Source organism: Crocodylus siamensis, chromosome 1 (assembly GCF_052110815.1).
Source record: "Crocodylus siamensis isolate JL-2025a chromosome 1, ASM5211081v1, whole genome shotgun sequence".
NCBI classification, from domain to species: domain Eukaryota; kingdom Metazoa; phylum Chordata; order Crocodylia; family Crocodylidae; genus Crocodylus; species Crocodylus siamensis.
In genome coordinates, this window is record NC_143395.1 from 210,205,448 (window position 1) to 210,274,937 (window position 69,490).

Genomic DNA, 69,490 nt, shown 5'->3' on the forward strand with positions numbered 1-69,490 from the left:
TTACTGTCCCTTGAAACGTCTGTGTGCATCTGCAGAAGTGACCATGTTCTCAGGTAGGATGCAAGGGACAGGTTAAATCCATCTGCACCAAATGAAGAGGGTGGTAGAAACAGACAGCAAGCCTGGGCACTCTGTTACAACCCTCACTGCCAGCTGTGGAAGAGACAGACAGGAGAGTAATCCAAGTTCCAGGGTGGTCCTAGAGCAAGGGTCCAATCAGCAAAAGGAGCCGGTGGAACCACAGAAATCATAGAGAAGCAGGGCTGCAAGGGACCTCCAGAGGTCATCTAGTCCAACCCCCTTCCTGAGGCAGGATCATCCCTGTCCAAACCATCCTATATAAATCCACTGCCTAACTTCTTAGCAAAACTATATAGTTAACCTTGACAGAACCCAAGACATAACATCCTAACCTACTACAGGTAAAGCAGGGAAACCACAGCAGCCAATATCTTTCTTCTGTAAAAGTTTGTTATAATATATGCTTGAGAGATCCCAAGTAGAGGGCCATGCCCCCTGCTAACAAAGGAAGGCAACCCCCCCCCCCCAGTCCATACCAATCTGACAGTGGGATAAAATTCCCTCCTGACTCCAAATATGGCGATTGGTCTGACCTTAAGCAAAGGGGCAAGACCTTCTAGCCAAGAACCTCCAGCTTTGGACCCAGCAGGAACACTGGCACATCCCAGTCAAAATCCACAGCCTTGGCTGCAGCCAACACCCAATGCCTCCGAGGGAGACTTAAAAATGCCCTGACACATGTAGCATGAGACTGGAGCTCAGCCTTTAGAGTGCAGTGTAGTCTCAGCAATGCAGTACCTGATCCTGCCATATTCCTGGCTCTCAGATCACACCCCATGGAGGGATGGAGACACCTCAGATTGAGACCCTCTGGCTAGCCCCAATGATCCCCACACAGGAGGCAGCTGTAGAAAAGGGAACTATCCCATTTAATGGTTCCTTGTTTCCGTCACAAACATATACATGTGTCATTGCACCACAAATGCGCAGCAAAGCAAAGTGCATGGAAGGGGTGGGGTGGCCAAGCCAATGCCCCCAAAGAAAGAAGAGACTCCCAAGCCCCTTGTGCAGGGTGCCAGGGATGCTGTAAGTGTTCAGTGAACAGGGAGGGCAGGGAGCCCAGCACTCAGTCCAGTTGGCACCAGTATAAGGTCCAGTTTGCAGAGAGGCACAGCTCTGGTTCTGCTTCTGTGCAGCACGAAGGGAGCAGGGGACCCAGGTCAAGTATACCAGGACAGGGGCCAGAGGACTTGGGGTTGGAAGGTCCCAGGAGCCCCAGTCCCAGGGATGCTGCTATAGTGAAGTGAGATCCTCTCTGCCTGAACCCCAGAAGGATCAAAGCAGGAGAAGGGAATACAGAGGGGACTGGAGGGGGCCCCACACGAGGGCCCTCACATCTATCTAGTTATTCCCACTTACATGTCCTTTTGGGGTGAATCCCCCACCTGGCCTGAGTCAGGAGGGGTTTGGTGACAGAGTTCTGACGGCAGTTCCACATCCCTGTCAGTTGCTCCAAGCCACGGCTTAGACACCCCCACCCTCTCCCTTGCCAGGAAGGTGGCAAAGGGATGGGGCCTTCCTAATTATCTGATGGAGGCTTCACTTGGGGGGTCACGATCGGACTCCTCTGTTTCTTCGTTTGTGGTTGATTCGCTGTTTGAGACTGGAGTGAAAGCAGGAGACTTTCTGAAAGAAAACAAAGAGAAGGGGTTATATAGGGAACAGCAGGTGGTGGGAAGGTGGGGAGAAGAGGACAAGATCACAGATACCAGCAGAGAGGAAGGGGTCACTTAAGAACTGGACAGGGGAGGGGGAGGGAAGCAGCAGAAATGTCCTCACTGGAGTGAGGGGAGTAGATGGCCAGCAGGGTTCTCCAGTGCTGAAAGGTGCAGGGAAGCCCCTGTGCACCAACAAGTGAAATGAACAACATGAGTCCTGAAAACATGTACAGGAGAGAGGAGTCTTATGGAACCGAGGTGCGCTGGTATCAGGAGAACCTGCTTAGAGTAGAGCCCTGAAAGTGCCTGACAAATTCAGGGAGGCCAAGGAGTGGGATGTGAAAGCATGAGCTTGTTGCAGCAGTGCCCAGGCTACAGCTACTCTGGTTTAATGCTCCCATTAGCTAGCACATCCTAGCAGTTCAGCAGCACTCTGTCCCTCTGCTAGGATGTGCTAGCTAATGGGATATCTCTTTAGATTACATCATCGCCTGTCAAAACTGACACCTGAGCATGATTCACTTTCTACAGACACATGGCACCAAAACTAGCTCCCAGGAGAAGGCTGTGAGGACATCATATCTCATCATTCAGAATCCAGCCCAGACAGGCTCCCAGACCCTCTGCTTGGACCCAGTTCACCTTCCAGCACTTGGACCAGAGCCTAGAAACCCTGGCCCTCTCTGTCTGGGAGCTCACCTGTCCCCAGACTGGGTGATGAGCCGGCGGCAGGTCTCCATCTGCACATCCAGCCCACGCTTCATGCTGCACATTTCCATGTACTCATGTAAATGTCGGTTCATGTCATTCTTTGCTGTGGCCAGCTCAAGCTGCACAAGGGGAGTAATGAGGAACTGAACCAGTTGGCAGGGCTCTGGCACATGCCCTATCTGGCTCAAAGGCACTGGCAATGCTCCCTCATGCCAAAGGGCATGAGCCAGCCAGCTTCACTAGCCAGCCAATTCCCAACTCCCTGTTCCTGCTATGGGCTTCCCCTCTCCTTCCACTCCTAAGGTCTATCCTCTCCTCTTCCATTCCTTATCCCTTTGTGCCATCATCTCTCCCACTTCCTCCTTCTCCCACCTCAATTTGGTCGATGGTTTCCTGATACTCCTTCTCACGGCTCTTGAAGAGAGACTCTGTGTCCTTAATCACCTTCTCTAGACTGTCATCCTGCTGCTGGGGAAAAAGAAGGGTGTAAACATAGAAATGCCAGACACTGGAAACCAGAGAGAGAGATTAGAGAAGGAACCAAAACAATGGGCTACATATGTGGCATGTAACCATTCACAAAGCTAACGGATAAGGCAGACAGTTCAAAGTCCACGGCTTCGAGCAGCCTACAGCTTTGCAAAGATACCTGGAGGATTTGGGCAAATATGTCATAGCTCAACTTAGAACTCGCAGCCACCTAGGGTCTGGGGAAGCAGGTGAAAAGCATGCTGAGTAGGGGTTTTGGCTAGGGGCCCTTCAAGGCCTCATTTTGGCCTATGAAGAACACATTTCATTCCCACTTGAGGGGAGGGTATTTTCACTGGTGGGTTTAAAAGACAGTGTGGGAGCCCAGAGCACAGATCTGAACACAGAAGGCTGCAGCGGGAAGAACACTTCTGTGCTCATATGTACAGCTGAAATTGGAGGCCACCATTACCTCGCTCTGTGCCTCTGCAGCTGCAATTGCATATCCAGAGAAATCCTCCCAGAGCAGCAGCGTTTCCTCAGTCTCCTCCCACGTGAGGCTGTCACAGTCATCCTCAAAGTCGTACTCCCGCCTGGGGAAAAAGAACCATGTATCAGTAGCAGGAAGAGCCATAAGGAGTGGGTCTGGAGTGCTGAACTCATCCTTAGGGCACAGTCTGGACAGACACAACAAATGTTCCAAGAATGTTATCAAATGGAAACTGGCCCACAAAGGTGCCAGATCAGAGGTGCCCGCACGTATTTTGCCAAAGGCTCCAAGTAGAAAGTGCACTGTTTAGGTATTCCAGTGCCATCGAACCGCCACCATGTGGTGCTGGTGAGTACCCACTGCTCCCCCTTCTCACTAAACAGCCAGTTCAACAAAGAGGCATTTCTGTACTTTACTGAAACTGGTGTGGTAGTACCCTGACTGGGACTGCCTAGATGTGTGTGTAGGGGAGGGAGGTGACTGGACTGCTGCTCCTGGGTTTCTGGGACCTGGGTGCTTTCACAGCTTTTAAAGAGCACTCCTCCCCACCGCCAAGTCATGCATCAATTATTTCAGTTCCTGGAAACTGACTGGCATTTGCTGCATACCAGACTAATTTGAGGGTAGGAGGGTGGCTAGGAGGACAGCCTGGACACAAGTCACGGAAAGCTTAGTATCTTCATGTAACATTGACCTGGTTCACAGAGAACCAGTTCTAAATAATATTCAATTATCTTTGAAAGGATGCAGGAGGTCTAAACCATTCTAAGCTGGCGTGTACATCTGGCCACTTGTGGTTTGAAGCACATTTAAACTGGGATAAAAGTGTTATGTCTGTCTGCACCAGTCCCAGACTCTCCCTCCAGCCAGAGCTGCAGGAAACTAGTAGGGTGCTGGCTGTGGAGTAGCTCCCAGCTACTCCAGTCTCAGCATCTTCCCAAAGTGAGAACTGGAGGAAGCAGGACAGGAGCAAGAGCCAGCCAGGCTGCACTCACAGCTGATTCAGCATCCTCTGCATCTCTTCATTAATGCTCATGGCTGTGGTCTCATCTTCCCCATCTTCAGGCTTCCTGGAGGCATCACTCTCGGACAGTGAAGTGTCCTCATCGCTGACCTGCTTCCGCTCTCGCTTCCGCCCTGCTGCGCCTGGGACCTTAATGGGAGACAAGTGCAGAGACTACAGAAACGAGGCCGGGTGCAAGGTTGGGGTGTAGGGAGTGGAAAGGAGATGGAGGGAAAGACAATGGTGCAGGGGCAGGGAGGGAGGGAGAGAAAGAAAGAAGGAAAGAAGAAGAAAAGAGTGGAAGAGAGAAAGAGAGAGACGGGCTCATTATGATCAGGTTAATGATGGTGCAATGACCAAAATGTGATTTTTAGCATATTTTTAAAATGAAAAAAAATTATGCAACTAAAGATGGAGTCTGTGAATCTGATGAGAAGAAATGTAGTTTCATTACAGAACTCAAATCACACCCCCCCCAGATGCAGAGAGAGGGAAAGAAAGGCAGAGAGAGGGGGAAAGGCAGAGAGAGAGAGAGGGAGTCTGAGAAAAGTGAAATATGTCAATATTTACAGTCAAACCTTTATTTTATAGAAAGTTTCTAATTTGTACATTTTTCTCAACTGAATGAAACTAACCAGCTGCTTCTGCAGGGGAGAGAGAGAGACAGAGGCAGAGAGCAAGGGGCAGCAACAGTGATAGAGAGAGAAAGAGACAGACAGCGAGACAGAGAGAGGGTGGGGAGGAGAGAGATGGAGTTAGAGACAGACACTTAGCACCATGTCTCCCTCTTCTGCAGCTGCTCCCCCATCACTGAGGGGACCCAGGGCCTAACACCTCTGAGTAAAGGGAGGTTGATGAATGCCCTACATAATGCTTGGAGCCTTCAGTAACTTTCCTGTCCTCCTCTGATTACTGGTTCATATCCCAGTGACTTGACCCAAGAGGGAGAGCTCATGAGCTCATGGAACAAGTCAGAGTGACTGAGCATCTCCTTAAAAGGGGCTAGCCACCTCCTTCAACTCTGCCATGACAATCTTTTTCCAAGAGGTGGCAGTGTAACTAGGAACAGCAGCAGGTGCCTCTCACCTGAAACATCTTGATCATGTCCTCACAGTTGCGCTGCTGTGCCACGTCGCACAACTTGGCCGTGATGTCAATTCGCCGGCAAATATCCATGTCCACCTTCATGGCCTTCTCCTGGATCTTGGTATCCAGCTCCGTGATGTTCTGACCCCACGAGAACCAGCCCAGAGGACAGAGGAGAATGGAACGTTACAAAAGGCCCTGGTCTGTATGTGCAGGGGACTGGTCTCCATGGCCCAGGTGGCCCTCCCCAGCCCCATGCTCCTGTGGTCCTCCTGTATGCCCAGGCTGTTGTTCCTATGGGTTGAAAATTCTCAGTGCACTGACAGGGCTTTTCTGGCAAAAAGCTCCTTCCCATGGTGCTGTACCTAGGGCTATGGCATTGCCAAGGGAGCTCACACTGCAACTAGCACACTGAGGGGGCTGGTGCCATCAGCGTCACTGGGGCAGCTTGCACTAGAGGCACTCACACTGGCTACTGCTGTGGACATCACATCCCCTTTGGGTTTGGCACTACCCTAGTAAAATCACTGCTGCCTATTAAGCAAAAGAACAGGGTGTGGAGGTGTCCATCAAGCAGGGGAGCGGTTGAGGTAGGGCACTCACATTGCTCATCAATCCCTTGAATACAACCAGCTCTGCCTTGAGCTGCTCCACCTTTAAGGCTAGTTCTTCTTGGCAAGCTTCAGCTTCCTGAGCTTCCTGATCATGGGGAGAAGAAGACAGCGATCAGAACTGGGAAGCAGCAGCAGGGGGCCAGGGATGCAGGGAGAGGACCCTCACCTCATGCAGCTCAGTTACTCGATCCTGAAGCTGGACACGCATAGTATACTCCTCTTCCCACCTGGTGAGACAAAGGTGCCAATTACACCCTTCCAGCTTTGCTGTCCCGCACAGCTGGGCAGGACAGAGCTGGCAGCTTCTGTGGGTTCCCTCCCTGACAGCTTAGTTGTGCACCACAAGATATGCTCCCACCTTGGGTGTAGGATGGGGAATGTGCTCTGGAATTCGCTTCTTCCCCTTCCAGACAGCTACAGCTGTTAGATGCATGTCACTCCCTTTGACCACAAGCCAGGCCCTCCATTCTTCTCTGCCAGCCTTACTTACTCTGCATTTACCAGCTGCCTTTCAGGCCATGCAGGAGAAGCTTGGGATACCCACCACAAACTGCCTGTGGCAGCTGCAGCACACACTAAGCCCTGAATTGGGCCAACTGGCAGATTGAGCCCAGTGTCCCTTCCTCCTCTGCCCGCTGTGCCAGATCAGACTAGTGACCTCCAGCTTGGGTTAGACTGGACTGCGCTAAACTGGTCAGCAGCAGACACTGAGCTGCATTAGGTGCTGCAGGGCTGCAGCAGGGCATGGTGAATGCGTGTGATATGCAGCATGTTTTATAGCAAGCAGTTCTGGGACACAGATGACAGTCTAATATTAGGCTGCATTGCACCATGAGAAGTTGTACTATTTTGGGCTGTGCCTGACTGTGAAGGGCTGTGGTATCATGAACTGTGTTGCTCTGCAAAGGGCTCCACTATACTGGGCCATAAGGGGTTTATTTACATTGGGCTATAATTGTAGTAATAATCTACTGCAACAAGATGAATTGAATGGTAATGGGCTATGCTGAATCAGCTTACTTTGCAGTAGGCTGTATTGGGCTCAGTTAGGCTGGGCTGGGTTATAACTGGTCACCTTACATTAGGCTGGATTGTGTCACAAAAGACTTATCTGCCTTGCGCTGTAGAAGTCAGAGCTATTCTGAACACAACTGGAAAGTGACTGGCAGTTCTATACTGAATTGTGTTGTGATGTAATGGGTTACGTGATAGGGAGCTCTATTTCACTCCCTCTCCTGTGAACAACTTCCTAGGCAGTGGTGTACTGTACTGCAGTGTGTTTACAGGCTGCATTTCACATTGCTAATCAACTGCATTACATCAAATATATCGCTGGTGTTGTCAGTAGTGGTCTGGGCTGCCCCCTGCTCCACTGTGGTGGTCAGTGCAATTGAGGCATGTTGCTGTTGCATTTCTAGTTCCTCCAGGCAAGGGGTATTTTCTCTAGACAGAGATCATTGCACTGGACACATCCAAGATTTCTAGTCCCTGTATGTATTATAAGTAAAGTTGTAACCATCAGTGTTTTGCCCAGAGTCCCAGTTCTTGGAGTCATCCAGTGATATAAGATCTCAATTTGCATTTTTAACAAAGCACATTTGAAATACAAGCAAAAGATAAGACATAACACAAGAACCGCACAGTTATCTTGAGATTTTTAAGTCAGCCTCAGGATTTTTAAGGGTTGGACTCAGACTTTTCAAAGAGCTGGGGCTGGCCATACTGCTGCTAACCTGAACTTTAAGATAACATCCAGCTCTAAAGTTGTGCACTGTTCTTTTCCCAGACTGTTCCAGACCACTGTCTGAGACAGCTGTCCATCAGTAAAGAAGGGTCACTCCTCCGTCCTCAACTGGGGAGAACAGGTGAAGGAAGGGGAAAAAAAAACAAAAACAAAAAAGGCCGTCAGAAGAAAGGAGAGTGCTAGAGATAAGGTTTATTTATGTGGGAACTGATCCAACTAGGCTTCCCTCTCTGGGGAGAGACTGCATTCCCCAAAACAAAAAATATTTCTCTCACTACCCCTCCCCCTCCTAGTCCCTCTAGCCTTGCCTAGACTTTGAAAAGAAATCCTTTTTGATGAAAATGTTTCTAAGCATCAGGTTCCAAAAACCATTAGGGAAGATGGGTTAAGTGCTGGTACTGAACATAACACTGGGATGGAAAGCAACAATGATTTCTGCAGGAAGCAAAATTTCTGCATGTCCTCTCTATCCTTCACCAGCCCTCTTACTCCTTCCCTTTCAGTCATTTCCCCTGTTTCACTCCTTTCTCTGTACCTCTCTGCCATTCTCCTCTGCAATGCACCATTCCTAATAATAACCTCACTGCACCACTTCCCCCACAGCCCAGCCCTGCCCAGAGACTCAGAGGCATTCTGGATGCTGTTGACGCTGGCTGTGAGTAAGTGTCCTCCTGTAACCCCTGCATACTGCTTCACCACCCACAGTCCCCACTGGGAGCCACAAACTCCTCCATCCTGCTCAATGTACACATGTCTCCAACACCTCTGTGCCACCCTCCTCTCCAACCAGCCACAGTGCTAAGAGATGGGAGGGGAAGGAAAGTGATAAAGTTCAGAAGGTCCACAGACCCTATAGCCCAGGCTACCCACCAACCAGGCAACACCAGGCCATCACCCAACCCACAGACAAGGATCAGCCACTCTTCTAAAGCCTGCCACCCCCAGTGACATTATAAGGAAATAAATCTAGGGAGAAAAAAAAGAATCCAATGCACCTTTAAAATTAGCTTAATCTAGCCTGGGGCCACACACATTTGTGGGCCTCAGATGCAGGCATATGACTATTGTATGGCATTGCTAGAGGGCAGAGTTAAGGTTCTTTGGATGGTCTAACTTCTGTGTCTCCATCCCTTACTATGTTTGGATTACTTCCAAGTTTGACTCCTAGGCCTGTAGCACCAGGTTCTGGTGGAATGGCACCATCTCTGTAACACTGTCCATTCCAAGTCACCATGGCACATACCTGAAGATGTGATGCTGCCTCAGTATAGCTCTCATCTAGAATCATTTTCCTGTGTTCATATGTGGCAGGGGGAAAGGGCAGACATAGTGGGACTCCCAGTTGCAGAGCACTTGGCAGGGCAACACACATCCCCTCCCCCCACCAAATCACTGACTCATCATCAGTTATTCCTATCCATCCCGAGCATGGCCTGCAACAAGCCTGATTCTTGTTGCTGTATCGTTTGTCTTTGCTCCTGATCCACTCCCACATACTGCATTTTGCTTCAAAGTCCTGCATATTTAAAGAGACACTCTCCACTTCACACAGCTGTGAGTTGTCTGCAGTTTGGAGGCCTTCTGGTCAAGGCTGTGGGAATGTAGTGACTGTGCCCCTGGTACCTTTCCAGGACACAATGACTTAATCCCCCAAAGTTAAAGGACTGAGATTTACTAAGCTACCATGACTCCTCTTCTACAATATAGCCTTAACTCTGCCCTCTATGAAGGGGAAGACAACTGGGAACTTTCAGGGTTTGCAGCATGTATGGTTTGGTAATTAAGCACTCACACTGGAAAAGGACACAAGGAGGCCAAGGAAGAATTGAGCACTGCACCAGACCAGTAACTGTAACTCTGCATGTGAATTGCCCATGTCTTTAAGAAACTAAGGGACAGGCTAAAGGGGCAACAGGGAAAGCCCAACAGACATAGGTTGCCACTCCTTAGGTATTAACCCCCTCCTCCTCCTGGCCTCTACATGCCTCTAACAGGGCTAGCAGGCCAAGGTGAGGAAACAGCAAGGTAGCTAAAAGTCATTAAAGAAGTCAGCTGCCAACTGGAAACAGCCTGGGGTGCAGAGACCCACAGTCTCTATGGCAATGTGATAGGAAGGCCTTTGTGCTCTCTTTGCTCCTGAGAGAGTGGGAGGAAGTGGGGGTGGCACAGAAATACCTGACTGGAAAAAAAGTGTTGGGGGGAATCAGAGAAAAGCAGGGCTGAAAGGGACGTCTAAAAGTCATTTAGTCCAATCCCCTGCCTGAGGCAGGATCATCCCTGTCTAGTCATCTCATACAAATCCTCATGTAGCACCGTAACTAGCCACAGGCAAAGCAGGGAGACAACGGCAGCCAGCGTCCTGCTGCTGAGAGATATTAAATACACTTGAAAGATCCAAGGAAAAGGATCATGCCCCTCTGCTACAAAGGAAGGCAACCTCCACCCCTGCCCATAGAATTTTACCCCCTACTCAAATTGGTTTCTCGACTCCAAATGCGGCGATCAGTCTGACCACAAGCAGGAGCACTGGCACACCCCAGCCAAAAGACACACCTTTGGCTGCAGCTACCACACCCAATGTTTCTAAGGAAAGTGCCCCCCCACCACCACCTCCAGCATATACAACAACAGGAGGGGAAAAAAAATCCTTCCAGGATGCATTCAGCAATCAGCAAAGGGAGAGACATGGGAAATACCTATAGCATAGGCATAGCTGCGCCTAAATCTTTCCTGATTAATACTTATCCAGTCTCTTCTTGAATACCTCCTACAGTGGAGGTCTCATGGCCCTTTCCTTCCAGTAGGGGCTCTGAAAAGCTCACAGCTGTCTATTGCAGAGGGCCCCTGGCATGCAGAAGGGGTTTGGGACTGTATCCTCCTCCCAGCTCCTGGAAACAGTCTAAAAATGTATAACACCAGGAACAACACTGGCCCCAAGCCCACAGTGACTCTAAACCCACCCTAATGCATCTCTGGAAGACCCTACACAAGATGCTGCCGAGAGCTGGGCCAACTATGAAGAGCCTCACTCCCCAAAGCATTAGAGTTTGCTAGAGCAGCTAAAACTGACTCAACTATAAACAATCTGAGAGCCTGGCCATGCTCCCAGAGCCAAAATAACCCGCAGATTTAGAAAATGAGACAGAGATGCAAGCAATGTACTACAGCAGAAGTGAACAGGGTTTTACCATGTCAGCTGCTCTGTGATAATTATCCACATGCATGCTTTTATCCCAGAGTAAGTGGAAGCTAAGCTACAGTAGTTTAGCTCTATTTTATGTCAAAGTTTTGGTACCACAGTTTAGCTTCCAGTTGTCACACAGTAACTGCCTGTGTAGGCTCTTGCCCTGTGACATGTGGGGTTCTTCAAAGCCCCTCCTCTTGTACCTCACAGTAAAGAGTCTGCATGTTCACACCTTCAGGGACTCTGGGGTGTGGTGCATGATGGGACACTGGGCTACTGAGCCCCGTGAATGGCACATGCCCCCAGCGGCTGGGGGGGGCACGACCACACTGGTGGCAGTGGGAACATGGCTGCAGTGAGCAGGGAGCTCCCGGAGAAACTGCCGGCACTGTTGGCAGCAAGAGAGAGGGAGTGGCGACCACCCACAGGCACCACCAGCAGCATCGGCAGTGGCCAGCAGGGATTGCTGACTGCCCGCAGATGCCACCGGCGGTGGAGAGTGGTGACTGCCTGCAGAGGGTGCACGTTGCCCCTGCTGAACCCTCTGTAAGTACCCCAACCCCATGTCACTCCATCTTCCTAAATCCCACAGAAAATAGGGAAGGCCCCCAAGACCTCTAAAACGATTGGTGTGACCCTCCCAAACACCACACAGGTTGGTGATGGAGTGTCAAGGACAGACACCAGCTCTCTGCCTCATTTCTGCCTGCTGGCCTGGTCTCATTCACTGCCCATGACCCTGGTGCTGAAATACCCCTATTAAAGACCCTGCCCCTTCAGCTTTATCAGATTCATTTGGAAAGGCAAACAGACTTGCAGTCCATCCTTCCTGGGGTAAGCCTGGTATTGGACAAATTGTCTGTCCTCCACCCTGCAACTGGGGAGAGAGGGGTGGCAATGATAGCTGGTTGCCCCAAGAAAAGAACCAGAAGGGAGCGGGAGGGGAGGGGAGAGGAGAGGGAGGGAAATAAAGGCAGTTGGTGAAAGGGGCACACTGACTCCCTGCTACCTGGTTCCCAGCCCACCCTCCCTGGGCCCCAGGCAGGTATTTCACAGAAGGGTCTACCTACCCTACGTTGCCACTCCATGGAGTGGGAGAGAAAGGCTCGTGACTTTTGGTTCAGTGGGCTCGGGGCCTGGCTCTTGAAGTGGAGGCTGAAGCTGAAGTTCAGTGGCCCATGTTTTGAGCAGATGCTGTCCACTTGCTTAACCCTTTTGCCACGTTAAAAAAATAACCCCCCCAAAATGTCATAAAGGGAAGATGTTAAAAATAGGTCACTGAGAGGGAAGGGGGGGGTGAAAGTGTCTGCAGGCCCAAATTATACCCAACTCTGCCTTGGGCCATGCCACTCTTTGGACCAATCTCATTACAGACACCAGTTTTAAAAGGTGAAGCTCAGCTGTTAAAAAAGAGCCCTTGCCACCTTGGAACAGAACCAGAATACCCAGGGGCCACCGAGGCTGTTTCTCCTCCTGCCAGGTGACAAGTCAAGCCCTAGATCCATCACCCTTGCCTTGCAGGGGTCCCCACACTTGCCAGGATGCCAGAAGACTGGGCTACACAGGGCTGCTTGGCCTGTCTGCACTGCAGGAGGGAGGGAAACAGAGGCCAGCAACCGGGGCCCCTCCAGGACAACCCATCCATCCCAGACCTTGCCTCCGACACCTGCTCGCTAGAGTCATCGGAGCCTGCTCAGCTGCACCCACTGCCCCTCTCCTTCCATCCCCCCTTGCCTGCCAGCCTCAGTGCTAGTAATTGGGGGGGGGGGGTAGAGGGTCCAACAGCGCCAGTGCCCAGTCATGTTCACCCACTCTGGGCTTGGTGGGGAAGAGTGGGCAGTGGCCCTTGGGTGCCAGGGAGGCAGGGACCTGGAGAAGGAGAAGGGGGAGAGCCTTGCCACCCCCACCCCATCCTGCACCTGCGCTTGTACTCGTCGCGCTCCCGCTTGACCTTGGCCAGGACGTTGTAGAGGGCACGGATCTCAGGGGTGATGGTGTCGATCTGCACTCCCACGCCGTCGGGGTGCACCCAGGACACGCCAGGCCCCTGCAGCAGCGTGGGCTCGGCGCCGGGCCCGAGCCGGCGCGCCTGCGAGAAGGACCAGATGGTGCCGGGCAGGAGGCGCGAGGGGGCGGGCGGCGGCGGCGGCAGCGGGGCGCCGGGGTGGCAGCCGGGCGAGCCCAGGGCGCGGAAGGGCAGGGGCCGGGCGCTGCCGGGGCCGGGGCCCGGGCCCAGCCCCAGCGCGAGGGGGCGGGCGGGCGGCGCGGGGCCGGGGCCGGTCTGCACGGCCTGGTCCCGGCGCGGGGCGGCGGCGGCGGCGGCGGGGCGGCCCAGCGCCTGCTGCAGCTGCTTCTCCAGCTGCCGGTTGCGGCGCTCCAGCTCGTGCACCTTGGCCAGGAAGCAGCGGAAGCGCAGGTTCAGCGTCTTCAGCACGTGGATGTTGGAGCCCAGGTCGTTGCGCAGCGCCATGGCCGCGGGCGGCGGCGGCAGCGGCGGCTGCTCCGCGCCCAGCACGTCCGGCCCGGCCGCCGCCTCGCCCGCCAGCGCCAGCGGCTGCAGCAGCGGCAGCGCCAGCGGCTCCGCCTCGGCCAGGCCCTGCTGCTCCTGCTGCAGCAGGAAGAGGTTGGGGCCGAAGAGCGGGTTCATGGCTGCGGCGGCCGGCAGGTGCCCGGGGCGAGCGCCGCTGCAGAGGGCGGTGCAGCGCCAGCCGGGCTGCGGCGGAGCAGGGAGGAGCCGCGGGTCCCTGCCCCCGCCGCAAGCCCCGCCCCAAGTCAGGCAGGAGGCGGGGTAGATGCGCACCTCGCAGACCAACTCAGTGGGATGGTGGATGGAGCAAGCAAGCACACGCTTTTGGGGGTTGAAACTCCGTTCATCAGCTGCTGTGAAAGGAGGTCCAGAAAGCGGAGCATGAAACAAATCAGAATTAAACAGGCAACGATGTCTTAGGGTGACATTTTTTTAGTGGTCCAGTAAAAGATACCACCCTCAGAAATCCTTGCCTCTGGCAAAATTTCTGGACCATCCATAACATCACTTTTACACTGCCCAATGAGAATACAAAAGACAAGGGGTGTAGGAGGGAGAGTGAGATGGGGGCGCAGGGCAAAGGGAGCAGTGCCAGGAGAGATAAATAAACAAAGGTTAAATGGGCAGGCACAAAGCCAAGCAAATCCAGGCAATGAGATAAGATGGGCCAGCACCACATGGGAACTTTGTAGCAGAGGCAGGGGAGGGTCCAATCAGCCTCTCACCTTGGGCCAGTCCTACAGCAAGGGCCTCCTTATCCTCACCCACCCCTGGCTCACCAGAGCTCATCATTATCAAACTCTATTCTCTGGAGCCTGGGGCACCTGCACACCCTGAGTACCACCCGAATCCATTGCCAGGCAGGCCACCCGCCTCTGAGCCAAGCGGGGAGAGCAAGGTGCAGGGGACAGGGCTGGACAGCAGAGCACCCTGTGGCTTCTGCGTCTGCTTCCATTCCCTGTGACCCATGTTACATATGTCACCCTATAAGCGCTTTTTTAGTGAGACAAAAAGCAAATGTTTATACATTTGTGCTGTTTGTCATTCTAAAAAGAAAGGCTGGTATGTTGCACAATGTCAGGTAAAGCAACAAAAACTTTGCCTTTTCAGAAAGCAACTTCTTTGTCATGAGAAGCTTTCCCATGACAAGTATAAGGTCTGGACAGTCTCTCTAAGTCTGACCCCTGGTGTCCCTCCATGCTCCCTCTCCCCCTTCAAGGCAACCACCTGATCAGCCCTTGGCCTTGCCAGGCAGCTGTGGTGACAAGGCTGCAGCAGCAGCGGGGCCTGACCGACACCAGCAACCCACTAAAGCACTAGGAACTTCAGCCTGTAACAGTGCAGGTGTTTTATCCATTCCCACTGGTCCTGGCAAGGGTTAATCAGGTAACAGAGATCACCTTATCAGCTCCTGCCTTGTAGGCAGCTTGTGGGCAGCCCCATCACCTGTTTCCACTCCAGCAACAGCTGACGGGGAAGGCAAGAAAGCCTGCCATTGAGCCTGTCCTCCTCACTGGTGGGCTTCCCTGGTGGCAGGGAGAACTAAGGAGCAGCCCCCTACTGGGGAATGTGCCTTTGTGATGCCAAGGGGCTTGTGTGCACGCTCATAGTATTTTTCTACTTTTGAAGCACCACAAAAATAGTGTGTCGAAGGCCAGGGTGGCATCCATTGGCCCCTGTGGGGAACAGCAAGTGCTTTGAGGGGATGCTTTCCTCAGCTTCCCTCTCTTTGAACTTGTATTGATGTTGCTTCCACAGCTGCTTGCTTTTTTGTCCCCCTAATCAGTTGTGCCTCGGCACTGGGACCCTCTTCCTCAGGACAAGAGGGCTGGGCCTAGGCTCATCCTGCCAGAGGTGCTCACGGGATGCTTGGAGGAGGCCTGTCCTTCAGTATCCTGCAGAGGTAGAAGCCACTCTGCTGCCTGGCTGTTAGTGGGGGATGTGGCAGAGGCCTCCCTGCCACCAGTCAACTGCTTTCTCCCTGCCCCTGCAACTGTTTTGCTCCAAGCACTGGTGGGCCTTGCCCCCATGCCTGCTATCTTCCCACATGCATTCCTTCATCCTCCTGTTTGTTTATTTGCTCCCTCCTCTATGCCCCATCATCCCTTTCCTGCCAGGTTCCCACCCTCATCCATGTGCTCGCCTCATGACAGGTCACCATCCAGCCAGTGGCAGTTGTGCATGTTGATGTGAACCTGGAGGAGTTCTCCCTGATGTCCCTGTAAGAAATGTCCCACTGCATCCACTGTGTACCAGGGAGGCTTGGTGCTTTCTCCGCTGGGCCCTGGAGTGTTGGCTTGGAAGAAGTGGAGAGTGCCTCTGAGTTTACAGAAGGCCCTGGCAGCACTGGTGACCCTTCTCACCTGGTTCCTCTCTTCAACCAGCTGCAGTGTCTCCCATTTTCATGCTAGGCCTCATGGGCAGATCCTGATGCCCACAGCCACTAGGCAAGGCCATCGGGGTTGGGGGTGGAGGTGACACCAGTAAGGGTAGGGAAGTCCCATCCTCTGCCTGGTGTCCCATCCCTTGCTCTTTCTGCCTCTCCACTTTGAGTGCACCCCTGGCTGGCCAGTCCTCCAGCCCCTCTGATAGAGGTTGGGCAGTTGTCTCAGGCCATGAGGGAGAGGCAGTACAGCAAATCCTAATCCCAGGCCAGTACTCACTATGATTTGGAGGAATGTCTCTTGAGCAGCATGCAAGGTCACCACTTGGCCTTCTTTTACATCACCCAGGAAAGTCTAGAAAGTGAAGCTGGCCAGAGAGACACCAGCAGGGGAGGATGCCGATGTGTTCTTCCTCTCTCCCAGAGGTCCTTTATGCGGGGGGAAGCTGGGAGAAGACTCCCCACGCTCACACTCTCCCACCTTTTCTTCTTCCCCGACAGCTCCTAGGAGGAACCTATCTGGGTTGCTGACAAGGAAGCCCCATAGCCATCTCTGAGAGGAAACACTCCCCCCTATGCCTCAGCCTAGGTGCTGAATCTATTGTGCTGCCCATTCCTGTTTCCCCACTTTCCCCTCCCCAGCTCATTGGTCATGTGATTTCAGCCGCTGGGATGCCCGTTCCTTCCAGCCACAAATGGCAACAAGTTATAGGTTGCTGAGCCTATTGGGGAAAACAGCTGGTGCCAAGGAGCTGAACCATCAGCCTTTCAAGGAAGTCACTCTGGTACAGGGCATTTTACTTGTGAAGAAGCACAACCCAGCAGCACTAACACCAAACACTGCTGTGACTTGACTCAAGTCCACAGTAGTGTGGCCCAGTCCTGCTGGGTTGTGGCTACTTCCCAAGTAAAATTCGCTGGATAGGCAGTAGCTCTGTTAACCTTTGAACAAAGGGGACAGGCTCAGTCAGAACCTAGCTGCACTGAAGGCACACAATGCTCGGAGAAACTCTGCCCAATGGAGATGGAAGTTGAGCACTTAAGAGTGCTCATGAGATGCTCCCAATTCACTCCAAGGTCTCACATATATCACTCCTGCAGCCAGCAAATACCAAAAGAATGGGGTAAGAGGAAGGTAAGTGCTGAAGTTTATATCTGGATAGCAACCCCCAGCCTTCTTGTGGGACAGGGCAGACGTGGCGCACATGTCCTGCCTTGGTCCAGATGTTCTGCTGTCAGGCTCTGCCAGGGTTCCTCAGCAGGTTAGTGCAGCACCTCCTAGGGAATATGACCCTCATGAGCAGCAGCTCTTTTGCCACCATTTAAGATACACACCAAAGCATTGCCTCAGATTCTGCTCTTACAAGGGTCTTCTGAGAACCTGGAAGCTGGTATCCACAGCTTAGTCTTCACTGGCCTGTTGGTGCATCACCCGTGTCTTATCACATAAGTGGTGGAGGCTGCCTTGTATTGGCAGTTGGTCCCAAATGGTGGTACTCAGAGATACTCTGGACCAGTCAGCATCACTGTGTACTCCACAATGCTTGCTCAGCATGTCCCTAGGAGGTAAAAGTAGTCCTTGTCTCGAGCAGGAGCTGCAGAAGGGTCCTCCCCATCCACACCCCAGACCTCCAAAGCAGGAGTTAAGTTCCTCCAAGCTCCATGGGTACAGTTTCTTACAGTCAGTCTCTGTCTCTCTCTCCCCTCCCCCCACACCATCCTGTCCAACCCTGATACTAGGTGATGGGACTTTTCCCAGCCTCTCAGTGGGTTGGCCATTATTGTACTTTAATTGCACAAACCATTAGGCACATCAGTTGACAATACTTTCACCACAGCCCTGGGGACAGACATTTGCTTTATATCAGGGATCAGGAACATATGGCCTAAGACCTTGCATCCAGGCCACACAGCAGGAAGACATCGCTTGTACCTTAGGTGGATGGTAGGGAGAAGTGGTGGCAACTGAATCAGAAGTACTGGTCCACCTCAGACCCAGTCCAGGCTGATCAAGGCAACTGCTGCAAAATCTTGCCAACTGTTGTTGTAACATACTTTAAAGGAAAAAATGCAAAGGGGTTCTAGAGAGCAAGAGGAAAACCCAACACAAAAAGATTCCCAGCATGCCAGGTTGCTGCCCCTTTTCCATAACCCCTGACCTTTTAGTGAAGATTCCAACTGCACTTTTTCTTGCAACTTTATTTATGCTCTCCCCATCCATCTTCATGGCCCTAATGGCTCAGGCTTCTCTTGCTAAACTCCTTCAAGCCTTGGCCAAAGTGGCCACTTATCAATCCCAGAGGAAAGATTTTGCACAACTGTATATTGAAATTAGGGTGTATATTTCCACTCTGTCATTTGTTAATGGTTCTGGTCAGCCTTCCTCACAGCAGTGTTCACCAGCTGCATCAAGAAGCAGTGCCCAAGTTTCAGATGCAGAGAGGAGACCCTTATGTGACCCTGAAACCTCTCCAGGAATAAGGTGCTTTCCCCCAGCACATGAATGCCATGTGCCCCCAGAGGCTGGTGTGGCATGGCAAGCTCCTGCAGGCAGCAGCAGCAGCACTGTTGGTGGTGGGAGTGTGGTGGCAGCAAGTGGGGAGCTCCCACAGGCAGCCGTAGCATGTCACCAATCAACAGTCCATTTGCCAGGAGTACCCCCACAACCATGTACGAGACCTGGATTTAAATACTTCCTCTGCCAGAAAACTAGAGTACACATCTCTCAGCACTGTCCTCACCAAGAACACCACCCTTTGTAACCAGGAGGTCATTTCTGTTTATATTGGTTCTAGTTTGCATCCATTAGTTCAGAAATATAAGTTACTTCAGCCTCAAGGCCCAGGCCAACCCAAAGAGGAACCTTAGATCCCAGATGCTGCTCTAACATCTACCTTCTATAATGTTTCTGAGCAGCCACTGGAGCAGGGCCTGGACCCAGAACTCCTGCTGCCCTGGCCCTCTCCTTTCCCTCCACAAAGAGCTTTTAACCACTAAGCAGAAGGTCACCTGCTCACTCCAAGTCTCTGATTCAAAGTGGAAATGGTTTCTCTTTGCATATGAAGGTGCACATACTTTGCTACTGTATACTTCCACAAGGCATAAAATCTTTAATGAGGCAGGAATGACCATTCCAGATGCCCAGAGAAGTGTAGGCTGAAGAGCAGATCACAACACCAGAGACAGGAGATTGCCCCAGCTCCTTAAACAGTGACAACAATTATTCCAGACCGGCACAACATGGGAAAAGCACCCAATGTGGGTAGAACCAGGGCAGTCCCTGACCTTTCCCCTCCAAGGTGAGCACTCCACCTAATAGTCTAAGCAAACCCAGTACTGATGTCCAGCAAGGCACCTTATCACTGTCCACTCTGATGCATTTTGTGCTTCTTCCTAGAATTTGGCCGAGTCCCCAGTGTCCGGGGGGAGGGCCGGGCAGACTTTGAGGCTCTGCCCAGCTTCTGTAAGGAGCTTCCCTTTGAGGCAGGCCGTTGCATCTTCTTTCCCTTAGCAACTTTTGATCTCTCAAGCTTTCTCCGTTTAGACTGTGGCTCTGAAGTTGGCTCAGGAGCAGGCTCCTGGCTTGCAGGTTCTATGGCAGGTTCCTCATCTACAAGCAGAAGAGAGTCAAAACACTTCATGAGACTTATCCAGGAGTATTCAAGCAACTGGCTGAGGTAATTGCGGAACTACGGGAAGTTGTGTGTGTAAAAATTCATAGATAACGGGGGGGGGGGGGGAAATGAAAGAAGACTTAAATTGGCTACTCCAATTCCCTACACCTTTGATACCTAGAAAAACACTGAAGCCTGCCAGAGAACCTATTTCTAAGCACTTAAAGGATAACAAGATAACAAAGGAACAGCCAACCTGGCTGTCAAGAGAAACACATCCATTCAAGAGAAAGGTGTAGATACATCCTAATTATCTGGAAGAATTCTCCCAGGTTTGTTCTCCTAGTAGAGAAACTCCCCTTACCCAGATCCACTTGTACAGACATTTGAATGCTGAGGCCCTGAAGAGTGAAGAGCATGCAGTGCTGACACTATGCAGACATGGAAGGGGGGACCCTTCTCAATGTGCTCTGCAGACTTCCTTGGTCTGCATGGCAACAGATAGCAGCAGGGCATAGAGCAGCCCTGATTGGCTGACCAAGGCTGCCCCTGGTCAGCCTGTTTCCCTGCAATACAATGTGGGGTGCCCCTGCTGGAGCACCAGAGTCCAGGGAGCAACACACTGCCTCTCTGGGACTGGCTGGGAGTGGGTTTGCTAGAGCATGCCACAGCATGCACAGATTTTTGGTCTCTCAGGGGACTCTCCCCTGGGAGCGATTTAACTCTGGTTATTTCCAGGTTGTTTCCTCTGGAGCAGACATTTGTACTCTGGGAGAAAAAGCCCGAACATGGTATACCACTCATGGTTTCTCTTAGGAGACCAGCAACTCTCCCAAGAGAAAATGAATGTCTGTACAAGGTCCAAACCATGCTGAACTAACCAAACTCCACTATATGCTAAGGTGACAGACTTTGTATCATAACCACTGTTCAACCCCATCCAAAATTTCACTCAGGCAAGGCTTCCAACACTAAACTATGGTAAGATGAGCTCAAAACTGATTGGATGATTATGCTTCAAGACAAGTATGTCAATGTCTAACTGAGAGGAAGCATTGAGAAGTATCCACGTGGCTCTGCCCTGGGTCTGGTACTGCTCATTTTCATTAAATGACTTGGAGAACGGAACTGAATGCACACTTGGTAGTAAATCTGTAGCTGAGACCAAGTAAAACAGGATTAGGATTCCAAAAAACTCTGATAAACTGGAAATAAGTCTGAACTAATAGGATAAAATTCTGCACTTAAAAATTGGTTTGTGGTGGACAAGCTGAATGTTACACTGTTAGATCAAAAAATTAACACCATACTGGGATGCATCACTTCCATTACTTCCTTAGAACACTTCTGCTGATGCTTCCACTTACTAACATATGAGGCCTCACCTGCCAGTTCTGGGCACCACAGTTCAAGAAAGATTAAGACAAATTAGAAACAGTTCAGCAAGAAACCACCAAAGTGATGAGAGACCTGGGAACCATGATTTACAAGAAATGGTTGGAAGAACTAGAGTTATTTAAATCAGAAGAAGAGAAGACTGAGAAGCGATTTGATAGATCTTTGCATACAAAAAGGGTTATTACAGAAGAGGATAGTAAATGATTGTTTGCTATGTCCATCAGGGACCAGATCAAAAAGTAATGGGCTGAAACAACAAGCAGTTGAAAATTATGGATTCTCCAATTCAAAGTAGGAACACACTGGGAAAGACTGCCTGGAAGGGGAGTGGAATTTTTGTTATTGGAAATGTAAGTGCAATTCAGATAGACAATTGGCTGGGATAATTTAGTGAGGGATGACCCTGCCTTAAACAGAGGCTGGACTAGATGGCTTCCTGATAGCTCTTTCAGCCCAATTTTTCCATGATTCCATTAAGACGGCAGGATATACTGCAGCTAGCATCAGCATTGTTTTGCTGGGATCTCTCTGCTACTCCCATCCCAGCCAGTTCTGTAAGTGAGCAGGGCAGAGCTCTGTAATTCAGTTACCTTTCTGCACTTTGGGAATGGCATTGGAGAACTTCTTGAGCTTGGCAATGAAGAACCCATCCATGTTGTGGGTGTGGGGGTAGAAACGCCGTGTAGATTTGAGGGATGGGTGGAAGCGACGGTCCTTGAATCTGGGATAGAAAGGGGGAAGATAAAGAAGAAAATGCGAAAATTTCCTCCCTAGTGAGGAGAGTGAGAGTGCGAGCTGCCGTATCAGAGGCCTGACACGTCACACACCTGCTAAATCCTTCCTGGCCAAAGTCCAAGCCCGTGGGTACCAGACGAACATTGCGTTTCTTCAGGGCGTAATCCACTACCCACTCATTCTCTTCCACCTGCCAGAGACCGACATTGAAGTCTGAGACTGACTGACCAACCAATTCTTAAGTGCTCCCTTAGTGTTGGGGCCAGTCACCTGGAGCCCCAAGGGCACTTACCATGATGGAGCAGGTGCAGTACACAATGTAGCCCCCTGTCTCCGAGGCAGCATTGACCGAATCAATAGCACTGAGGATCAACTCTTTCTGCAGGTGAGCACAGCGCAAGACATCCTTCTCATCCTGAGGGAGACAAATGGGTTAGAATGTGAAAGATGCAGAGCTCACCCCACTCTCTGCTGCAAATAGACCCATGATAAAAGAGTGAGAAGCACAAAGGGGGGTGGGGGGGAAGTAATGGGACCTGGATTAGTTTCTCAGGCTCCATCCCCTCCCCTGATCCAACAAAGGGAGAGGAAGGAAAGGGACACACCCATGTACAGGGTGGGAAGGCAAAAGGAGGGACTCATTCCTCAGATTTATTTCTCTCTGTTCCAAGCATCTTGATGTAGGGGCAAAACAATCCAGAACCACCCCCTTCAGTGAACCAGTGGACAAAAGTCTCTCTCAAGATGTGGACAAACATGCACTTTAGTCTATGTAAGAAGGGGGGGGGGGAGCAGCTGCTGCTATGAGAGTGTACAGCAGGGCTTACAATCTAACCTACATCTGCCTGAGTCTGTAACCACATAAGTGAACTAAATCATCCCAGCCCTCCCCGCTCTGTGCCCCTTACCCTTGCCACCACCTGCTGCTGATTTTAGCTACTAGCAGCAATGGGAAGCCAGAAGTTTGGTGGCATGAGGCAGTAGCACAGCTAAAGAGGACCCTTCAGCGAAGAGCAGGGAAGGTTACTCACCTTATTGGTTTTGACAGCAGGGTCCTTAGAGATCACACCTGTGCCACTGCAGGGAGCATCAAGCAAGACTCGATCAAACCCTCCCATCAACTAAGGGCAGAAAGAGACATTCTGAGAAGCCCCATCCATGTGAAGCTGAGCTAGAGCAATATGGTACCCAGACAAGACAGGCAGAGTCATTCCATGCTGCCTAGTCCCCCAGCCCATGTGTATGTTTTTCTTACAGCTTGGCTCCATACAGACTGTAGTGAACACGTGTGATAGGACATGACCCAGCCAAGGAGAGCAAAGCAGAATCCACAGAAGCCTTGCAACTGACAAGATGTGCAGGAGCTTGCTGTGCCATCATCCTACCTTGGGGAACTGGCGCCCGTCACAGTTGCTCACAACAGTGTTGGTGACGCCTAGGCGGTGCAGGTTCCCCACCACACTGCGCAGTCGCTCAGCACTGCTGTCATTGGCCAAGATCACACCTGTGTTCTTCATCAGCTGAGCTGCCAGAGGGCAGAGGTGTCACATCAGGACCCAGACCATCTGTAACACTCTCCATTGTCATGGACCAGAATTCCTTGCCCCCTTCCCCCCACAACGTTCCTGCCTGCCTCCCCAGTATCCTTCCCTGCAAGAAGTCCCAAAAGGGACTCCCCTCCCACACACACACCTTCCTCCTGAGCTTCACCACCCTGATCCCCATGCCCATACCCAGCAACCCCTCTCTCCAATCCGGTACCTATGTAGCTGGTCTTGCCTCCAGGGGCGCAGCACATGTCCAGAATGCGCTCATTCTCTTGAGGAGCCAAAGCCATGATGGGGAGGAAGCTAGAAGCTCCCTGCAGCATATAGTGTCCAGCCAAGTACTCTGGGGTGGCACCTAGGGGGCACAATAATAGAGCCATGAGAAACTGAGGAGCTCCTAGTCCAGTGGCTCAGCCCTGGGACAGAAGGGAAAGTTTCTCACCAATGGGCACAGAGGAGTCATAGATAACAAGCCCAGTTTTCGACCACTTCCCCAGGGGGTCAAGATTCACTCCACGATTGATCAAAGCCTGACAGACAAGAACAACAGTGAGACCTCAGTTTCACAATGGGGAGAGGGCAGGGGTTGAAGAGCCACAGAGCTTCACTTACCTGTGCCAGGTCCCGTCGCCGTGTCTTTAGGGTGTTGGTCCGAATGGTCATGGGGCGAGGAACCTCGTTGGCTTCCAAGAAGTTGACCAGCTGGACGAGAGAAGGAAGAGAACGACTGAGAAAGCAACAGGGCACCCCCATACCAACGAAGAGGGGAGGCAAATGGGTGAATACTGGTCAGTATGGAGGAAGGCTGGACAAATCCAGACCCATAACTAGGTCTAGCAAGGCAGGGCCAGGGAAAAGCACAATACCTCAGGGAGGGGGAAGATCTCCATTAACTTCTCAAGCAAAAAATCACTGTAGGAGTAGTAAGCAACAAGGTCCTGGCGAAGGAGCACAAGGTATTCTTGCCGTGCACGCCCCTCTTCCCGCTTGTTCCGGAAGTCCTTCAGCACTTCCATGTTGTCCTTGATGCGTTGATGAATGACATGCAGATCAGGTGGTTCAACAGGTGAGAAGAGTCAAGGAATAAGAGCAAAAGCCTGAGCGCCGATTGCAAATGAGCTTTACTGCTCAACTCCTGCCATGCACCAGAGCACCTGCACTGAGGAAGCCTCAGCTGGGGCATCTCCATCAAGCTCTGGGTCTCACACTTTCATGAAGACGCAGGCCAGCTGGAGAGAATCCCAATGAGAATAATGGGAATAGTAAGAGATTGAGAAACCATGACTTAGGAAAGGATTAAGAAGATGGGTTTATTTAGTCTAAAAAAAAAAAAGATGGACAGACACACCCACCCACCCTCATGATGATAGTCATCCAATAGGTAGGTCAAAGATTAGGGAGGACGGCAATTCATTGTTCTCTATGTCTACTTGACAGTGGCCTAGGGGAGGGGGCAGCAAAATCAGCACGATTCAGTTAGATTACTAAAGTTTGGGAACTGCAAAGGTGACACCGCACTGGAACAAGCTGCCTGGGGATGCTGTAGACAAGTGATTCTCAACCATGGTGCCAAAGCACCCCAGGATGCCTTGAGATCCTTTTAAGGTTGCTGGAGTGCCATGCCATGTCCTCTCTGTTAGGTCTGCAAACATGATTCATAAAATAAACGCAGAGATTTGAAATAGAATTTCATAAGTGTTAAAAACCTTCTGCCCTGGTTTTGATTTTTCTGAGTTCCTTACCACAGAAGAATTCCTCTATTACTGTTCTCTAGTCAAAACAGTGAAAACAAAGAGCTGGTATGTTTTGAGGGTTGCCTTGAGATTTAAAAAGTTTTTTGCTCTACTGCTGCAGAGTTACACAGTAGATTTTAAGGACAAGTAAGACAAACACCTGTCAAGGAAAAGCAAGATATACTGATCCCAAGCTAGTGCAGAGAGTTGGGGCTAAACTAATGACCACTTGAGGTCCCTGTCAACCCTACACTACTAGGATTCTGAGGGTTTCAGCTATCTAACACACAACTGCTTTAATATATGGTGCAACAAATGCTCCTGCTCCATTAAGCTGAAGCATGACCCAATCCAGGCAGAAGGGTTTTGGGTTTCTGTGGTACATTATTGTAGTTTCTCAGGAACACTAAACCAAGAGCATAACACCCATACTTCACAACATGCAGGTCTAAGAGTGTATGCTCTTGCTAGATGCAGGTGGCTCACAAGCCACAAACGTAGTAAAAGAAAGGATATTTTCTTTCTGAATCTCCTCACTGCTGGGCAACATGAACTGCTCATCTATATCCACATTGAGCTGCAGGTCCGTGTCCTCCTCTTCCTTCTGTCCCAAGCTTGGTCTGCTTCTCTGCTCTTCATCTTCACTATCATCCTCACTGAAAAAAAGAGAAAGTGTTCATGTGCAAAAGCAAGGCAAACTCAGGAAGCTCCACAACTCACAGCCCTAGTGAAGTAGTGTGAATAGATGGCCACCACCAACCCCTCTATTGCCACAATCCAGGAGACCCTCGACCGGCTTCCAGCAGCTTGAATCCTCACCTGTCAGACTTGTCCTTTCGGGCAGCTTGTTCAATGGGCAACAGCTGAACATGGAGAGAGAGGGGAGATTAATGAGAACCCATGGGCCTAGTCCCTGCCATTCCCATAACACTCACTCCATTCAGGTGGGTACACAGATCAGCAGGTAAAGGCAGGAGAAAGTACTGTCAGGAACATTCTTTTCTCTTGAGGTTTCCCCCTCAAGGGGATATCTCACCCTTTGTAAGCCCCACAACCACTTCCATCTCCACAGAAGCGCAATTGGGCACAAATCCCACACCACTCCCCACTGGGGAAGTCCATCTACTCATTGTACCGGAGGACTGGAAGAGGGCCAACGTGGTCCCCATCTTCAAAAAAGGCAGGAAGGAGGACCCGGGAAACGATAGGCCGGTTAGTCTTACCTCGATCCTAGGCAAGCTGTTGGAGAAAATTATGCTGGCACACATCCAGGAGGGGCCAGCAGGGGACTACATGCTTAGGGGCAACCAACATGGGTTCATCAGTGGCAGGTCCTGTCAGACCAACCTGGTGGCCTTTTATGATCAGATCACCAGATCATTAGATGCAGGGGTAGCAGTGGATATAGTCTTCCTGGACTTCCAGAAGGCTTTTGACACTGTCTCTCACCCTGTTCTCATTAAGAAACTGGGGGGCTGTGGTGTAGACACCCACACAGTCAAATGGGTCGCCCACTGGCTGGAGGGCCGCACCCAGAGCGTGGTGGTGGATGGGTCCTTCTCAACCTGGAAGGATGTGGGCAGTGGGGTCCCCCCAGGGCTTGGTCCTCGGGCCCGCACTGTTCAACTCCTTCATCACTGATTTGGACAAGGGGGTAAGTAGCACCCTGTTCAACTTTGCTGATGACACTAAGATGTGGGGGGACGTGGGCACACTGGAAGGATGCAACAGGCTACAATCAGACCTAGACAGGTTACAAGGGTGGGTGGACAAGAATAGGATGGGTTTCAACACAGACAAGCGCAAGGTGATGCACCTCGGGAGGAACAACTGGCACCATACCTACAGGTTAGGGAACTCCCCTCTTGTCAGCACGGAGACGGAAAAGGATCTTGGGGTCATCATTGACTCCAAGATGAACATGGGCCGGCAGTGTGGGGAGGCAGTTAGGAAGGCCAACCGCACCTTGTCATGCATCCACGGATGCATCTCAAGCAGGTCCAAAGAGGTGATCCTCCCCCTCTATGCAGCACTGGTCAGGCCACAGTTGGAGTACTGCGTCCAGTTCTGGGCACCGCACTTCAAGAGGGATGTCAACAGCATGGAGAGGGTCCACTCGTATGATCAGGGGACAGCAGGGCAGGCCCTATGAGGAGAGGCTATGGGACCTGAACCTGTTCAGCCTCCACAAGAGAAGGCTGAGGGGGGATCTAGTGACCTGTTATAAAACTAGTCAGGGGGGGATCAGCAGGCACTGGGGGAGTCCCTGTTCCCCCGAGCACGGTCAGGAGTGGCCAGGAATAATGGTCACAAGCTGGCAGAGGGTAGGTTTAGGTTAGATATCAGGAGGCGCTACTTCACGGTCAGGGCTTTTCCAAGAAAAGTGGTGCAGGCTCCTACCCTGGGGGTGTTTAAGAGGAGGTTAGATGAACATCTTGCTCATCTGAAGGTGTCTGACCCCAGTATTCTTTCCTGCCATGGCAGGGGGTTGGACTAGATGATCTGCTCAGGTCCCTTCTGACCCTAGAAGGTATGAACTATGAAACTATTGTGCCACATAGGTCAGAGGCTCCTACCTCCTCTTCCTCAGAGGATGAGGCACCATAATCATCTACTAGCTCATTGCTTCCATTGTCCTCATTCTCCCAAGAGTCCTCATCCCCCTCGCTGTCACTGAGCTCCTTATGATCCTCTTCTTTCTCCTCAAACTTTGCATGCTTAGCCACAGGAGTCAGCCATCCTGAATTATTATCGCTGAAGCCAGGCTGGTGGTGGCAATGGAAACTTTTTTCCTTTAATCCTGTGGGGTCTTTCCTCTTCTGTGGTGATGGCTGCTCAGCAGCTGTGGGCAGAAGACAACTGATGATCAGTAAGCAGGTTCAAAACCAATTGTATTGTTCAGTACAGAATGGGATGGAATGCATTCTAATTCCAAGCTGCAGCTGTGCAGGCAAACTACTTCTCTGTCATCTGGTTTCCTCTGTAAAATGGGGATGACCCTGCCCCATCCCAGAAAACACAGAAGAATTAAAAACATTTTACAGCTATATTGATCTGTGCTGATGCTTCTCAGGTGTTTCTGAATGATTCTCATGCTGCAATCCCTCCACTGTCACATTAGAATGTCTTTCACAAGTGGCTCAGTGATGGCCCTCATCTCTCTCATAGAGAAGGCTTTTTAAAAACAAACAAACAAACAACCAAAAAAAGGTTGAATCACCCTGTTTTTACTAGTGAAGGCAAACCAAACACGAGTCTTTACACTTGCAATGGCAAATGGTGAGATTTGCTACTGTTGCCAGCTCTGAGTCAGACTGCATTTCAATGCCTGTTGGTTCTGTCCCTGGCACAATATGGACACTGTTGCCAGCCTTGACCATTTTCAAGGGGTACAGGCCAAGCTGCAGAAATTCTGCTAAGCAGAAGGCCCAAAGCCTGTTTCTGAATAACCAGTGTGAAGCTTTGCAAATGTGACAATTAACTTAGTTATCAAATAAAGTATGTTGTGTTTCATCTCCTTTAAGTAACCCATGTACACTATATCATAGCTTTATCTTGAAGTCATAATAGTAGCAATTGATGTAACCGGATGTATTAGAAGTTATTTTGCTATAACAGATATATTTTTGTTAAAATGCTTAGATAAAAACAGCCTGTCAGAGATAAAGTAACGTAAAGAAACAGAAACAGCATTCCATAATGGGGAAGAAAAAGGAGACAAGAAACCCTCCCTCTTCCCCAAGGATATAAATCCTAAATAACTGACACCTTCCAAGTCCACAAAAATTCTTATTTAGTCCAGTTCCAAAAGTTTCAGTGAAACTAAGACATTTCAGTAAAACAAATCAGAGGTCATTTATTAGAATATTAAAGCCAGCCATCTATAAATATTGGGTATGGGCTGTGTGGTGGCCCAGTAGGGGGTGCTCCTCTGCTGAGCCACCCACCTCACTGCACCTGTTTGCCTTCAAGGCTCTGAGTACCTCTCCAGGTGCGCCTCACATCCAGCCAACCTCCTTCCTGGAGCACACCCACAAGCCTGGGGGTAACACTGCCACCACTCAAGAGTCTCAGTCTGCTAGTGGCAATGTGCCTCTTGAGGTACACAGGCTTTATAGACCTGTAGGGTACTTGACCCACTGCAAAAGCTTGGGGTATTTCCTCTAGCCTGAAGTACAAAAAGCAGCTTTCTTAGTCTGCTGGACCAAGGGGCACAAAGGCATTCTCCCAATAAGTCCACCACACTTGGTACAGTGAAGAACTTTATTGGTTAGAGATGGGAGGCTTGGGGAAAGTTGGAGGATAGAAGTATTAAAGAATAACCTTAGGGCAAACAGTGGCTAGACAGCCTTTGATCACATATCCACTTTACAGCAAGCTATATATCTAAATAGGTCTACTCACTTCAGCATCTTGAGAGAGAGTGCTGCAGCTGTTTCAGCGTGTCTTCATCATGGATGCTCTGCCCCACCTCCTGGGCAGTCTTAGCTTATATAGACATTTTGACATCACCTTTGGGGGCCCAAAATGAAGGGCAGCAGTTGTTGGCTGCTAGCCAACCAATTGGAAAAGCATCATTCATGAACAATGCGTGGCCCCAGCAGCTGGGGGGGGAGGGCATGGCAATGGTGGTGGCAGTGTTAAGTGGGGAGCTCCCAGTGGTGGCGGTGGGGTGGGGGGGAGGGGCTGGCAAGCACCAACCAGGGGTTGGCAACCATTTGCAGATGCTGCCAGCAGCAAGGGGGTGGGGAGGTGGGCGAACGGTGACTGCTTGCAGGCACCGGTGACAGTGTCGGCAGTACCTTTTCATAGGGGGTGCACCCAGCGTGTACCCCCTACATGTCACCAATGGCATCATCACTACCTGGTGAAGTGAAAGGGGCTACTGGACTTGCCCCCCCGCCAGGCCACAAGATGTCTGCTTAGAACAAGACAGGAAGACAGCTGCCCCCGCCGCCCCCACCCCAGCCAGGTTACACAGACCCAGCTGGTTGCTTAGCAACTAGAGTGATAGACAGGTAAGAAGACAATGATAGAGGAAAAACTAGCAGGAGAGACAGGGAAGAGACTGGGGACTGAAATTCTCCACAGGCTGGAGGGAAATTTGGAGAACTCTGCGAATTCCAGAAGACCTGCTGCCAATCTATGTGCCACCCTCCTCCTGAGTCTCCCCAGGCAGTATAGGTGACAATCTATGTTGCACTGCTGTGGGGTTCAGCCAGATAGACCTCAGGATAAATGTTTGTTCTCATGTTTTAAGGTGCAATCAAATAAAAAGGTTAGGCTGTAGACCTGTTTCTAAGCCTCTTGTCGGTAGCCTACCCAGAAGGTTCTGCACTTTAGGTACCATGACCCACTAACATAAATGCAAGTTCTATATCCTCCTCATTAACTGATTCTTGGATCTAGCAAGAATTTCCCTCTCCAACCTGCAGAGCTAGTTTCCAAAACCTACTCCATTTGTATCAGATGAATGATACTGGACATTAAACACCATGAAATTAAATCACCAAAAATTGCCAATTTGAGGCTGTGTTGTATAGAGAGCCAGTTCTGAAGCAACATGCTCACAATACCCAGGGCTAATCAAGATGAATTTAAGGGCTAATTCTATCAAATTAAAATTTGATTCAAAGTTGACAAGATAACAGACTTCTCAACACAATACAAAGTGTACACTTAAATTCCAGCTATTGCAGCTACCCATAATAGCACAGACAGGGTTAAAATGTCATCTCCATGAAGGGAATGGATTTTTTTTTTATTAAAAAAAAAAACCCCAAACAGGAAAACCTTATTATGCAATGTACTTGACTTGTATTGTCCAGGTAAGTGCACAATTCATGTTAATTGCAGAACACATTGCCAATGCAGCATTATTGCCTGATGATCATGTAACAAACACTGGCTGTCTGCATATCAGTTAAATACATGCATCATGTGGCATCTTTCAGAATCACTGTCTATTTTGTAACTAATCATACTTTAACTGGCCTGAAAACATTAAAGGGGAAGCAACTGTTTAAGGGCTATTAATAGAAGCATTGAGAACAGGGTTTCATTAGCCTCACAGCATTGATCTCCCCTCATTTTTAAACCTTCTGATTCCTGTTTGAAAATTGACTATTATAAGCCCCCCCTCAAAGAAGCTGGTCAGTTCTCGGGATGCCAATACCATGGCACTGACAGGAGTGTACTTAACAAGCACTGTTTATACATTATTTTGCATTTGTTTACTGAGATGAGAGTGCATAGGTGAGACCAAGCAAAAGCCAAGACAGAGACAAAGCTACCTCCATCAAAATCCTTTTTTAATATAAAAACTGACCGGACTTGTCTGCTAATAAACAGCTAAAAGACAAAAGCAAAAACACTTGATAAAACTGAAATAAAAGTTTCCTTGTATTTTTGTTCTGCTGCCTCCAGTTAACTCTGTTGCAGGGTGGTGGAAAGAGAACGGCAGGGGAGAAAGGGCCAGCGATGCTCTTTCCCATAATTCTTGTGATCCCTCAACCTGTGCCATCCTTGCCCAAGAAGAAACTGGACTGGTATAGCTTGGCATAAGTGAATTGCCTTATTTTCCCCAGTCACAAGGGCTATATATCCATGAATAGTGTACAGTGTTGTCTGGCACCCCATTGTGCACCTTCAAAGCTTTTACAGCTACCTCAGGCAGAATACCTGACAAAATTCAGCAAGGAAAGTACAATCCCCAAGCTCTACTAGACTCTCTGCTCTCCCCCTCAGAGCTGAGGATTGAAGGAAAGAAGATGCCCAATAAAACACCCCAAGAACCATCACAATCAAGGATGTCAGAACACATCCAACCCTCTGTGGAGAAGATCCAAGTTATTCAATCACTCCTCCCTTCATCCCAAATCATGTTTTCTCACCTCCTGCCTTCTTCACCAGAAGCAGATCCTTCTCAGTTTGGAGTTTTCCTGGCCTTGTTCGTCTCTTTGCAGCTCTGAAGTGACAGCAAAAAAAAAAAAAAAAAAAAAAAAAAAGACCACATTAATTAAGCAGATAGACTCCTTTCTACCGGAGCTCCCAACACATTTCTCTGACCCATCATCTCAGTCTGTTGTGGGGCTTCCAGACTTGGATCGCTACCCTGGAAGTCACAAAGGTTTTAGTCTCTTCTGGAGAAGAGACTTACTGGCCTGTGCACTCACTTACCTCTTTCGCCCATGACTGGATAATTTTTTCTTAATGTTGTCATCTGCTAGAAAACAAACAAACAAACAATTTAAGAACCTAGTAGCGGAAAAAGGCCAAACAATAGGTCCACATTCCACTTCAGATGGGTGGACGGGGATGTCAAAACAGATGGGCTTACCTAGTGGGAGGAATTTGGCTAACTCTACTTCTGCCCCCTTTTGTTTACGGGCTTTGCGTCCTGGGCCACGTTTCTCCTTCCGTGTTGGATCAAGTTTGCGCCCCATTGTGCTGCTGCTCCTCTGTGAAATAAGGCAAAGGAAAGTAAAGTAACATGCCCATAGGTACTCAAGGTGTTAGGCAACTCTCAACCTCCTTGCGAAGTCTCCAGCCATTCTGTGGATAACACACTCTCCCCACCTCTATCCTGGCTCTAGGACAGGCGGAGTCAAGATCCAGCCCGCCAAAGGAGTTTATCCAGACCATGGCAGGTCCCGCTGTCCTGCCTGGCTCAGGCGTGGGGGCAGTCTGGGCTGTGGAGTGTGTGGCTGGACTGGGCTTCCTGGCAGCCCTTGTGGTGGCAGCTCACTCTCCCCACCTGCTCTGGCTAGTCCACTCTACTCCACATCCACTGCTAGGGGTGCTGTACAGAGTGGAATCTCCATGGAGACTAGCTCAGGACCCCTGCAGGGTCCCTGCATCTGTCCTGCACTTGGCCAGGAAAGATGGGATGCAGCTGCAGGCAGGGAGCAGAGTCTGGAGTAGGATGAGGGCATGGGCCTGAGACACAGTTGCAATCTGTCTCCCTGCACGTCTCTGCCGTAGAACCAGCATCCATCACAGGGAACAGATTCTGGTTCTGCCCTAGGCCCTGGACCCAGCCAGTCATGCTCCTGGACACCACTCCCTGCACACCCACAGCCCCATCCCATCTGCCCAGCTGAGTGCACCCTGCCTGTGGGGCCCTGGGCCAGTATCCATGGCGAGTGTGTGTGTACACACACTGGCCTAGGGCTGCATGGGACCGATTGCCCTGCCCCCCTTGCCAGCCTCCATGGAGAGAGAGAGTGTGCATCTGCGCCCCCCCCCCCTTGCCAGGTCAGCACCCTCGGCCCGCAACAGCTCAGGAGAAACTTTTTAAGGGACCTCCAGCCCAATAGCCGCCCGCCCTTGCTCTACGACAGCGGGTAAAGCGGTGAGCTAGGGTACCGCGAAGGCAGGGCGGCTGGAACCCGCTCTGGGACCTCAGAGCTCCGAACCTCCTGTCGGCCGCCCCCGCCAGCCGGGCCGGACTCCACACTCACCAGCCACCGCACGTGGAGGCCTCCCAGCTACGTCCCTTCTTCTGCGCAAACTCAGGCCACTCAGCTAATCCCTCACCCTTGGATTGGCCAAGCTCTTGCCTTCTTCCTTTCCCTTCTGATTGGTCAGGCTTCCTCCTCTCTGATTGGCCAGCCTTCCTCCCGGCGCCCAGTCAGAGCAGAGAGAACGCGAAGCTTCCCGCCCCGCCTACAGCAGCTTAAGTGACTCGTTGCAGGCGAGTAACCTCCCGCGCCTCGCCCCGGAGCTGACGTCACTGCTGCTGGCCGCGGTGCCGGCTGAAGCCAGAGCAGGTGGAAGTGACTGAGGCCGCGGGCTTCGAGGCACGACCTGCGGAGCTGTCCCGGGACACCCAGGGCCAATTGAAAGCGTCCCAGGGCCGCCTAACAGCAACTGGTGGGGCCGGGCAACTGGGCGCTTGCCAAGGCGTGACGGGAGCAGGGAGTGTGAGGGACAGGGAGAAGGGAGGGAGGAGTCGCACTCTTCCTGCCAGCAGCTGCTTGAGGGGACCTAAGGTGCCTCCGAGCCTCTACAGTAGTGCTGTAGGCCAGCCCAGCATGCTGCCACCCCACAGGCAGCAGGAGAGGAGCCCTCACAAGCTGGGGGCCCTGGTAAGAAGAGTAGACCACTCCAGCAAGACCAACTGGGAAGAGCCACTGTCTACACAAGGGAAAGTTAAAAGCTGCAAGCTTCAGCTCTCTCTGCATCCTCCCCTCACGAACAGCATTGGCATGCCTTGAAAACAAGGTAAGGGTACTGCTTAACTTTTCATGCAGGAGTGCCTCTGCAAGATGGTACACAAGGACACCCAGCCTGCAGTTAAGACTGAAGACACTGGATGCTTATTCAGGACCCGGCCAGTTCATGGTTTGGAGAGGAACAGAGACAGCACAGGCTCACTACCCCGGAAAGGATCCTAAAAGGCTTAGAGCAGCAGGAGGTAATTCCAAGACATAAAAGTACCCTGCAATGAGGATGACAGAAGCAGTGAAGGCAGTAGAAAAACTAGGCCAGTCAGATTCCTTGGGCAAAGATGGCACAGACTGAGAACAGGGATTATAAGAAAGAGTATTCCTGGCCCTTTCTCCCACCCTGCAACAGAGGTAATTGGAGGCAGTAGAACAAAAATACAAGGAAACTTTTATTCGGTTTTATCAAGTTTTTTTTTCTTTTTGTCTTTTTAGCTGTTTATTAGTGGACAAGTCCGGTCAGTTTTTGTATTAAAAAGGATCTTGATGGAGGTAGCTTTGTCTCTTGTCCTGGCTTTTGCTTGGTCTCGCCTGTGCACTCTCATCTCAGTAAACAAATGCAAAATAATATTAGAACTCAAAACATGGAACTCCAGGCCGAGGCAGCGAGCAGTACAGCCAGGTTTCTGTGTAACAGATGTGGCGCTATGGCCTCCAGTCACTATGTACAGAGTCCATCATACATCCCCTCTCGGCCAGGCACACTCCTTGCTCCTGTGGCTGGTTGGCTGCAGAGGGAAAAGTCTCCTCTCCCTGCAGGAGGATCGTACAGCAGCATCCACAGAGGGGAACAGCACCCGATCAGGAATGTCAGGCAGAAGGGGGTCACTTCAGCTTGGATGAGAGATCAACAGTGCTGGGCTGTGGAGTCACTGCTGCTGGGCCACCTGTGAAGTAAGAAAGCGCACACATGAGATAAAGCCCATTGATAGCACCCACCCTGCTAGAAACTGCCCCAATGGTCCCACTCCCTCCAGCTCACCAGGTTAAAAGGGATGGGGCTCTTTACTGGCCCAAAGGGGAGGGCACTTACCTGCTGGGGAGGTGGTGGTGGAGGGGGTTCGGTACTGCGGTTGGCCAGTCGACTGAGGATGTTCCGCTCTGACATCTGGAGGCGTACTGCCACGGGTGGGATGCGGGCGATGGTGGCAGGCAGGCGAGTCACATCTGCCTTCATATCACTCAAAAGCTCCTCCAGCTGCTTCAGAACTACAAGAAAAATAGGGGTGCATGTTTAGAGGGTGAGGGGCAACCAGCACAAGCGAGGGGCAGAAGGGAGTGCAGTTTGAGATATGCCCACTTTTCCTCAGCTCCAGGACACCACCTCACCTTTGTGAAGCACTGCATTGGCTGGCTTGTTCCCAGCCATTGATTCCTTGGACAGGTGTTGGTGGCTCTCTGCCAGACACTCCACCTCAGCAAACCGTGTATTTAGGGCCATAGATGGGTGTGAAGGATCTTCTGACATGTTCAGATAGGCAGCTCGTCGCAGCTGCTCCTCAATTACTAGTGCCTGCTCCAACAGCTGAAAAGTAAAGGAAGCATGAAAGAGAGACTCCTTCAACTACTCCCCCCCCAAACAAAACAAACAGAACACAAAACAAAAACAGCCTGTTTTAGGTCAGTAGCCATGAGGTCCAAGGAACACACGAAAAGGAGGTAGTATAATCTGGTAAGATCCCTTTTACTGGACCAAATTATATTGTTGGAAGATGTTGGACAGACTCTTGAACACAAAATGCCTTTCCTCAGGCCACCTGTCTTTGTTCAACATCTCTTCCAAGCAAGCATTTGGTCTAAACCATACAGACACTCACTTGGAATTAAGGTACGGAGTTACAAATAGTTTACAGAGTACAGAGGTGTAGAGCTTTTCCATGCCTCAGCTGTGCCACGCTAACTGCCCGTGGCATGCCTGGACCCTGTGCTAAGCTGTGGTAGGTTAGCCCCCTTTCACTTCCGTGAACTGACTAATGACCATACTCTTCAAAAGTAAGCATACCTTGGAAATAAGTTAATGATGGCACATGCTCCAGATATTGTAATTTAGTCTGTCTTTAATTTAACGCAGTTTAACTAATCCACTTGTCTACTTGGGGACACCTTGCTGAGGACAAATTCAAGTCCCTAAACATACCCTGGCCCCCTCAAAGTAGAAGGCGCTCTCACCTTAAACCTTCTGGCTAGGAACTTGTTTTTGATTTCCAGGAAGTTGCCTCTGTTCATCTCTCCCTTGAAGGGTTCATTGAGGATGGCGTAACGTGGATCATTCTGAATGTCCTGCCAGCGGGCATAGCCATGACTGAGATGAGATGAGCTCAGGCAAATAGAAGGTAGTGAAAACAAGCAAATATGCAGCCCATGCCAAAGGATTATATCCTGAGGGGATGGGGAGAGTAGAGGCACAGGGAAAGAGAATGAAAACAATGTCCTGCTCACTGTATCCTAGCCATGCTGATAAGATCTCTTCATGGAGCAGAAGTCTTGGTGGGGGTGACAGAGATGGGACCACCCTACTAATTATAATCCCGATCCCCTTTTGACAAGATCCCCATTCATGGGGATGTTTTGTGTTCTCATGGGAGATTCACTTCACAGAATGCCAAAGGATACTTGATGATCCCAGCCAGGAGCCAGTAGTCGTGGCGCCGGTGCCAAATCTCATAGGTTTTCTTGGTAACAGTTGCAGCCCGCTCTTCATTCTGCCACAAAGAGTGCAACTCTGGAGAAGGAAGACAAAGACAGCCAAGTCAAAAGCACTTTTTGCAAAGAGGAGCAACAAGCAGGGTAACTAACTGCATCTGGTGTCACATACCAGTGAAGCCACCATCTGCTATGTTGAACATAAAGCGCTGCTTCACTGCTTTCTTGTGCCTCTCATCAACAGTGTCCTTCAGCATCTCCCCATTCTGCAGCATCACTACATCCCTCTTGTCATCATCCTTTTTTTCCTCTGCAGACACAGGGACGAGTTAGAGAAAAGGATGACTGCCACAACAGGTTCATCCACAAAGGTGCCACCCGGAAGGTAGATAACAAAAGTCTGATAGCACCTTGGTTTACCTTTCTCATCCAAGTTAATTGTGGGAGGTTCTGTAGGGGGCTCAGCAAGTGCCCTCTCTTCTACCTTCTCTACATCAGCTGTATGATAAAAGAACAGATCATCATATCTAATGGGTGCAAAGGATGTACTGTGAAGAGCTTGAAATATGGCCGAATCAATCCAAGTTTCCATCATCAAACCCCTGTGATTAAGTCCCCAATCCCCATTTATGTCTATGCCTGTACTCCTACAGGCCACATCCTAGATCAGAAAGAGGATAATCTGTACTAGTGGTTCTCAAGTCAGGGTGCTGCAATGCTCCCTCAGGGGTGCCACAGTAGGAACAGCCAGATAAAAGTTCCCCACATGATCCCCTTGCATTAGGGCTCTCTAAATCAGCCTAAGCAGGCAGCAACATCACCTCACGTCATGCAGGTTTTTGGTCATCTATCCCCCTCAAGTTTTTCCTGGAAACTGGCACCACTGGAACTACCCCATCCTGTCCAATTGTTTTGGAAAGGAATGTTGAAAGTATTGGACCAGAAAGGCCATCACAATATGGGAGGCTGCTCTTCCCTGCTTTAAGTTGATCAGAGAGCCCCAGTGCAGAAGTGTGCAGACATGGCACAGCTATGCAACACAGGGCAGCTTCACAGCCCTTTCCAGCAGCAGAACCCAGCTAAGCAGCACTCGGGTAAACTGAAAGAACATCAAAACACCTTCTCAGTGGCAGAAGCCCCCAAATTCAAAGGTGATGGGCTGTCCTGACCCAGAAAAAAGGCTGAGAACCACTGATCTTTACAGATAAGACTAGGCTCTGGACCCCAAACCACCCCCTAACCAATACCTTTGCTTTCCACTTCCATTGGCTCTTCAGGTCTTTCCTTCACTTCTGGTTCCTCAGTTTTTTTCTCCTCTGCTTCTGGGGTGTTTGCTGGGGACTTTGCCTCCTGTGGTGAAGTATCCACAGACTGGGTACACTGCCAGAGAGAGAAAGTCTTAACGCAAAAGGAGCAGCAGCAGCAGCAGCAGCAGCACAAAGACCCATCTGTAGAAGCAGAAGGCAGGGTAAAAGAGGCTGGGGAGGCCCCAGGCCTCAAATGGCAGCAGGATAGAAATGGTGTGCAGAGGGAATATACATAAGATTGTCTGTGGAGGCATGAGGCTGGCAAGCACTGCAAGAGGACTCCAAATCATCCTAGGAAACACCCAGCCATCCCAAACAATAGGAGACAAAAGGAGAGGCAGCACAAGTGTGGCTCTTACAACTATAAAACAAAACGCTTTGACTCACTTCCAGAGAGACTTCAACTTCAGCCGGAGCAGTGTGGTGGGGTTCTCTCTCTGGCTCTGTGGGTTCCCCTTGCTCCTTGGTGCTGGCTCCATCTTCTATTTTTACTCCCTCTTCTGTCTCACCCACTAAAGATCAGCAGGACAGAGAGAAAAAGCCATCAGTAAAATCTGGCCCTCATTTGCAGGGGCGGCTCTTAATTTCTATGGGTTGCTTCCCTAATCCTCCCCAAAAATGCCAAATAGTACCACAAGCTTCTGATACCACATTAAAAAAATACCCCGCTTTGCCTCTCCAGCAAATGCAGAAATATTCTATTGGACCCACTCAATGGGGTCGATGTCTTGATGTCCTCTCGTGCCTTTAAGGGCATGCACATTTCTTTGGCAGCCCTCCTAAACTGAGAGACAAATTGATCTGCGTCTACCCTGAATCTCTCCACCACAGCTCTGGTGAAGGGAGCAACTTTGCCAGGGTCACGACGCAGAGCTATGCAAAGAGAAGGCTCTCACCGGGTAGAGGAACAGGGGCAGGTGTGTTTGGCTGTGTGTCCCCTGGTGTAGAGGGAGTGGGTGTTTTGGGAGAGGGTGAGCCTGGTTGTGAAAGCTTTTTGTTCTCCTCTATCTCCGCCAGTTCCGGCATGCTCCAGCGCCCATTCACGTGCTCAAATTCCTGCACCTGGGTAGAAGGAAGGTATAAGTCATAAAGGATGTCAAAGCCTGTCCCTCAAACTAGGGAATAAAGGACCCCTCACCCATATCTTTTGGTGTCTTGAGAAGGGCAGAGATCTTCCGCTGGCCCCTCCTGTGAGCACAGGAGTTTGGGGCCCCTGCAAGGAAGAGGGAGTAAAAGTTTAGCCTTGCTCCACTAGGCACTCACCTTTTTACGTATAAGCGACATAACGCCAATGCGGGTGAGGACATGCTGACGGGACAGGCCCTCCCGTGGGACCCCATCCGCAAAAGTCTCTGCACCATCTGCTCCTGGCTCACACAGGTGACGCATGAAAAGAGACACATAGGCCCTGCAGCAGCAAGCAACACGCAGAATTAAAACACTGAGGCTCACTATATTTGAAAATTCCTTAAGGCTCTTAAGTCTCGGACAAGAAAGCTCCAGACCCCTTCCTCAGAGAAGTTGTTCCCAAGTCCCAGATTCCTGACTGCTGGGGATTGTTCCTTAGCACTAGTCCTTGGCTGCAAGCTCCCACAAAGTAACCCAAAGCCCAACCCCCCACATGAACCCCAAATCTTCCATTGCTATTTCCATCTTTCCCTAGAGGACTTGGATGCTGCTACAGCCCTTCCTTGTCCAATACCAACTCACTTGAATTCCTTTTCAGACTTGCCACGCAGGTCCCGGACAAGCCACTGGGTGGTGAAGGCATCCTGGGGTGGCATCCCATAACGCATGATAGCATTGAGGAAGGCCTTGCGCTGGCGGGCATTGAAACCAAGCACCTGGAAAGAAAGATATGCTAAAAGCCCCACACATAGACACAGAGAGAGACTCAAGGCCCCCTGCCAGGTTACCACTCACCTCTATGTTCCCTCCTACACGGGCAAGCAAGGGAGGCAAGGGCTTGTCCTTGTCATTTCTCAGGCCTTTACGGCTGGGCCGACGAGCCGCTAGAAGACAAACGGCCAAAGGAAACGTGTAATACACCCTCTTGTATCATTCCCCTCATGGCATCCTGCAACACAGGACATGTGCAGGGCCACCAAGCTCCCTTACTAAAGAATCCTGCTAACCCACTAGGAACTTGCCTTCAGATCTCTCATCAAAGTCTTCATCTCCCTCCTCAGATGCCACTGAATAATCCGACTGGTTATCAGACTGATCATCCTGCCAATCTGGAAGAAAAACAGTATGTGAGCCTGACAGACTTCCACCTTAAGTTTCTCATCCTCCTGTGGGTACCTATCCATACCTCTGTCCTCTTGGGAGCCATCATTGTAGTTGACTTGCTTGCGAATACGTTTCCCCTTGCCCAGGTTTCTGGCTAGGTCTTCCTGCTGCTGCTCATAGTGATGACGCAGTAGCTTCTCCCAGTAATCAGGATCCACTGATTCTTCCTGCTTAATGATCTCCCGTTCAACCTCTTCCTCCTCCTGCATCAGAGAGGATGATAAGGAGACAGCCCTACACTCAAAAAATCCAAACCTATGAGGTCACAAACATCTGATTATCCCTCCCCTATTCTCTTGAGCTCCACACAGGTCCTGTAGTTGCATATACCTTTTGTTTAAAGGGGGCAAGACACACAGCTCATACTCACCCCCATCTCTTCCTCACGTACTACATACTGGGCCACCTTGAAGGAGCTGAGATACTCATTCATGCCCTGGAGTTCTGTGTCTTCCGTTTCATCCTGATTCCTGTCCAGCAACCGTTCAATTGCCTTGTCATCATAGTGAATGACACTGCTGTCCTCACCCTCCTTGTTATCACCTGAGGGGGAGGACCACAGTTTTTCAGTGGTGATGTCAAAAGGGTTTTGGAGCAAGTGCCAACTTGAGGCCCCTCTACAGAGCAGCAGTTGCCATCTGCTCTCACTTGCCAAAGCAGGAGATCCTCCCCAACTTTGGCACCATCCCTCAGACAAGCTGTATGCACTCACCCCCCTCTGCAGATTCATCCTTGAAGAGCTCCTCAGTGCCGAACTTGAGGATGTCATCAAGCTCCTGCTTGGACATGGAGCCTGTCTTGGAGCCCAAACCTGGCCTCACTACTAGATGCGTTAGCATCATCTTCTTTTTGGCCACCTGAGTGATACGCTCCTCCACTGATGCCCGTGTCACAAAGCGGTAAATCATCACCTTTTTGTTCTGCCCAATCCTGTGTGCCCGGCTAAAGGCCTGAAGGAGAGAGAGCACATGCTTAGAACAAACCCAAAACTGGGTATGATAAATCCATGAGTCTTACTTTGTACCTCCTCCAATCCTTCACTCTTCTCCCCTGTTCCGTTCCCAGTTTATTCTTAGGTAGCAGCTTTCAGTGCTAACTCCCTTCCACCCTTCCCACCCCTACTTTAATGTTTTATGTTACCCACAGTGGAAGACCCTTTTCCCTGTCCAGACAAAGTCCCATCCCTCCCAAGACTTTCCCCCTCCCCTTTCACCACTTGTCTTGCGATTTCAGTCTCCTAAAAGCCTCACCTGGATGTCGTTATGTGGGTTCCAGTCCGAGTCATAAATGATCACTGTATCTGCTGTGGCCAGATTGATACCAAGCCCACCAGCTCGAGTGGAAAGTAGGAAGCAGAACTGCTGAGCACCAGGAGCTTGGATGGAAAGGGGTGGAAGGCAGGCAGAGGAGGAAAGACAATATTACTTAACTAACCCCTCAGCCTCCCTTTGTTTGGGGGGGAAGGGGAGTAAGAGAGAAGCCATCTCAACCCAGGCACTGATGACTGACATCAAGCAGTATGTGCTTCAAGTCAGAAGCAAGGGTCCTATGTCAGGAACCAAACACCTGTAAGGTGAGGGAGAGTTCTCCTTTTATGAGAGGCATGGGGAGTTTCGTACCATTGAAACGATCAATAGCTTCCTGCCGCATGTTCCCCGTGATCCCACCATCAATCCGCTCATATTTATACCCTTCGTGTTCCAGAAAATCCTCCAAAAGGTCCAACATTTTAGTCATCTGGAGACAAGAAGATGAAACAGATGAGCAAAAATAGGACTTTTTTGGTCACCCCCCGCTCATGTATGGACCCTCAGTCTCAATACCCCAATACCTGTGAAAAGATGAGTACTCTGTGGCCTCCTTCCTTGAGGTTCTTCAACATCTTCTGGAGCAGCAGAAGCTTCCCAGATGCTCGGATCAGGGCACTACCATCATACATCCCATTTGGCATTTTTGGAGCCTCCTGTGCAATGAATTGGAGAAGAGTTAGGGGAAAGGGACTCTACATTTCCTTTTGGGATTCCTGAGCCAGGATGTTGTGACCCCAGGGGCCACTTAGCATTTGCCAGCTCAACTCAGCTCAGTTTAATGCCTAGACTTCCACTCCGTTTCTCTCCTTCCAAGCCACACCAGCTCAGTTATTTCTGTTGTTGTTTTCATTGTGCCTTTCCCACTGGGCAGGGATAAGTCAGTCCTGCTTACCACAGGGAAGAAACTAAATGGAAAAGGTCCTACTAATCCTTTGGACAAAAACTAAACTACAGGAGCCAAGATGACAAAAGGCGCTGCAGAGCAACTCCAGGTAGGCATATACCACATAAATAAGGAGATACAGATACCTAAGGGGATAGAACATACCATAGCAGCCACAGGAAAGAGGTAGGGGTGATTGCAGCATTTCTTCAGATCCATGACCACATTGAGCAGGGAGACTTGATTGCCACCACCACGTGCATTCAGTGCCTCAAAATTTCTTGTCAAAATATATTTATAATATTTCCTGTGGAGAATGAGTCCAAAGTCAGACAGATACCTTTACTTAAGTGAGAAAGTACTTGATCCATATCTCCCCCCCAGCACCTTATTGCATTGGTTTTGGCCCCCCTTCCAGCCCTATGATTGTATGATAATTTGAGAACTACCTTCCTGTTAGCTACCCACCTCTGCCAATGGTAAATTACAATCCTTTCATCCCCTACATTAGACCACAGGATTTATTTCTCCCTCTGTTGTAGTGGAACCCAACATGTCTATGCAAGCAGTCCTAGAGACAGGATGAGCTGCACTTGGCAGCTACTTTGGAAAGCAGCAAGCTTTCCTCTTCCCTGACACTCACTTCTGCATAGGGCTCAACTCTACCCGCACAATAAGTTCAGTCTTTGAGGGCATGTTCTTGAAAACGTCAGCCTTGAGACGCCTCAGCATGTGTGGGCCCAGCATGTCATGCAGCTTCTTGATCTGATCCTCCTTGGCAATATCTGCAAACTCTTCCAAAAAGCCCTCCAGGTTACTGCATAGAAAACACAGGCATTGGAGTAAAAGCTGCAAAGGTGACAAACTTGCAGGGGGACAGAAGAGGGTAGGAGTAGGAAGGCAGAGGCAGTCAGCCTAAATCTGCCTTGCAGGACATACTGGAATCTCTCAGGTGTCAAGAAGTTTAGCAAGTGGAACAGCTCCTCCAAATTGTTCTGCAGAGGGGTCCCAGTGAGCAGCAGCTTGTGCTGGAGAGAATAGCCATTCAGTACCCGGAAAAACTGGAAGGGAGAAGAAAGGAAGAAGGGAGTCAAGGACCTCGTCCAGTCAACGGACTGCTGATCTCGTGTCAAAATTAAAAATCCTACCCCAAGGAAAATTCCTTCTAGAGTTAACCACTCAAGTCAAGGCTCAGTTTAGACCATTTAAACAGTTTGTGCAAGTGCCCTAGATGAATCTGACACTGCCCAGGTGTTCTCATTCATACTACTGCTTGACACCAGCATCTCCTCAGCTCTGCCTGCCTGGAGGAAGCCTACTGCAGCAAATAACAGAACTACTTTTCTTGACTAGCTAGCCCTACCAGCTGACCAGCCTTTTCTGAACTCTACATTTTCCTACATTAAAGGATGACATTCTTTCAACTTCTGACCCCAGAGGCTTCTAGGAGTAGCCAAAGAGCATTCTTAGCCATTTATATGGGTTTATTAGCCTCCCCCCCAATACACCTTCCCCCAAGAAACAAGCCCCACAAATCTTAAACATCAGAAAGTTTCAAAAGCTTGAAAAAGCTGGGGTTACACCAGTTTCTATAAAAAGGTACAACCAGGATGAGCCATGAATGAGATTCATTACCTCAATCAATTTGGTCAACATGTTTTTAGAATCCTATGTAAATTATGAAAGTTGTCTATCAAACAATTTTAAGCTAAGTCAGAAATAACTGACAGAACAACTTTTCACTTAGTATCATATAGTCTTGATGTGAAAGTCAGAACTATATAAGTCAACACAGCCGGTCCACATTAAAATTAATCAAGAACGGACTCAGATGGGATTCTAAAAAGGCAGCTTAGTGAAGTATCCTTTTCTCTCAAGGTGAAGTATTTCTTCATGTTTCTAGACATATCCCTCATTTTCTGTAAAGCATTAATTATAAAAGATAATTTCTGATTAACTTGGCGTGGTAGAACATCACAGGCACGTCAAGCTGGACTGCTGGGTAAGTATAGCTTCACACCTCACATTTTAATACAGCTAGACTGAAGGTACTACATCTAGAACAAAATAAGTCGTGTTTACAGGATGGAGGTGTATTCTACAAAGCATTTTAAACAAATAAGAACTTGGGGATAAGTCAAATTGGGAGTTCCAGTGTAAGTGTTGTGGCTAGGAAGTGTGATATGTGGAAGTAGTGTTAAGATTACTGGAGTACTGGGAATGCAGGATGGGACAGTTGTGGAGAGGGGAGGAGGGAACTACAAGGAAATAAAGGAAAGGAAGAAAGGTCACAATGATACAAGGGTCAGAAAGAAAACAACCAACCCCAAAACGTGCTATACAGTGGGTCTCGACTTCAGATAAAATAAAAGACTTTAGCTCCTCAACAGGTAGTTTTAATCTGATCCTGCAGCTTGAATACCTACCCAAGGAACTTTGCAATAAGATAGGATTCTTTAATAGAGTAAAAAAAGATCTAAAGGCTGGAAGCCTACATAAATTCATACTGGGACTTTTTTTTTTTTTTTTTTTAAACAAAATTAGCAAGCAGTTCTAGTGGCTTGAAGTGTCCCTTTCCTTGCATCTTGAAACTAAGATTCTGTAACTTCCTGACAAGTTTTACAGGTCTGATGCAAGCATGCAGTAGCATCTTTTGAAGTCTCAATGAAGTTCTCTGGCCTCTGTTATTCAGGAAAGCAGAACAGCATAAAAGTCTAGCCTTCAAATCCTACAGGCCTCACCACCTTCATCCCCCAGTACCTTAGACTGGTTGTTCTTGAGCCGGTGAGCTTCATCCACAATGAGACAGGCCCAGTCGATGGAGCCCAAAATGGCCATGTCAATGGTGATCAATTCATATGATGTAAGGAGCACATGGAACTTCACAGCTGCCTCCTTCTACAGAGGGGGCGAGGAAAAAAACAAAACAAAAACAAACAAACAAACCAAACAGTTAACCATCAGGCTATGGGGGAAGGGCAAAGAACAGTCTTGCAGTCCCTTGGCAGAGCAGCAGTAACAGGTCAGGAACTATCTTCTTATCTGGCTGCCTTGACAATCCACTGTTATTAGAAGTCCTCTACACCCAAAATTCTCTGTCCAAGAATCAATGTGTTAATCCAGGGGAGGGCAAAATGCGGCCCAGGGGCCGGATGCAGCCCACCAGGCCACTATCAGGACCTTGGGGCCCCTAGAAAATTAATATTTATCTGCCCTAGGCTGCCTGTCATGCGGTCCTCGGTGGCTTGCCAAGATTCAGTAAGCAGCCCCCTGCCCAAAATAAAATTGCCTCACGCATTCAGGTAGTTCTAAAACAAAGTAAATCCACTCTAGCTCATAAGTATCTGGTTTCATATGGAAGCTAGAAGTCTACTCCACCAAAAAATGTTCAACTTCATTAAATAGTAACTCATTTGCAGTGACACTAGGTTACTATTTTGGTAAGTGAAGTGCTTTCTGGGACTTGGACAAGAACTTGGAAAAATAAAGAAGTTAACACTGGCTAGTTGGAGCACTAGCTCAGCAGGGCAGAGTGGAGTCATTTTACTAGTGCTTGAAGTTTCAAGCAGTACCAGCAGAAAATTAAATAAGATTCTCCTTTCCAGGCTCATCAGAAGAGGCCCAGCTTCCCTGGGTTCCTAGAAAGCTTTGAACAGCACTGCCATGACCCAACCTTGACAGGCAATCTTTCAGCTAGAAGGTTCAAGGGTTTTTGGAAAAAGCTTAAAATTTTGCAATAGCTAGTCACCATCAAAAGTGAAAAATTCTCTACTGCTCAGCCCACTACAAGTGGACTTATTGATGCTTTTTTGATACAGAGGAATTAGCCTTTTTATTGGTTCCCTGAAGGAGTCAAACATACCCAAGAAATGCAGTTCTAAAACTGGCACTTACCCAATGCCACAGACCTCAAAATTCTTTTGCAAAGCAAAGCCAGCACTTTCAGGTTCAACAGAAACAAGGGGGACTTGCCTAGAGTCCAAGTAAGTCTGTCAGAGCCAAGGAAGTTCTAGGTCACCTGGTCCCAGAACCTCCCTCATTTACTACTAAATTTTTGACCACTCCAGAGGGCACCACCTGCCCTATTAGAAAAGCCTCCATCAAATACCACCTAGGGAATTGCCCAATAGCTTTCAAATAGCAACTGTCTTTGCCTCTATAGCTCAGACAGGAACTAGTTTCCTAGGAGTCTTAAGGCCCATCTCAAATCTTTAACTCCCAGTCAGTCCATTGTAATCAGGGGCTTAACTTCAAGAAACACATCTTACAGTTCTGTACCTTCATCCTGGAGGCCTTCTTGCCCCCTCGAATGGCATTGTCCTCAAAGGTGAATTCATTCTCTCTGATGATGGCACGGCTATCTTTGTCTCCCACATAGGTCACCACATACATGTCTGGAGCCCACATCTCAAACTCCCGCTCCCAGTTGATGATTGTAGAAAGTGGGGCACTCACCAGGAAGGGTCCCTTCGAGTGGCCCTGAAGAAGAGTCCTCCAGAATGTTATACATGCACCTGTTGCACAGGAAAGCACCCCCCCCCTTAATGAGCATTCCAAGCCACTTTTGCCCCTCACCTCCTTGTACAGGGAATATAGGAACACTGCTGTCTGCACAGTTTTGCCCAGCCCCATTTCATCAGCCAAGATAGTGTCTGTGCCCTGGGCCCAGGAGAAGCGTAGCCAGTTCAACCCTTCCAGTTGGTATGGGTGCAAGGTCCCTCCTGTTACATCAAGGTAGTCTGGCTGTCGGTCATACTTCACTGTTGGCTGCAATGGAAAAAAAAGGAGGAGAGTTAAGTCTCTAGTAAGCCAGCCAGCCCTAGCCAAGATTTTAGTTTCTAAGGCATCAGCTTCTCTCCCAGGACAGGTATACTTCACACAGTAGCAGGCCAAGTTCCCCCTTCCTCTGCTCTACACTACTGGTTCTGAAGAACATTTCTCTCGCTCAAGAGCTCAGCTTTACTTACCCTCATGACAGTCCTGAAAAGGCAAGATAAGCCTGGATGTAAAAACTCCTTCAACTCGAGGAGACTCTACAGGCAGTGGTCTTTTGCCATCAGCCTAAGCACTTACTAAAAATATCTGAATCAGATACCAACTAGTGTCATTAATTGAAAAAGATATTTTCCTCTTCACCTCAGAATCCGACATGGCTTCTAAGCAGGAAGCAGCAACTTACATCCACTGTGGGAGTGTCTGGGGGCCTCTCCAGCTTCCGCATCTTCACCTTCTTTATTTTCTTGCCAGGCCGACCTTCTTCACCTCTCATTAGCTCTCTGTTCAAAAACAGCCCCAAGGGAAAAGATGAGCACAATGAAATTTGTAAAAGGCAAATAGGAAGAGGAGCTAGAGAGATGGAGAGCAGGACCTGAGCCCCCTCGCTTACATATAGTAAAAAGGTACCTGCCCACCTCCCCCAAACCCTTTACCTATGATTCCAGTAGGCCTGTTTGTAGAGATCATAATCTTGTATATCCACATCCTCACTCTCCCAAGATGCCTGGTCATAAGGTAGGTCCCTCCATTTAATCAGGTAATGGACACTCGCTTTCTTATCCACACTGAGGAAGATCACAAAAAATAAGTAAATAGATAAAGATTATGCCTAGAAACAAGCACTATTCACTACACCACATTACACCAGGGAGGAAAGATCAAGAGACAAGAAAGCCCCTTACTGAAAGGGAAGGGGCAGGAGAGAAGTTAAGCCCATGAATGCCAGCATAACTGAAGCTGGAGCTCCCAATCACGCTTTCATCCACATTAAAGGGTGCCCGATTACACCCCCCTTTGCCCTTGATAATCCACCCTTTCGTCGAGTGCATCTAATCTCCAGTTAAGGATTCAATGAACTACTGCACATTGAGTCCACCCTTCTGTGACTGAGGATTCAGCAAGTGTCTCCCTCCCTTATGTAGCACTTAAGCAAGCTCCCACCTTTCCATATGACAGCACAGTGGTTTTCAAACTGTGTTCCGTGGAACCCTGGAGTCTGCAATAGGTAATCAGGGGTTCCAGAAGGAGGAGATTAGGGCTAATGGCAGAGCATGCCAGGAGGTGGTGTGCCACCATTGCTGGACTGGGTTGCCTGGCTCCAAATCAATTTTTAGGATGCGGTAGGGGTTCCACAGCAGAAGCAAGATTAAAGGGTCCCATGACTTTAGGTAGTTTAAATGTCACTGGGTTAAGAATGTAGAGCTCTTGCCAATCGCATATGCTTGCTCCCTTCCTCACCTGTGGTTGAGGATCCTGTGGATCATCATCCACTCTGGCTTGATCCCATAGCGATAGAAGCGTTCTTCCATTTCAGCATACTTTGGATCCTTGTTCTTCCGTTTTCGGCTTTTCTCCTCCTCACCACCAAAATCCCCCGAGGGTGGCTCATCCATGTCATTCTTGCGCTGGTAGTTTCGAAACATCACCTGGCAGTGCAGCTCCAGCTGAAAACAGGAACAGATGTTTAGTGGCACAACATAACACTCTCCTAAATGGATGTCAGAAACCACCCCCTTTATAGGTCAAGGACCCTCACTTACCTGTAGCTCAGACACCCAAGAGCAATGCCAATAAGACATGCCCTGCCATTTGACAAAGAACTGTCTCTCAGGCCGGCCCTCCAGAGGCTTGGGGGGAGGAGCACTAGGGTCTGCATCAGGTGGTCGTGGTGGTGGTGGACCCACAGGTGGCTGGCCCCACTTCCAGATCAAGATCTTCTGCACCTTTCCTTTCAGAGCTGGGCACTACAGAAGTTGGACATAGATGATTATATACAAATGTTTAAAAACACTCCCATGGACTCAGACTCAAGGTCACAGAAATATTTTGCACATTAACTATATACATCTGCCAAAGAGAGATGGCTAGTTAGGACTGGGGGCCTCAGAGCCCCTTCTTGAAGTCTGGAGATGGTTTCCAAGCTGTAAAGGCTGGAAGAGAAAGGGCCCTCCCCAAAAAAAGATAGCCACAGACAGCAAGGTGAGAAGCCAGTGAGTAGTAGTTACATGCTCCAAGAGATGACTGTATTTACTCACATATAAGAAGAGGTAGATCTCCATGGTATTTTAAGTATATACACAGAACAGTGCTGGGCTATTGGGTCATTATGGTTGGAAATGTTGTTGACTCTGCTGGGGCCTAACCCAATGAACGATACAGTAAGTCCAAAGCCAAAATACCATGAGCAGTTATACTATGTATAAGCAGGTACAAAAGTTGTGCTCAAAAAAGTACGAATATGGAGTACCTGTACTGAAATTTGCAGCAAGCAGGTTTGGGGCCAGTTATGCCCACAGCAGTTTCTGCCCTCCTTTTTGTCCCTTTGGCCCCCTTACTACCACCTGCAGCTGATTTCCACATTGTGCTTGGGGAGGGAACAGAGCCTGAGCAGGGTCTAACAATAAGGCTAGGGAGGGCAGTGGCAGCAGAGGGCAAGGGGTCCATCTGTCCCCCCACAGCCACTATTTTCCCTACTGTAGTAGTAGGAGCAGGAGTGGGATGAATGACAAAAAAAAGACAGACAATGACAAGCACTCCAATAATTAGATTCTACTGACACAAAATTATGAATTTTTCCATGTACAGAATCTAAAGTTGGGGTGGGGAGGAATCTTATTATTCAGGGCCATCTTGTATTTGAGTTAATATAGTATATAGTTTTGGGACTCACAGTGCAGCGAGGACACAGCCATTCTCCATTGGGAATCTCTGGCAGTGGGGGATTTAGGCAGTGGATGTGGTAAGAAGAGGGACAGGCATCACAGCAGAGCAGCTCTCCTCCATCCTTGCAGACACGGCAGAATTCCATGTGGTGGTCGTCCTCCTCTTCAGCATCCCCCACAACGTCTTCCAGGATCTCCTCACCTTCAGAGTTATCCTCTTTTGCCTCCCACTGAATGCCCTCTTTTTCCTGACATGGAGATAAATTGTTAGTCCGGGATCTATAGATTTCTCACATCCCATCAAAGGCACCAGATTCCAAGTCATTCTATCTTCTGTCCCAACATGAAGTACAAACAACTTTTCCTCAATGGCTTTTTCTTGGAACCTGAAAACTCACACAATGTGGACAGCTCCACTTGCCCTCTGGCGCTTTCTCCATGTCTGGATCCAGGCAAACCATGTGGTAGGCACGGGGGCAGGTGTCACAGAGAATGATCTCTCCTCCCTGCTGGCACACCTCACAATAGTCCTGATGATCTGTCTCATAGCCATCTACAGCCACTGCAGAGTCTTCCTCACCTGAGTGAAAAAGGAGGGTGACAAGCATTACATCACTGCAAGTCATAAGCAGGGTTGAAGTCCTTTATGCAACAACTGGGATAATCCCTCAAACTACAAAGGCTAGATACAAGGGCTTTTCTGTCTGCATGTCAGAAAGAACAGGGGGAAACCAAGGAGAGAGAAAAAAAGCGTGCCAGCAAAAGCTGTAAAGAAATCTTGTCATGCCTCAGAGCCAAAGGCAGAACACATTCCTGAAGAACAAAATGAGGTATGGGCTTCTCAGTGTTGAATAGGGACACCTTCCTGAGCTGCTTTTTCCTTTTGTCAATTTCTCTCCCAGTCACCATTAAAACAATTCTCCTGTTCTGGAGATCTGTATCCCTTAGACTAGTAGTTTTTAACCTTTTTGAATTCAAGGCACACCTTGGAAAAAAATATCAGCTCTTAGTTTTCACTTTATTTTTGACTACAGAAAAATAAGAGCCATTCTACTATTGCAAAGAACTCAGAAAGACCACAGTAAGTCATAATGTTTTTGACGCTATGGGTTCCCATTTGAAAGTCTCTAGGTTTATTTTGTGAATCTTGTTTACATGCTCAACAGCATCCTGCCACAGCACCCTGGCTGCAAGTCACTGCCTTAGATGCTACCAACAGCCAGTTTTACTCCCATGTCCTTACTTAGAGTCATCTCTCTAGCAGATGACAGACCTAAATACCTTTTTTTTTCTTTTTCCCAGCTTTGAGTTTTTTCCGACTGCGGCTGCTACGGCTGGTGGATCCATCTGAAACAGAGTAGCTATTGATACTGGCATCATCGAAGTCCGATTCCACATCCAGATCATCGTCTTCACTCTGAAGAATGCAGAAAGAAAGGGAACTCAGGCAGTCATGGTCAGCCAGCCCCTCGCATCCTAGGGTTACCCCAATATACAATATTATTGGGGAGAGCCAAGCTATGCAGATGCAAGTCCCATCACCACCCCTACCCAAAGAGGTAAAAGGCTAGAGAGTCACTCACTGATGATCTCTTGCGCTTGGAGCCAAATCCTCCCAATTTGATTTTTAAAGGAGCCACCTTCTTAGTTTTGGGTTTCTTGAGATCAGGAACACGAGGACTGGCCTTAGGCTTTCGCCGGGCATTGGGCCCTAGGAAGGAGAGAGAGATGGTAAGCCAACCAGCACCTTTATCAGAGGAACTTCACCTTCACTAGTTCTTCAGCTTACCTTTGCCCTCCTTGGTCTTCGCCTTACGAAGTGGTACATCAACAGGGGGCTGGGGCAGGACAACATCCACGCTGGTCACCATGCTCTCGACCACAGCCACAGCAGCAGCCGCAGCAGCTGCCACAGATGCTCCTGAACTGCCTTTGAAGGGATTGTTAGTGCTGAACTCCCTCCATTTGGCCCCCAGTACCATCATCATCTTTGAAACAGCTATCTTCGGGTTCTTGGCTGCAATGAGTGGCCTGTGCAGGATCAGAGATCAAGCATTACTGGACTCATATGAATACTGGATTGGTCTTGTGGCCACTCTCTTATACCAGACACTAAAATCTAAGCTTTCATTTCAACAGTCAGTATACCCTTTCCCCACCCCAACCATGAGGGGCAAATATTGCTGGTTCTAGAAGCAGAATAAAAACAAGTAAAACCCCAAAATCTACTATATTCCAGTAGAATGGGGCATGGAAGCAAGGACTTCCATCTCAGACCAGACCATCACAAAACCAGAGCATCATTTTTCTGTTATCTCCTCCCATCCCACCTTGTTTAAAAAAGTGTGTGCGTGTGTGTGTGTGTGGGTGGGTGGGGGTGGGGGGAACGGACACAGGACGACAAGGATGCAATTTTGCCACCAAGACTCATTTAGTAGCTGCAGGGTGCTTCAAGGTCCCAAGACCAACAGTTCTTCTGTCTTACCTCCCCCTTCCCCTTCCGCTCAAGACTTACCTAACAAATTGACTGAAGGCTTTGTAGTTGGTAAGAGTGCGATAATCCTCTTCTGTGAAGATATGATCAATATCTTCCATGCCCCAGTCCTCTAGGAGCTGAGCAGATGATTTGGGTTCCTTAGGAGAGGGAGATGAGGCAAGTCTCAGGGGAAACCCTACATGCCAAGAACCTCCATACATCACAGGTGATTGTATCAGTTCTGAGCAGCTCTAGGATCTGAGCAGCTCTAGGATCTCCCCACCCACTACTCCCCCGGGGTTCAGGGGATAGACTCTCCAAACACTGATGGAACTGGAAAAATCCCACCTCTCTGGGATCAGTATACCCTGTCCTGGGAAGGGAAGGGAAACGAAACGAAACAAAAAACAAAACGTTCTTTGGATGGTAATCTGGATACATGGGCAAGCCTAAGACATCCTGGAGGAGGAAAATGGGCAAAGTAGAGGGAAATGCCTCTGCAGAGGGAAAACAGAAGAGTCTCTCCAGTTCATATTTTGGTGATGGAGTGGGGACAATTGGGCAGCTTCTCTCACCTTGGAGTCATCATCCTCCTCCTCCTCCTCTTCCTCCTCCTTGCGCTTGGCTTTATTTTTCTTTTCCTTTTTGGGTCCTAGTTTCTTCTTCTTCTTCTTCCCTGGGGTGTAGTCGCTGCCCTCACTGTCTGAGCGCAAGACCTCCTCCTCTTCCTCCACAAACTCATTTCCCTCACCAGAGCTGTCTCCCAGCTTGTGGCAGGGGTGGAAGGACGGCAGGAAAGAGAAGGCGAGAGAGAGAAGATCAGGCAGCAGTGAGATGATACCTTAGGTAAGTATTAAATTAGCACACCTTTACCACCATTTAAAGGGGCTCATTACTAAGGGTCAAAGCCACATGCCATAAACCAACAGAAGAGATCCCCTGCGTACTCAGCAGTCAGAGCTCATTTCCTTCCCCCCCTCTTCTTCCCTTCATTCCTCACCTCCTTTTTCTGGCGCTTGCTGAGCTTGGGCACTTTTGGTTCCTTCAGCTTCTTGGGTTTTTTCTTCTTCTTGATCTTGGGAGTTTCAGCCTCTGATAGAAGCTCTTCCTCCGGCTCTTCTTCAGGCTCTGGAAGGAAAGGCCAAACAAATTTAGGAAGATTTGATTTCAGCCATTCACAGTTCACCACCTGCAAGTGTGGATTCCAGCATATGCCACTTTTCACAAAGGGTTTAATTGCTTCAACTCATAGCAACACACATTCAAAACAAGTCTGGCTAACCAGATTATGCCACACTAAATAAGAGAATAATAGCTCCAATACACCCTAAAAAAAAAAAAAATCACTATCCATCCCCTCTCTCCATCTCAGTAACACTTTTCTGAACAGAGCCACATGAAATATTTGAGGATTAGAAAGTTCTTTAGCTCAGCAGACACAGCAGAGATTGAGCAAGTGGGCTGCTGAGTCCTGCAGATGTGACCAGCAAAGTGGCACAGGAGTAAAGTGCGGAAGGGAAAAGGAAGAGAGAGAGAGAGAGAGAGAGAGAGAGAGAGAGAGAAGGAGCCACACCTTGGTCTTTGGGATAGACAGACTACAACACAGCAGGAAGTCCAAGGACCAGCTAGGCTAGAATCAGAGCATGGGCTCCATCCCAAGATCTCCCATAAAAATATGGTTTTCAGCCCAGGAGACCCTGCAATGGCAAGCAAAGATCAAAAAACTGTCAGCTGCTGCTTGCTTCTCTCCCACCTGCATAGCTGCTGCTTAGGGCAACCCACTGAATCCAGCGCAACAGGATCCACAAACCCTTCTTCAGGCACAAGTCAGCAAGCTCAATCCCTCATCACTGTAATGCATGCCAGCTCCCCCACACACTCCCATCTGTTCCCCCTCCCCCCACACAAAGCCCAGAGGAGCATGGACAGCCAGACAGCCTTTTCCTTTGTGACAAGATCCACAGCAGTCCAACCATTCGCCTTCCCCTGCTGCCCCGCCCATTACAGAGTCACTCGCTCTCCCTCCAAGGGAAAATGGCCTCCTGACCACAGGAGCTAAGCCAGATGGGGGAAGCCACAAGTCGCAACAACCAAAGGACAAGAGAGAAAGGAAGTGCTCAGCCTGGGATCCTGTATCCTTGGACAGAGAGAGTATTCTTGCCACATTTCTAATTTCCATAAGTATGCCTTCATCCAGTAACATTTACTGAATCCTCCCCAGAAGTGTGGGCTCCATAATCTACCCCTCCAGCAAGTTCTGATTTAGGACTGTCTGATGTCCCTACACCATTTGGCACATTGCCCAAGCTTCTTAACTTCCCAGTAACTTAACCAATGAGGGGCCTGGCCCCAACCCTGAGAAGGCTTCCTTTTCCTAGGCTCACAGCCACCCTCTTTAGGAGGAGAAGCTGGAAGACTATTTTTCAGCTTCTTTCCATTGCTTCAGTCTCACCCAATCCCTTGAGATTTCCCCAGAGCTCTGCAGCTACTAGGAGGACCCTGAAAACAAACTGGCCATAATAAGCCATACCATGGCATCCTGTTGACAACACTTTGCTGCCACCTTTCACCTACAGAGTGAAAAGGCAGTTCAGAGGCAAATTCAGGATCACATTTTAGAACCCACTACTCCAGGATATACATTCATCCTTGTTTTACAGATTGAGAGAAGAGGTAGAGTTCTATACAATAACAATGCTGGGAATGAAGTAGCAGTTATAAATCCCAGTCTCTTGAGCTCTTAGTCTCTGTGTGAGGCACGTGGACTATGTTTACAAGGAAGAGGCAGATACAGGGACTGCAGGTTAATACACCAGAGGAACTCCATCCTACAACCACACTGCACTGTCAGTACATCTACTGCAACAAGGAGAGGGCTAAGGGGAGCAGCAGAGCAGGATCCAGGAGAAGCTGGCAGAACTAGGTGCGGTGGGTAAAGAAACTGGGTCAAGCGATAGCCCAGGGCAGTTTGCTCTGGACGCTAGCAGGTCTAAGCTCCCAAGTGAAGGAGTACAAACCTGACACCCTGCTCCAACGCAGAATCCTCCCCCCAGCCATGAAGTGTGCACCTTCTAGGTGGTGGGTGGCTCCATCAGGGTGCATGTTCCCACCCACCAGCAACAGCTTGCAATGAGAAAGTTCACCTCACTGAACCGCAGGACCAGTCACTCTTAAAAACAACCATTAAGGCCCAAATATTCCAATCAGACACAAAATGCTCTGAACAAAACAGGTTTCTCCTACCACTGAGTCCCACAGCACCACTAACTCGGCCAAGACACAAGAGAGCCACAGCTTGCTGCAGAGATCCTGACCATGCTATCCATACCTGGATGCTGAGGAATACTGTTGTTCAACAGGATCTCCATCTCATCGTCATCGCTACCAGCAGAGCAGGGTGACAGTGGACCAATGCTCGATGCCATATCTTCTTAAAGCAGGGACACGAGGGCTTACACAGCTCGTGCAGCCTCGTCTCCTTCCTCCTGCCCCTCAGCTTCCTGAAAAGGGAGAAGGAAAGTAGGTTACAGCAGCCGGCAGGAGAGCCACCCGGGCGAGAAGGGATTGCCCCCCGCAGCACGTGGGGAGCGGACTGGAGAGCCGGGAAGGGGGCGGATGCGCGCGCCTACCAGCCCCATACTTCCCCGGCAACGAAGCCAAGCAGCAGAGTCCTGCCTAGCGGGAGCCGCGCCACGGCCCGGAGGGGACGCCCGGGGCCGGCGGGCGCACGCCTGCCTGCCTGCCTGCCAGGGCCAGCTCTGCCCGTCGACGAGAAGGCGGCCTGGGCCGAGGCCAGCGCCAGTCGGCAGGCCCGGCCCCTGCCCCCGGTCCCCGGCCACGCCGGCCCAGGGGCTCCCCTGCCCGGCCCCAGCCCCGCCCCCGGGGCTGCCCCTAGCGGCCGGCGCGGCGTGGCCGGGGGACAACAAAGGCCGGGCCAGCGGGGGGGGGGGGGGGGGGGGGGAAGCAACGCTCGGGTGCCGCACCGCGGTGGGGCCGGGCGGCAGGTGCGCCCCGTGCGGGCTGGGCTGGGCGCCGGGCCCCAGGGGGCGCCGGGCGGGCACGCGAGGGACCCGGGGCGGCGCCCCCTGCCATCCCCCCGGCCGCGTCCCCTCCCGGCTCCTCACCCGGTGCCACTCGCCGCCGCCGCTGAAGGGAAAATGGCTCCTGCCCCGACGCCGCCTCTTAAAGGGGGGAAAAAAACCCCAGCCAGGCCCCGCCTACTCCCGCCTCCATCCCATAATATGCTCTGGCACCTCGGCAACGAGCCCCGCCCCCGTCACCCAGGCGACCAGACATCCCATAATATCCACCCTCCCTTCATAACTCCCCACACACTTGCCCGGCCTTGCATCCCATAATAATCAACCCCCCCTTTCCATCAGGAACATCCCATAATAGAACCCTTCCTCGGAGAAACATCCCATAATATACTCCCCACACTAACCCCTTCACTCCAACATCCCATAATACTCCTTTGCTCCAACCCACGATAATGCCCCCTGCCTCGCCCTCCCTCCCCGAGACATCCCATAATAACCTCCAAACTCTCCCCCCACAGACCTCCACCCCCACCATCCCATAATAGTTCCTCCCCCCACCTACACATCCTGCGGTAACCCCCCGCCCCCTCACAGAGGTATCCTGTCACTGCCTGGTCTGGCATCCCATAATAAGCCCTGCCCCCTCTTTAAGCCCCCTACTAAAACGTGCCACAATAGCCCGGTAACATCCCATAATAGTCATGCCCCCTGATATGTATCCCATAATAGTCACCTTCTCCACCTCCTCCCCCCCTCCCCCACCCCCACCGCGTTCAGTCAGCCATCCCATAATAGTCGCCGGGAGCCACGGTCCAGCCCGGCATCCCATAATACTCTCAGCAACTCTTAGCCACAACCCACAATACTCGCACTCACTGCCCGCTCCCTCACTCCAGCCAGGCAGCCCATAATAATCGCATTCATATGTTCCCCCTCCATGCAGGCGGACCAGGCTGAGCAGGGTGCCAGCTAACAGCCCATGGTACTCGGGCCCCTCCACTGCCCACCAGCCTCCTCATACCTCTGACCCCTCACTTCCAGGCCCCCTCCCCGCCCTTCTGTGTGGAGCGTAGTAACTGCTGGGGGCACAGGGCATAGCCTGCCAGGATTCTTTATGCCTCCAGATGATGCAGACTCCACATACCCCAGAGCGCCCCTCCAACACGCACCCAGGCAGCGAGCCCATGCTAGCTGACCTCCAGGCACACGTCTCACAGTTGTCAGCTTACCCACTCTTCAAAGGGAGCCCAGCATCCAGCACCGCATCCACAAGGCATGGCAGCCCATGGTCCAGAGCTGTGCCTGTGAACCACTACCAACCTCACATCCCATTGTGCTAGCCTCTTCATGGCTCAGGACAAGTGTAGTGGCTTCTTAACCTGGCAGGGGAAATACCATGTATCTGTGTCCATGACGACAGTTTTCCTGAACCACACCCCAGGAGAACTGCTTTTCTGACATAGTTAAGTACCTGCTGAGGTGCAGCAGCTTTAAGCCCACTTCAAGGAAATGGGAGTCTCCTCCCTTGTTTGGTCCAAGGGCCTTCTGGCTAAGGGCAAGCAAAACTTGGGGACATCTAAACCCCAAGCCTCCAGGCTTGGGCCTGCAAGTAGGATGCCGGCCAAAGGATTTGGAAACATATGAAGCCCCAAGTGTGGGTGGAGTAGGGCCACTTATGGTTCTGGACTCTTGGATCTGGAATTAGTTTTGGCTAATTTGTCCTCGGCTATAAATTAAAAACAAACAAATGAACAGAAATACCCTGTCTCATTACGCTAGCTGCTCCTGGCCACAGGCACAAGCATCCCATCATGCTAGAAACATGGCTGTGCCATAATGGTATCCTGCTTCTTCCCAGTATACACACAGACTGCCCACGACAGCATTTCTTGTTCCTTGTACACTCCAGCATTCGAGTGTGTGTGTGTGCACATGCGCACGCGCATGCATATTTGTTGTTACGGACATCCCATATTATTGTTCACTCCTTTCATTTCCCATACAAACATCTCATATTGTAATTCTTCCCTTCCTCCTCTTATCCCATGCTACTCACTTATCCCTCCCAGTATATGCAGAACACCCTACTTCCCCTTCACAGTACACACAGATTTCCCAGAATGCAATCCAAACTCTAATCACTTTATTTTATACATGTAAATGCTCTAAGAGTATTTATCCCAGGTCAGACGCACACAGCCCATAATACAAGGCATCCTTCCATTATAAACTTTGGCACCCATAAAACTCCCCATATCCCAATTACACACAGCCATTCTTCCCATTTATAGGCTTGAGACACTTTAGGGTTTTTGGTTTTTGGTTGTAGCTGTATTGGTCTAAGGACATAGGCAGACAAAGTTCTTTGGGCAGATGTGATATATTCTATTAGACGCTTCATAGCACTATCCTTTTCTTACTAGTCGTACTAATCATCACTTTATAATGACACAGGCATTCCATAAAAGTACAAATAACCCAATTATACATACTTCCATACAATATAATTAATCCCTCATGGTACAAAGTGACATCCCATGAAATATATCAGATCTTCATTGTATTTATTGATGTCTCATAATATTAACTGCCCCAGTTTACCAAGAAGTTCCATAACTCCCAGTTATTGAGGCAGACATTCCATATTGTCCATCCTACCTGTTACATACACAGTCATTGCACAATGTTACCCATCCTCCGTTATATCATACTATTCATCCACCCTCCTCCCCCATTACGTGCACAAATGTCCTACAATTCTACCTATACTCTATTTGAAACACATGAATCCTCAGGATACTGGTGAAGGCCTTCATGTTACACACACTGACACACTGCAGTACAAACTGTTCTTCATAACACACATCACACAATACTACCTATACACATATTATATGCACAGACATTCCCTACCACTGTCTCTTTCCTGCCACTATATACATGGACATCCCATCAGGCTAGCAAACCTTTCACTATATATATATGGACATTCTATAACAGGACCTTCATTGTTAGCATGTACATTTGATAGTATTATCCATCTCTGATTATACTTAATTGCATCCATTATATGCTTCAGCATCCTGTAACGCTATAAAAACAAATTCCCTGACATGATCCATCCCAGCCAGTTCTATGCACATCCTTCTTATACTATCACCCAAACTTGATTTTACACCCCAAATACTATTACACTATTCACCTTCTTCTTGTACATATAAAAGTCCCATGACACTCTATTCATCTGTGTAATTAATATACATGTACAGCACAGGTTTTCACCTTACTGTTTTCTCCCTGGCATAGTGATAATGATATTATTCTTTATCTAAGGATCTACAAATTACAGCTGTTGTATAAGCACTAAGACTTATTATTAACATGAATACTATGTACCTTCCATTCTATACATGAATATATGTGACACTATCATCTAGTATAGATACGTACATCTTCTAATAACAGCAGTATCCATTCCCTACATTTTATACACCAACATCGACAATGCTTTTCATTCCCTCATTTACCTACTGACTTCACATAATACTCTCTATTAAGGTTGTGATTTGTTGGAGAGATCTGTGTAACTCCATGGTAAACAGGCAGCCCCGCACAGTTAGTTATTATAGAATTCCAGATATACCCATAAGATCTTAGCTTCTAGGGGTGTGATCAACAGGTTAAAGAGTAACGTTCTGGCAGAGCCTTTATAAAGCCAGTTACCAGAGTTGGTTTCATGTATACTCTGTAACAATCTCCCTCTTAGGGGCTTTGACTTGGAGTGGGCTGTATGCTACTCTGATATAATGTAGGTCAAACAGATATACAACAGATCCATGGGTAAAATATTTCCATTTTCCACACATTTTCCATTTAGCTAACATTCACTGAAGTCTTTCATTATTCTGAATTCAAAACATTAGTACAGTATGTATTTTTGTAATGAATGGTAATTCCCCACCTCAGTTTTTATTCTTCATGGCTCAAAGTTTTTTCACTGGAGAGACAACAGGCTAAAGTAAACATTTATGATGAAGGAACATTGTAGAGACAGATTAGATTAAATTGGTTTATACTTAACTCCATTTTAACATTGCTCTGTTCAGCAAAATCCAGTAATAACCTGCTTCATCAAGGCTGTGATTAGTTTGGAGAAAGGGTGTGTAAATCTTTGAAACAGCCACACAGTTCTCCATTTACCCCATAATACTTTCCCCCTCAAAGACTGACATTGGGTGAAGTAGTCTGTGTATCCCCATGGTTACTCACAGCAGGGCCTCTATTCAAATAATTGCTTTAAAACAATGATTCCCAGTCAGGGTGCTGCAACACCCTGGGGTGCTTTGAAATCCTTTCAAGGCTGCCAAGGGATGCCACACAATGTTAGGTGTGAAAACACGATTCACAAGGTAAACCCTGAGATTTCAAATAGGAATCCATAGTGTCAACAACATTCAGACCAGTTGTGGTCAGAGCTGTTGTGGCTTAATTTTTTTGCAACAGAAGAATAGCTCTATTGCTTTTCTTTAATCAAAAAATGAGTGAAAACTAAGAGCTGGTATTTTCTGAGGGGTACCTTGAATCTAACATGGTTGAGAACCACTGCCTTAGATTTTTGTGCTACAGAGTTTAATTGAGGTCCTCCTCCATGCTTGGGATTTCCCTGTGCCTTCTCTCTCCAGGCTTCACAAGAGATACTCTACCTGCAGCTTTTTCTGTAAGGACTCTGAACCTCAAAGTCCTATCCGCTTTTACTGAATACTGACCATCAATTAAAGACAGGTTTCAGGTTAGTATACTAGTATTTCTCTATCCTGTCTTCACTCTGTTCTCTGCCTTGTGCTTGCTAATGCCATCTAGATGTGGCTACATTTTAATGTTATTTATGCAGGGGGGTTACTTTCAAATTAACTGAGAAGTTAAGAACCAGTATCAACCTTTTGTATGTTAGAGATACATGATGTAGTGGACCATACCACTTCTAGCTCAGGTATAGGAATAGTGATCTCAGAGGTCAGTTTATTTGAATTTCTCAGTTCGTGTCTTGATATTTAGCTGCTTCTTTACCTGATATCAGAACAGGAAAATGATATCCTTTTAAAGCAGGATGCTGTGATACAGTTTGCATATTGCCTTATTCAGACAATTATTCTGGAGGACCAGATGTGGCTGCTGTGCTACTCTTCATGGTTTGTGCTATTTTCCTAGCTGTTGATTTTGCCTGTGAGTCTCAATTCTGTTTATGATTTATGTTTTCGTACTTTGGTAGAAGGTATCCTCAGGTCTGTATATAGTAACACAAAAGGTATCTTGGAAACATGTGCTGAATAAATTGTTATTACCTGGGATAGTGTATAGAACTGATATTCTAACTCAGTGGTTCTGAATCTTCCAGCAGGCCAGATGAGTGACAAGGGCTGGCCCACAGACCAGATCCCACACATGGGGTTGGCATGGAGGTGGGATCCAGCTCAGTATTGGCCCAATTCTGCACCAGTTGAACCTGCATGAGGCTCCCCATTGGTCTGGAAATGTGGCAGCAGGGGAATGGCAAATCCCCCACCGCCAGATTTCTGGACCCAGGGGGATTCCCACAAGCTGGATGGGCTCTGTGGGGTGGATCTGGCCCATGAGCTGTAAGTGTACCACTGCTCTAATTCAAGTTCCCCAAAGTCTTCAAATGCATCCTTATATCTTGCAATCAGACATTCCTTGGTGGTATAATCAGTTATGTATACCAAGTCACAGCAGTGGGTTTGCTTCAGCATATTTCCATACTCCCCTGCCTAGTATTGGGATTGGTGAAATATTAATTATGTAGCAAGATAAAGTAATGGTATGACATCTCTGTGGACCCAGCATTCAGAATCAGGTACTCCTTTGGCGCTGTACACATCTTCTTCAATCCCAGCTGATGCTCATGGCTTTATATGGCCCAGCCCTTCTAAAGGTCATGAGAATCTATCTTGTTTTTGACATCTGCTCATTCTCTGGTATTTTCTTAGATTTACTGCTTTACACTGGCTTCTGCTCCTATGTCCATCTTCAATTTAAAGGAAGTTTCTTTACTATTAGTTAACAATTAGTTAACAAATAGTTGTTACTGTGTAGTCATTTATTATTTGTATAAACAAGTACTAAATGACTGCACGGTAACCTGACTTATTGCACAGTAGCGCCTACAAATGCCTTTTCTGTGATGCTACTGCACAGTAGCCTAATACTACTGTGCAGTAGCATCACATCATGGTTTTGCTACACAACGCTACTGCACAGTAGTATTGGGCTACTGCACAGTCAGTGTCTCATGTAGATGCAGTCACTGAGATCTCATGGCAACCAGAGGAAATGCTATAAGGACACACTGAAGGCATATGTCAAGAAAACGGACACTGGCATCAAAATCTGGGAGGAACTGGCTACTAACTTCAGTGGCACCGCAACCTCAACCATACAGCAGACCACTCTGAGGTAAAGTGCCTTGACCTTAAAGCAGAGAAGGCAGGGGAAGGAAAAGGAAAGAAGTCCTGGCATATAGCCTACTCTCCCCTGGAGAAAGATGTGCAACTTCTGGGGATGGAACTGTAGCTCAAGGATTGGAGTCTTCTTATGCAACCCATCAATGAGGCCATGGTAGACATCATCCTTGAATAAAGGGATTGTTGCTACCACTGAGAAGTGGCAGAGATCCTCAGCCCTATGAATAAACTGGTCATATTCAGCTCATTGGCTGGAAATTTTCCTTGCACCTTTCTAGGCACCCTGACCCTGGATTTTCATACCACCATGCTACAAACCTTTCATTATGCTGGACAATTTCCTAGGCTGTGCACATACCCATACCATGCAATAGCTTCTGCAAACCCATTTCTCTCTCTCCTTAGGTTTGCTTGAACCCTTGCTTAATATTTTCATGATCAGGTACCATGTACCTTGCCATGGCCTAGAGCTGAGTTCTTGTTTCCCCTGCTCCGTGTTCTTGAAGTGCAAGTGGGATCTCTGAGAAGTCATTCTTTTCACCTCCTACTTGTAACAGAGACAATTTTGTCTTGGATCATTTAACTCATTTTGGGGCCAGATTTACAGACCTTTGCATTTACTTTAAACTCAGCAAGAAACAGTTCCATTATTTCTTGCGCTATTTATAGTCCCAGAATTTTTATTTCTTGAATAGCACCTATCTACGTTTTTTTACACTGTTCTTTAAACTTTGCAAGGTCCTCTGGGATCTCTCCACTGGTGATAACAGAAGTACTGAATGCTTTGAAGGGTATCTTTTCCAACATTGCACACATCTTCTGGGCTTTTCCTTTGCTCAATATAGTCCCAAGAACAGTTTGAAGCTTTCTTCCTTCACTTCCATCTTCTAAAACATTTCCACGCCAAGCAAGGGCAGGTAACAGTTTAAAACTGGGTATTTTCACAGACTATCGGTCTATTTGTTACTCAACTCAAGCCATGTCTGCTCCTTTTTCAAACGGGAGAAAACATTTTGTGCTGGAAAGCTTGTGTGAAATCTCTCACAACCATGCAGTTGGTCCAATAAAAGATATCACTCCCTTCCAAAAAATAAAAGATAATTGCCCCTCAGTTTTAAATGACCCGTTTTTATTATTTTTTGGTTACTGGTTTCCTTTCCTTTCCTCGGGGAAACATGAGCTTATCTGTCTAACATCATGTAATATTACTTTATGACATAATGTAATATTGGTAGCAGACTTGGAGGCAATATGCACAGAAATGGTTTCCTACTTTTGTGGAAACAAGATGCGACTACCTCATGTCACACTAAGGGCAGACTTCTGCAGACAACAAATGCCATTGGACAGGAAATACTTGAAGATCTCAAGTGAGATCCATATAAAGGGCACTCCAGGAACAGAATCAAGACCCAGGCAGCAAAGCCAGCCTCTGAGGGAGAGACTGCTGAGAACAGTGCTAGGCAAGGTAGAGAATTCAATGACTCAAAAAACATGCTGCATAAGAATTGCTCATTTGCCACTACAACAATGGGTCTAATATGCAGTAAAAGGACTGCTTCCTGTGCTGGTCATAAAGTGGTGTATTATTTACTGTGCTATAGCAGGTTTACTATTTTTATTTCATCTGACCCCGGTGCTCTTTCCTGCTAAGGCAGGGGGTCGGACTAGATGATCTACCTAGGTCCCTTCCGACTCTAGCTACTACGAAACTATGAAACTATAAAGTAGATGGCTGGCATAACTGGCAGAGATACCTATAGTTGAGGTTGCCTGATACATTCCATTATAAGGGTATTTTCACTTGTTTCTAACTTTGCCAAACTTTAATGACTTAGACTGAAATTAATCAGACTTAGTTTCCGCATCAGGCTGATTGCTTCCTTTTTTAAAATTGAAGCACAAAAGTTCAGCCATTACAGAGAATAAGACACAATATGATTTTGTCAGAGTTACAAAACTCCTACAATCACTTCATCAGGAAGGAATAACAATCCCATTCCTTGAACCAGAGACTTGAAAATTGACAAGAGGCATTACCCTATGGTCAAAGAGATATCTTTTGTTGTTCTTTTGAAAATCCAAAGAAAGTATGACCTTTAAAATTAGCAGAAACTTTGGACCATTTGAATTAATCTCTCTGCCTCAGTTTTTCTGTCAAGTAAATGGGAATTATATACTATACTTTGCACGGGTGGCAGGAAGATAAATTTATTACTGATAGTTTCTGTAAGTGGTTCATATAATGTGATGATGACATCATAGAAAATTCCATGAGGAAATTCATGATTTTGTTTCAACGTGTAGTGCATGGAACCACACACTGGGCAATGAGAGCAATATGAAATGTTGAATAGCTACCTACTCCATGCATACCATCTATCCTGTGCAACACGTGAGGAAGAGTATGCAATAATGTAATCCTGAGTAAAGTTTGCTTCATAATGTCTTCACAAAGGGGGCTGAATTAAGGTTCACCAGGCAACTTTAATGCTGGTGATTCCTAATTTTGGAGTACTTGACTTTGCAACATACTTTGTTACACCTATAATACTGAGGTTTTTGTATATAATGACAGACAAAACTGACTGTGTCTGTAGCTGAGGATGCTTCCCCACAGTTCATTTTAAGCTCCTATATTCATACAGTTTAAATGTGTTTTTAAGCAACCTGCTGTGACCCATACCAGGAAGTGAACTAGTTGAACCTGGCTGTAGTCCAGGCATATTTACATCTAATGATCCCAAAATGCTGCAATTAAGGCCTGTTTGTTCAAACAACCTGGATTGTGACTGTGCTACCAGCCTGTGTTGTGTACCAACAGGGAATATATTAATACAAAGGAAAAGTTACTAACACCCAAATGCAGCCCCTCCTGCAGTTGATCAACAATAATACGACACATCAAATCTGAACAGCAAGTGATGGAAAAGTCTATATTCTGCTGAAACGATGTGGGAGTTTGTAGATGCAGTGCTAAAGTGTACTGTGCTACAAGGAGCTGTGTGGAAGAACCAGTAAGGGTGCATCCCCACTGCAGACACTAACACCAGTGGCTGAGTACTGCTCATGGAAGCTCTGCTCTGTCAGGTAAAATGTAAACCTGACATCCTAACCTTTTAAGAGCATTAAAAGTCCTCTGGCCTTTTAATGGGTGTGGTTAATCCCAAAACACCAGTTACATGCCCACTCAGAATGATTTCTGCTCTTTCTGATGTGTTAGCTCAGAGGTCAAGGCACAAAATGCCAGAGTTTTGTAAGTGCTTCTAATACGTAGGAGTGTCTGGAGGTTGTTTTTTCATATTCCAGGTTGGATCTGAAGGAAGTAGCTACATTGTGGTGTTTCTGTCACCAAAGCATCAAGGATCAGCTACTGTCAAAAAGTTCTTCTGCTACAAACAGCAACAACTGAACAAGTAACATGTTTTACTTGTATACAGAAGCTGAGGAAAGGCTGGTTCTGCTTCTGCCTCTGGCTTTTCACGTTACTAGCTCTTGCTGTTTTTTGAGCCTTGTGATACCTGGCATTTTTGTAGAGTCCCAGATTCCTAAAATCACCTATCTAGAGAAGGATCTCAGCTTTTTTTTTTTTTTTTTTAGTATCTAGACCTTGAAAGATAAAGCTTAAAAAACATTCGCCTCCCCAAAGATGAAAAACAACAAATGAAAGATACGTCTTTCAAAGAATAAATGTCATGGCTTAAGTCAACCTCATGATTTTTGGGGCCTCGGTCCTGATTTTGAAAGCAGTCAGGGTAAGCCTTATCCCTATATAAGTCTGTGTCTCTCTATGGTCTGTTTCTAATAAGTGTTTGTGTGCTTACACGTGTGTGTCGCATTCCCTCTCTCCCTTCCCCATTTCTTTCCCCTCCTGTGTGAGAGAGGCACTGTTAGGGTCCCTGAACAACCCTCCTGGGCAGCCCCACCCTGCAGAGCTGGGTACATCCCATAATAGTTCACAAAGGCAAGTCCATCCCATAATAGCCACCCACGGGAAATGTTCCATAGCAACCACCCCTACCCCCACTCTGTGGAGCAGCTATCCCATAATACCACATTGCTTTATTGGTTATGACTGCTGAAAAACAGGGGGGGAGAGAGTAAGAGAGAGGGGCCCCGTGGTGGAGGGGGGCAGGCAGCTGTAATAAAGGGACACCAGCGAGACCGGGAGAGGACCAAACCACGGAAAGAGAGAGAGCCAGGCGGCAGCTCAGAGAAGGTCCCAACGGGCACAGCCAGGAAGCATGGTTCTGGCTGTAGACTCTCCGTCTGCACTGACATCCCATAATAATTCTTTCCCTCCTCTCTCTCTCCCTCCCTCTGTCCACCACATCCCATAATATGTTACAGGGAGGCAACCGCAGTAGGTACAGAGCTATCCCATAATAATCTCCCCAGTCACATGCATTGGGAATTGTGCCATCCCATAATATTATTCTCTCTCACTCACTCTCACACACACACACCCCTCTCACTCTGGCTGCAGAAGGCCATGCTATCCCATAATACTTCCCCCTCTTATGGGGCATCATCATCATCCCATAATACTCCCCCAGCTGCAGAAGGAGTTGCCATCCCATAATACTCCCTGCCACCCACCTGCCCCCCTCTGGTCGTGTAAGCCCTTGCTATCCCATAATATTCATGACTCTCCCTCCTCCCCCACCACAGAAGGCCTCACCATCCCATAATATTTTTCTCCTCCCCCTCCCCCCCAGGTCTTGCTATCCCATAATAATAGCAGCAGAGGCCTGACCCCGTGGGCCGAACCCCAGCCAGCTTAGCTCAGATATTTCCTAAGTGGCTGTGTCTGCCTCCTAGCACTAAACCCTCCGCCACGCCAAGGATCTCTCACTCCACCGGCCCATATGTTTATATCCCCCCGTCCCCGCTCTTTTCTTCCTTCCTTTCATCTCTCTCTTTTCACACTCCCTTTGTCTCTCTCTTTCTGCTCCCTCTCCATCTCCTTTCTTGTCTTTCCTTTTAGCCAGAGGACATGACCTATTTGATATACACCTTCTCCATGACATTTCAACCTCATCAGCCTCATAAGGAGCTGAGGGTTGGAGTCTGACGAAGTAAATTAATTAAATATTGTTCTCTGAAAAACACTCAATTCCTCTATAAGCCTAGGGCTTCATCCTAGGCTCATCCTCTATACATTCCATACATGCCTCTTCTATGGGCTTAATTCAGACATCGTTTCTCACTACTGAAATTGGGTGCACTTCTATCACTTTGTTCTTAGAGCGGTATTCTGTATATATAAAACTTGCTCAATACCACTGCCCTCTTACAAGGGGCCTTGTGCCCTTTATACTTACATAGCAGTTTGTTTTCTCCTGTCACCAATGTCGTTTTAGGTACTAGAAATGAACCATCTGCTTTATTTGTGCAGTGGCTGACAGCCTGTTCTTAATTATCCTTGCTGCTCACCTGCAAATTCACATACTTCTGAAAACGGTCTTACTCAAGATTTGCTCTCTGTTCATGTCAATGCTTCTGTTCTTCTTTATAGGTTAGTGTATTAAAATTTTGTGATCTGTTATTGACAGTGTTTTTTGGTTTGTAAATAGTGAGGCTTGAGGTTTAACATTTGTCCATGCAAGTATGTTTCTGCTTCTATAAATGTTCTCTCTTTGTTGTTAAGAAAACAATAATATAGTGTCAAAAGCTGAAATACATAAAATAGGTGTTACAATAACTTTGTGTGCAGATAAAGCCAAAAATTATTTTTTCTAGGGATCAAGCTACAAGAGACTTTTTGGATCTGAAGCATCTATAATAGGCACAGAAAAAGTAATAAATGGTGCCCACCTGACAAGTCATAGATACGTTTTCTCTGTAATAAATACCTCCCTTACAATGCTGACCTATGCTCTGCTCAACCAAATGCTCACAGAAGTGGTGTGAGGATTATGTGTTTAGGCAATAATAACAAGTATTGGAGCAATCAAAAGAAAACAAAGGAGGTATTAATTTTTTTCTAGTAAGAACCGCTGCTATCGGCACTCAGTAAGGCAATGGACATAATGGGACAGACTACTGTGCCCCCTGCAGGTGAAGCAGAGCAGGGGGGACAGTCAGGAACTTGGTTATGGCCCCAGATTCTCCTCCCCAGTGCCAGCCCAAATCAGAACAGCTTGTGCCAGCTGTTTGGAGACCCCTAGAACTTCAACTATTTGAGCTTTGTTGGAAC

The 69,490-nt window shown here is 48.7% G+C and overlaps 3 protein-coding genes and 1 non-coding gene across 13 annotated transcripts; all 4 read right to left on the reverse strand.

Moving 5' to 3' along the window:
* Positions 1-927: 927 nt before the first annotated feature.
* IFFO1 (intermediate filament family orphan 1) lies at positions 928-13,785 on the reverse strand. 8 transcript variants are annotated; one of them, XM_090054687.1, is made up of 10 exons: positions 12,959-13,782; positions 6,278-6,338; positions 6,101-6,196; positions 5,498-5,638; positions 4,990-5,055; positions 4,404-4,585; positions 3,391-3,511; positions 2,823-2,918; positions 2,439-2,569; positions 928-1,707 (listed from the first exon to the last, which is right to left on the reverse strand). In XM_090054687.1, exons 1-10 carry the CDS (start codon positions 13,684-13,686, stop codon positions 1,605-1,607), a joined length of 1,725 nt encoding a protein of 574 aa, XP_089910813.1. In that variant the 5' UTR covers positions 13,687-13,782; the 3' UTR covers positions 928-1,604. The 8 variants fall into 8 exon arrangements, with proteins under 8 accessions (XP_089910813.1, XP_089910824.1, XP_089910873.1 ...); XM_090054698.1 differs by having other exon boundaries at positions 2,823-2,915; positions 12,959-13,781; XM_090054747.1 differs by lacking the exon at positions 2,439-2,569 and having other exon boundaries at positions 12,959-13,785.
* A 5,251-nt stretch (positions 13,786-19,036) lies between these two features.
* On the reverse strand, positions 19,037-33,537 carry NOP2 (NOP2 nucleolar protein). 3 transcript variants are annotated; one of them, XM_090054786.1, is made up of 17 exons: positions 33,439-33,537; positions 32,316-32,436; positions 32,156-32,198; positions 31,870-31,943; positions 27,553-27,818; positions 25,796-25,839; positions 25,493-25,632; positions 24,110-24,309; positions 23,856-23,945; positions 23,686-23,773; positions 23,458-23,598; positions 23,082-23,221; positions 22,728-22,817; positions 21,989-22,111; positions 21,789-21,886; positions 21,552-21,682; positions 19,037-19,559 (listed from the first exon to the last, which is right to left on the reverse strand). In XM_090054786.1, exons 2-17 carry the CDS (start codon positions 32,419-32,421, stop codon positions 19,309-19,311), a joined length of 2,025 nt encoding a protein of 674 aa, XP_089910912.1. In that variant the 5' UTR covers positions 32,422-32,436; positions 33,439-33,537; the 3' UTR covers positions 19,037-19,308. The 3 variants fall into 3 exon arrangements, with proteins under 3 accessions (XP_089910912.1, XP_089910895.1, XP_089910903.1); XM_090054769.1 differs by having other exon boundaries at positions 32,156-32,201; XM_090054777.1 differs by lacking the exon at positions 33,439-33,537 and adding an exon at positions 33,344-33,362 and having other exon boundaries at positions 32,156-32,201.
* A 1,045-nt stretch (positions 33,538-34,582) lies between these two features.
* Positions 34,583-57,125, reverse strand: CHD4 (chromodomain helicase DNA binding protein 4). Its single transcript, XM_090054800.1, has 40 exons — positions 56,897-57,125; positions 56,101-56,272; positions 53,773-53,900; positions 53,348-53,539; positions 52,812-52,930; positions 52,086-52,327; positions 51,880-52,007; positions 51,578-51,713; positions 50,695-50,876; positions 50,305-50,544; positions 49,175-49,378; positions 48,873-49,078; positions 48,068-48,199; positions 47,818-47,914; positions 47,214-47,405; positions 46,917-47,117; positions 45,399-45,536; positions 43,578-43,699; positions 43,282-43,455; positions 42,804-42,945; positions 42,277-42,408; positions 42,065-42,182; positions 41,696-41,820; positions 41,158-41,395; positions 40,816-40,988; positions 40,468-40,648; positions 40,304-40,390; positions 40,077-40,165; positions 39,864-39,997; positions 39,417-39,561; positions 39,050-39,215; positions 38,541-38,665; positions 38,094-38,226; positions 37,267-37,344; positions 37,019-37,156; positions 36,817-36,925; positions 36,373-36,505; positions 35,533-35,728; positions 35,237-35,412; positions 34,583-35,090 (listed from the first exon to the last, which is right to left on the reverse strand). Exons 2-40 carry the CDS (start codon positions 56,195-56,197, stop codon positions 35,073-35,075), a joined length of 5,766 nt encoding a protein of 1,921 aa, XP_089910926.1. The 5' UTR covers positions 56,198-56,272; positions 56,897-57,125; the 3' UTR covers positions 34,583-35,072.
* LOC149874016 (small Cajal body-specific RNA 11) lies at positions 38,884-39,022 on the reverse strand. The gene has a single exon (XR_016440128.1).
* Positions 57,126-69,490: the final 12,365 nt, after the last annotated feature.

Excerpts from the sequence above, each read along its gene's own strand:
- CHD4 (XM_090054800.1), bottom strand. The coding sequence starts at position 56,197 with ATGGCATCGAGCATTGGTCCACTGTCACCCTGCTCTGCTGGTAGCGAT. Across the intron at positions 52,008-52,085 it reads GAAGACCAAGGAGGGCAAAG|GGCCCAATGCCCGGCGAAAG; the intron begins GTAAGCTGAAGA and ends TCTCCTTCCTAG. Across the intron at positions 37,157-37,266 it reads AATTAACTTGGATGAGAAAG|AGGAAAAAAAGGATGATGAC; the intron begins GTAAACCAAGGT and ends CTGTGTCTGCAG.
- NOP2 (XM_090054769.1), bottom strand. The coding sequence starts at position 32,421 with ATGGGGCGCAAACTTGATCCAACACGGAAGGAGAAACGTGGCCCAGGA. Across the intron at positions 23,946-24,109 it reads AGATCTTCCCCCTCCCTGAG|CTGGTCAACTTCTTGGAAGC; the intron begins GTATTGTGCTTT and ends TCTCTCGTCCAG. Across the intron at positions 23,599-23,685 it reads TGACTCCTCTGTGCCCATTG|GTGCCACCCCAGAGTACTTG; the intron begins GTGAGAAACTTT and ends TGTGCCCCCTAG.
- IFFO1 (XM_090054687.1), bottom strand. The coding sequence starts at position 13,686 with ATGAACCCGCTCTTCGGCCCCAACCTCTTCCTGCTGCAGCAGGAGCAG. Across the intron at positions 5,639-6,100 it reads TCAAGGGATTGATGAGCAAT|AACATCACGGAGCTGGATAC; the intron begins GTGAGTGCCCTA and ends TCGTGGGGTCAG. Across the intron at positions 2,570-2,822 it reads AAACCATCGACCAAATTGAG|CTTGAGCTGGCCACAGCAAA; the intron begins GTGGGAGAAGGA and ends CCCCTTGTGCAG.